Consider the following 60,948-nt stretch of genomic DNA (forward strand, 5'->3'; position numbering starts at 1 on the left):
GATGTTATACGGCGCGAGGACGCGCCTTCGGGGAGGGGGGGGGGGGTTCTGTCACGGTTCACCGTCTATCTCTGCACTACATTCCCCAGAATCCTCTTTGGCGCACCTGCAATTACTCTCCCCTGAGTATTATCACCTGCACCTGCTCACAATCAGCAGCCTCATTAGCAAGCTCCATAAAAACACTCACCACAGCCTCAGTCTTGTTCAAGCCTCCAACAGGAACAGACCATTACCCATTGTCTCCAGAAGCCTCTGATGCAACCTGTACACACCAAGTAACGTATCCTCACCTGTGAATTACTAACCTCTGTATCCTTGTTCCGCTGTCTCCAGAAGACCTGCCTGAATCCGTGTTTCCTGAGTTCCTGTATTCACCTGAGTTCCTTGTGTTCACGCTGAGTTTGCTTGCTCGTGACAGCATCTGAAAGAGATAAGACAAGTATTAATGAACTGTGACTGCTTGACATCAACTAAACCTGTAGAGTACTTGCTCACCTGTAATCTGCCCCGCACGTTGTGCTCTTCACCGAATCTGCACCTGAACTTTGCATACTCACCTTTTGCACTTGTGGCACTGTTAATAAAACTGTGTTTGGATTCACTTACCTCTGTCTCCGTGTCTGTATCCTGACACATAGGAGGACCTGCAACATTGTTATTTCCCCTAGCAGTGACGATCAAAATAACATCAGGACACACTGTTCACAAAGTACTTAGACAAGATCTGTGGGTTATCTCAGTTAGATCGATGTCTTATTTGCCAAAGTGATTCAAAAAATCCATCCTGCAAATATCATGTATGCGTTATTTTGAAATACTATCATATTTCATTTGCCAATACAGTGCAGCTTTGTCATGTTCACCAGCAACATGAAAATTGATTTATTAATGCACGATTCATGATTGAAGCATTATTTCTGGCAGGCTAGCTATTACCACTAAAAACAAAAAAGCGTTTTAATTATGCTTGTGAATCAACTGACAGTTCTGTGGTTATGATTATGTTGTCCAAAATAAATGAAAAGCACTTTGAATCTCTTGAAAGCTGTTCTGTTAATTTGTATTATGTAATTACAATGCATATTCCCTCTTCCTGTCTTCTCTCTCACACACAAGCACATATTCTGAAGCAAGTATTTTTACTCACTGCAAGACTCATGTTGACATCACACACCTGAAGATATCAGGTGGCTCTGCTTGGCGCACGCAGATCCTCTTGGGTGAAAAAGCACATTTTTAATTCATCAAGGCCTCATTATTAGTTAATCACCATCAAAGATCAGCCAATGATATGGTGACAGAGCAGGTAGAATTGTTTCCAATTCCTAGGTGTACCAACACCTAAAATTCAGGGGTGTGTTCAGTCTTCAGTTACATTTAACCAGCAGCCATATCACCCTGTAGCCCAAGACTGGTTGCCCACTGAAGCTAAGCAGGGCTGAGCCTGGTCAGTACTTGGATGGGAGACCTCCTGGGAAAACCAGGTTGCTGCTGGAAGAGGTGTTAGTGAGGCCAGCAGGGGGTGCTCACCCTGTGGTCTGTTTGGGTCCTATCGTCCCAGTAAAGTGATGGGGACACTATAAGAGCACCGTCCTTTGGATGAGACGTTAAACCGAGGTCCTGACTCTCTGTGGTCATTAAAACCCCAGGATGTCTTTCGAAAGAGTAGGGGTTTAACCCCAGCATCCTGGCCAAATTTGCCCAGTGGCCTCAGTCCATCATGACCTCCTAATTATCCCCATACATTCTGATTGGCTTCATCACTCTGTCTCTCCTCCACCAGTAAGCTTGTGCGTGATGGGCGTTCTGGGGCAATATGGCTGCTGTCGCATCATCCAGGTGATGCTGCACATTGGTGGTGGTTGAGGAGATACTCCTTCCATGTAAAAAGCTTTGAGTGCAGAGAAAAGCGCTGTATAAATGTAATGAATTATTACTATTATTTGGATTTGCTCCTGCTCTTTTCTGAGACTCACAATCATCCTGTGAAAATGTATTGTTGTGGAAAGACTAATTTAATATATATATATATATATATATATATATATATTTATTTAGCGGAGCACTGGTGACCCTTTGTTATATATTAACAGCAAGTAATATATATTTTTTACATATATTCTTGACAAAATATAAATAATTATAAAGCTCAATGTCTTAAGATTGAATACCCCCCCCCCCCCCCCTCTGTTTTGTTACAAATATCTTAGACAATAATAATATCATAGACAATGATTTCTTTTTTTCAGAAGGTATACAAAATCAATAAATAGACAAATGTCTTGATGTAGAAAGACTTATTATACATATTGTAATCATATCCAAATGTGAGAAGAAAAGTAAATTTTGAATATATGTTAGAAAATGTACAGAATAAAAAAAGAGCACAAGTTTAGAGTCTCATCTTTATTTTGGTTAGTCTTTTCCAGTTTAGTTTCAAACATGAGAGCTTGTGGGACTCGTGAAATTTGACATTTCGGATGTTTGACACTGATTGCGCACACCTACAAAACATCCCGATGGACAGGGTATTGCATTACTTCTGATAGAATCTAAAATAACTTTAATGGCTTTGGCATTATTAACATTCATGACGAGTTTCTGCAGAACATGAGCATGTGCAAGAACAGAATATTTAAGGTCACCACTTAATAAATAGTGAAATTTAAAACATTCGACCACACCATGTGACGTCTTCAATAATGAGAAGAACGACAAGGCAAGGAAGAAAACAAAGTCGTAAAAAAAAAAAATCAAAGCTAGGGTCCCTCCACACGTGAATGACACTATAAAACCAAAGGTAACATCTACATTCAGTGAAAATGAATCATCAAAGAGAAGTACAGTACATTCTTCCCCCTACATTGTAGTGATTTTAGGGGGAAAAAGGTTCATTACCCACCTATAATACACCTAAAAGATGCAAAGATAGAACATCAATACCCCCAAAAGGCAATGTTAAGAGGCCAGTGTATCCCATTAAGTAACTATACATATATGTAGGCACGTTTGACAAATGAAGCTGAATCACACACATGGCGTGGCTTGAAACAACCTACATATGCAACTACTGTGCACTTTCTAAATATAGGGAAATCACACAAGGCAGCAATACAATACAAGAGGGACAAAACAGTGCTGGCTACATCGGTAGAGGAAATGTAATTTACAATAAAACAACATGTCCCTTTGATCGTGGACAGTTCTCATTCGGTAGTAGAATAAATTTTCTATGCTATGGCTAATCCTCCAGGCGTTTACGTTCTAACCCTAGACTGAAAGCAGAAAGCTTGAAGTAAAGAGTACAGACAATGTTAGGTCCCACGTGTGTAAGATGGTGTGTTGTTTTAGACTAGCGTTTTTAAATATTCTTTTATTCGCTTTTTTGTATTTTTTTTGTTTTGTTTGTTTTGTTAATTAATCTCTCCTAAACTAAAAGGAGGCCGCTTTCTGACATGAGACACTTGTACATTCAAAAAAACATCCCCCCGGTTAAAAAGCTGTGGAAGACCGGTGAGAAACTTCTCTCTGGTGCCTTTGTATCTCAAGTCAGAAGAGGGGCCTTAGTTTGCCTTAAAATAGGGAGAGAGAGGAGGTACTCTGTTCAGAGGTCATGATTTGTGGACACCGAGTTTAATATCGAATCGTCCCTGGTAGCGATCCTTTTCGTTGTAATAAATGTTTTCCCCGTACACTTTGCACTCCACGCGGATGTCCGTGTTCAAGGTGATGTTGACGAACTGGATGGCCACCAGGGGCTGTAGGTAGTGAGGGTGCAGGAGTTTCCCGTAGTAGGGGTAAAAGTGAAGGGGGAAGCCTTCTCCGATACCGTAGTACTTCACCTCGCCGAGCTTACCTGCATCCTCATCTTTCTGCAGGCAAGAGAATATATGCCGTCGTCGGTTAGCAACATTTTTACTGTTTTCTAGAGGAAACACGTGTACTCAGTGCAGTGGCCAAAGGATCGCTCACCTTGTTTGTGCAGTGGATAGGAATCACATGGGACTGGACTTTGTGCTGCGCCTCCTCTGGAATGCTTTCATTTGACGCCGGTGGCTAAAAGAAATTTTTTTTTTTAATAATAAAAATGATATGACTTTTATATCTTACATGCGACATGCTTCTCTGCAATGATGAATTTTATGAAGGAAATTATCAATAATAAAAAGGTTTTATTAGTTAACATTACGTAACAACTTTAGTTAACATGAATGAACAATACGTCTCTACTGCATTTATTAATACATTATTAAAATAAAATGTTGTATTTGTTAACATTAACATTAGTTAATGCACTGTGAACTAACATGAACAAACTATGAACAGCTGGATTTTTATTAACTACCATTAACAAAGATTAATAAATACTGTAACAAAATATAGCTTATTGTTAGTCACAGGAAAATAATTGCACATAAAGTAATTTGTAAGAAGAATAACAAACAAATACTATATATATATATATATATAGTAAGTACTACTCAAGTAATTTATAAAGTAACTACATAAAATAAAACGGGTCAGTTGATATGTAATAATGCATAATAATATGTAAATGAATTTATATAAGCATTTACATAATACTGTAAACTCAAAATATTGCTAATATATTATAAAAATAAAATGAAATGAAAGTTCGCAGAAATGTTATCTAATATTTGGAGGCAAAAAGTATTTCAAAACAAGATCTTGCAAACATTTTGTGAATATTGTTGGATGTTTTTAACAAACCTTTGGTCTGAAGTTCACAATCCTGTTGAGCTTGACAATCAAACAGGGCTTCCCCTCTGAAAATCCAAAATCACGATCTTCGATGCCAGAGCAGGGTCCTAGCCAAGACCTCGAAAACTGGCATGCCTTCCTGACACCAACGTCACTCTCGAAATCAGCTCTGTTCTTGTAAGTCTGGGGTTGGTCTGTGAAAACAGAAAGTATAAAAATATCATTCTTATATAAGGCTACATATGTCATTGTACATGTTAAAGATTTCCGGGTACATGTTAATTGAAAATGTAAGCTAAAGCTTTACAAAAGTGCGTGGTATAACTCATAATATGTATTTTGCTTTTTGTAGGCTAATGAAACAAAACGTTCCTGCCGAGAGAACATCCATATACATTTGCGACTCAAGTAACAGAAGAAAAATGTGTAATCTGATACCTCCACAGTCCTCAAACTTCATTTGGTCCCGCTGCTTTTCGATGTCATAGGGTGCTAGGAAATCTTTCATGACTTTGGTGTATTTCAGGTATGTCTCCATATCATCCGTAGAGAAGATCAGCTCAGCCTTGTCTGAACGCGGGAAGTGACTGAGCCCTGTGCACAGATAAATGAACAAAAACACATGAAATTCAGACATATTTACATTCATTTTGGAGGAGACATATTTGTCAGACAGTACATCCTTTGAAACTTCTCTCATTTGACTAGCTTTGTCTACCCTTTTTATGTCAGTCCTGAATTCTTTGGAGTATCAGCATTCATTATTGGCAATTCTGAGGAATTCAGTAAATTTTTCAGAATAATTTCCCATCTAGCAATCTCTAACAGCTGTTTAACCTCCCCAAAATGTTAAATGATCCACACAAGAATTTAGCTGCGTCTGAAATCGCATATTGTCTAAGTAGATACTACATTTGGATTTTTATTTATTTCGCAACCGTTAAAAAAGTATGTTATATTATGAATATGGGTAGAATGAATGAAATTCGGACGTACTACATCCGCCATGTTGTTACCGTCACATGACCTACCAGCTTCAGTTGTGTCTCTTCACTTCCATTCACAAATCCTCTCCCGTGGCCTCATGGGATAGTAAGTGTCCATCGAATGCGCACTTCAGAGTCTCGGTGGAAGTAGTAGGTCATGCGGTTACTTTTCACACTTTTACTTTTTATTCGGACATACTACTCTTTTGGCGTACTGTTTTTCTAGAGGAAAGTATTCTATTTCTTGTTTGACAAATACCTTTACATTAATTTGGCAAATCTGAAAAACATCAGTTTCCAAATTTCATGGCTGTCCATCTAATAATATCACATTTAAGGATACAATTCAGTTTACAAATGCATATGTGTTTACTTTTTTTGATGGAATAAGCAAAATAATGCTGCATTACTCAATACTTTATTTCATTTTATAATTCTTAGAATGATATATCCTCACAAAATAACTGCCTTTTTATAGACATGAAATTATGCAGGAAATATTAGCAATAGTTAAAGACTAGTGATATTCATGTGCATCTGGCAAATGGACAAAGCCTTTATGGAGCATCTGTTTGATAACTGAAGTGGTTTTGCATTTTAAACCGATTTGTCTCTTAAAAGTGTGTGTTATCTGAAAGGTGTCTGTTGTAGTTCTCAGTCTCAGTTTCCTCTTAACTTCTCATGCCTTCTGTTTTACCAAGAAAGCATGTAAAATGCTGTGATGTAAAACGAACACAGATGATCAATTCCCAAGTGCCCACCGCCCTCTTAGCCCTTGATCTGTTCCCTGAACCCACCAAATGTTGAAAGATTGATACAAGCCTTCAAGCTTTAAACTTTAAACAGGAACTGTGACAGCAAAAGGAACAACGTGTCCCAAACCTCATCAACTAAGGGAACCAGAATCACACTTTATATCCAGATTTTCAAAATAACTCATTAAACTTTCATGCAGGCTAATGGAAACAAAAATATATTTGTTGTGTTTTTTAAAAAAAATTCGCTACCAGGAAAATGAATTTAAAAAAAAAAATCTTGTATACATATGCGCATTCATATTTTTGTTCAATACATTTTTCACTTGCATGAAAATTTGACCTAATACCACAGCCATTGTCTAGTAAAAGCAAGTAGCATATTATAGTTTTTCTGGGCTGTAACTAAAAAATTATAAATTATAAAAAAATTGGACAACTAAATTTGTTAGAAAATCACTTAAAGTGATAGTTCACCCAAAAATGAAAATTCTGTCATCATTTACTCACCCTCAAGTTGTTCCAAACCTGTATGCATTTCTTTCTTCTGCTGAACACAAAAGAAGACATATTTGAAGAATGTTGGTATCCAAACAGTTGATGGACCCCATTGACTTCTATAGTATTTGTTTTTCCATTCTATGAAAGTCAATGGGGCCCATCAACTGTTTGGTTACTGACATTATCTCCTTTTGTGTTCAGCAAAAGAAATAAATTCATACAGGTTTGGAACAACTTGAGGATGAGTAAAGGATTTTTCAGAATTTTCATTTTTGGGCAAATTAAAACTTCCTGATGGAATAGATAATACTTTGACATGTGAAAGAAAAAAAATCATTAAGTCTTCTAATAAATATAATAAATTGAAAAAAGGCCATTATTTTATAATGAAAATGAGTAGAGTGTCATATTTTTATGTTTAGCCAAAGTATTATTCTTTCTGTTTGTAATTTTCGACTTTTTATTTCATTTGGCCCTCTTGCAGTTCCATCATGAACCCCTAGGGCTTCACAAACCCTTTTATAATATTTCAGCTTCAGCTTAAAATCTAACAAAAATCTAAAGGTTGGGACAGCGTTTACCTGGAGGAGCTACTCTGTCCTGCCAGGTGGGTTTGTAATCGTTCAGGGTGAGGAGGAGAACCTGGATGGTGCCGATAAAGATCCCGGCCAGACAGCCATAAAAGATGAGATAGAAGAGGAAGATTTTTGCTGTGAAGAGAGAGATAGATGAGAACATATTTCAGCATGCGGATGAGAGCGAGACATTTCGAGTGGCTATTCCGATGTTGTTCCTGGCACTTTTTTGTTATAGACATGCTTTTGGTTTTTGATCATTTTATATCTTAATAGATGGTTGAAAATTGCAATGCAATAAAGCAAGTATCCAATTCCAAAAATGTTTACTAGCTAACGTCATTATTACTAGAGCTTATGTATACATATAAAACCATTATTTACTAAATTCATACATTAATGAAAGATTATTATTGAAAATGACTGATCCCAGGAAGCTCACTGATGCTACATTAAACAGGCGAAACTGCTGACACCATACCACCCATACAAATGTCCTCAGTCTGTCCCCAGGAAATATATATGCGCCAGCATGACAGGATATGATGAGTAATCTCAATGTCTCAAGCATCAACAATGTGTAGGAGCATCGCAGTCCAGTAAAACCAGTAGGGTCATATCTTAAGTTTTTCCCAGACCAGTCAAACCAGTCTGTCCACTTTTATCCCAAAAGAATTCACTGACAGCCTGTTCGGCTAATGCAGATTTGAATCAGACCCAATGATTAGACTGTATAAATCATTACAGTGCTAAACTCAATTTCAATTGCTCATGCGCAGTTAAGCAAGGGCACAAGGTGTGTTTGGTTTCCAGTGGTGCATAAAGCAATGTCAGAGGGTCACCTGGACTAAAGCTCAGCGAATGTCAACGTACTAGATGATGTAACGGCCATCAGAAATCCTAGGAGATACACTGACATCTGCAAGGTAATTATGCATAGCATTGCTAAAGCACGACTCATTTTGGGCATCCATCTCTAGGAACTTCTTACACCTAATAGCTCTAGCATGGATTTTATGTCCACACACAACTGGCTAGACACATTCAAGGTATTTTGAGATGAAATTATATTAACTGGAAGGCAGATTCAATTACTTACCAAGACGACGGTGTTAACTTTAATCATTAGGTAAGCCACATTTTAAAACTGAAACCATGGAGTTTATCAAATATAAACTGTTGCTGCCTCAAATACATGACGTCAATCTTCAGTGCAACCTTAGATGAATCAGTCAGACCCCAAATACTAGGCCTTTCACCTTGAGTCACCTTGAACAATGATGCATTTTTAACCCTTTGTATGTGAATCAAATTAATAATGACAAGTGTGCTAATTAAATGACACGCTGATTGATATTATGGCAAGCACAGAGAAGAAACAGCAGCTTTTATACAAATACAAGCCTTTAGCCTTCTCGTTATTTGTTTGATTATTTATTTTTGAGGAGGAAAATAATATTATTTGATTTCATCTAAGCATTAATCAGTAAAAAAAAAAAAAAAAAAAAATCGAACTGGTAAAAAATCTGATGCTGTCTTTTGTTGACCTTTTGCTCCTCCATCAGCGTCGAATTCATACACAGCATTCATTATACATTCATGCATCTTTCTCTTTATGTAGAAAAACGAAAAACACATCAAGCCTGTCTAAAGACCGAGGGGTCTCATCGAAACAGGTGGGAGACAGAAAAACACCAACAAATGAACCGACGTGTTCAAGAATGATTTGAACTCTCAAAATACACCCGTTAACACGGCAAATCGTGCGTTGAGTCCGTATATAGATATATGACAGTCCGTGAGACATTTGCTGCAAAGTCAAATCAAACAGGTTGCATCGTGACCAGACTGGCAGTCTATCAGTACCTGCTGCTATAGGAACGGCGATGACAGGCATCACAGCACTGTCCAACGTGCTGAAATAACGCGATACTGGCGATATTAGATCTATAGGTTATACTTACACCAACTGGAACCGGTGCGCCCTAGAAATTCCTTCTTCTCCGAATTCCATACAAAGTTCTTCCATCCTCCATCATCTTTATTTTGAGAAGGCATTATGTACTTTAAGGTTGTGTTTGTCTCCTTGAGCAGAGAATTCCCTCGTGTTTCCTTTCTTGCCTTCTTTGCTAAACTACTCCCCTTTCCCGGAGCACTATGCCCACCGTTACATGGAGCCGTACCCGGCTCTCTCCAAGGTGCCCCGCGTAATATATCCAGCGGAGCGCCCAGGTCCCGCCCACAGTCGCCAAGAACAAATCACAAACAGAACCTCCAATGACGTAACACGGTCGTGCAGCTCACGAAATCAGGGTGGGAATCACTTTACAATAGGGCTGCGTAACGAGACGTAAAAGCCGCTGTAAGAACAGGACAGGTTGAAAGGGAGTGATGTAAAAACGCATGACGCACGCGTTCAACGCGTAGAAGTGGGGAAACGGCTCTAGGATGCCCAAAGGCGTTTTTTTTTAAGGATGCTGATCCGGCTGTTATTTTTAGACAGTACCTATGCAGATGTATGAACATATACCCGTGTGCCTGAAAATGTTTGTCATAAAAAATGGTTCCTTCAGTTCCCTTCTATTAAACTTGTCATAATATTTTATTTCACTTCTTTGATAATTCTTAACTGTCAGTACAGGATTTCACCTAAACACCACTTTCTACCTTAAGGCAGTAATTAGTTTTCAGTTGGGTTGAAATTTATAACAGTGTAAATTATTTGGAATGAGTAATAAAAAGGCAATTAAACAGCAGTCAGAACAAATACAAGAAAAAGTGCACATTCATGTGCAGAGAATAAAATAAAATATGGGGTGAAAAAGTAAAAAAAAAAAAAAAAAAGATTTCCCCATCCCCCATTTTCCTCATGGAAATGAACTAATTTTAAGGAGAGGAAAATTGACTAAGCAATATTTTTAAGCTACCATAGAAGCACATTTGAACCTCACTGACTTTCACAATGAACTGCTTTGTAAGAAAGGTCAGGCTATTGCTTCCATTGAAGCACAAGATGTTCTTTCATTCTGAAATCATGCTGGAGAACAAACTCTTGTTTATGGCATTTGAGTGCTGTGCTAATATTAAAGCAATAGAGAGACTTCACTTAAACTTTCTTAAACTATAATGCTGATAACATATGTACGAGACAGAACATATGAACTCTGACCAAGATTAATAATTATAGAATGAAATGTAAAGAGCTTGTGTGAGTGAGTTGTGTGAATGCCCATAAATACTATAAGTTTACTATGAGGAAACACATCACAACAATACCATACACACCATATAAACACATGCACATGCAGGAGCTTAGGAATATGAAATGCATGATTTGAAAAGATAAAAAAAATTGGAAGGAAGTTTCTAGAAGTGAAGTGACAATGATTAATACACCCCTTTGCATATGTATGTGCATATATGTGCATGAAGAGCCACCACCCACACACACATGCACCCTTGAACAACCACTGAACCACCTTGGAACAGTGTTTACATGTATACAGAGCGTAGACTGAATCACAAATAGAGCACACAAAAGAGGCAAAGCTGTCAATGTCAAAAATGTCAAAAACAGATTTTTCAAGATCACATTTGTCAACCTCAAGGTGAGTTCATAAGGAGACACTACGCTAATTCTCTGTCAGTCCACATTATATGCATTTATGGCTGATTTTCCTGAACACACAGACAGATTTCGTTCTCTCTAAAGTGTAACACATGGCATTGTCAGATTTACAGTTAATGCCAATATTTTAAAGCCACATTTTAAATGTGAATTTGTCTATGAGTCAATTTGGACTCCATTATATATAGATAAGTATATATAATGATAAGAACCTCACTGCTCTTCATCTAGTATGGATTCTACCAGCAATGTTGGCCTGATATTGATCATATTATGGAAGAGTCTCATTAAAATAGAAATACTAATGGAAAAAATGTCTGGCGTCCCAACAAAGAGTTGTAGATCAGAAGATAAGGCATCGCCACAGCAAACACTGACTTCCTCTGCTGATGTTCCAGGTGATTTCAACTTTAGATTACTAAGCAAATAAATGTGAAGCTTAATATGGAAACTGTAGTGTGCACTTTTAAAAATAAAGGTTCTTTTTGGGCATCACTGGTTCCTTGAAGAACTTTTAACATCCAATGAACCACTAAATGTACTTTATAAGGCAAAAATGTTCTTTAGATTACTAAAATGTTCCCCACATTAACACTTAACAGAGGCAACATGCACAACAGGATACACACGCTTTAATCTCTTGTAGGAGGCATGAGAATTTTTCCTGCAATTCTGTTACCAACATCATATAGTTGAGTCTGTTTGGACTGGAGTATGTGGGTCACATGACTTGATTCAACTTTTCTTTGCTCGTTTTGTCAGTTTGACCTAAAGCCTATAGTGCTGGACATTCTGTAGAAATTGTACAAATGTTAATATTCACATGTAAAACATGATATTATTTCGCTTAGGCCCGGTTTCTCAGACAGGGCTTAGATTAAACCAGTATTAAGCCTTAGTTCAATTTAGTGCATTTAAGTAGCTTTTTAAAAAAAGTTTTTTGTCACTGAGTCAATTTGGACTCCATTATATATAGATAAGTATGTCTAAATTAATTTTGTGAGGTTGAATATCCTGAACATTATTTTGTTTAGTGCAGCACATCACTAAATTCAGAGTGGATGTTAAGTGGATTACACTATTACACTGTTAATATCTTTTTAATAATTGCAATCTAAGACATGCTTTTTCATGTTAAGCAAATGAGCATAGTGGTTGGTGTATTACATTTGAACCTCACTGCTCTTCATCTAGTATGGATTCTACAAGCAATGTAGGCCTGATATTGATCTACTTTACTCATGTTATGGAATAATCTCATTAGAAATAGAAATACTAATGGAAAATATGTCTGGCGTCCCAACAAAGAGTTGTAGATCAGAAGATAAGGCATCGCCACAGCAAACACTGACTTCCTCTGCTGATGTTCCAGGTGATTTCAACCTCAGATTAAAAAAAATAAAAACTAACTAAGTTTCTCACATAATAAAATTTCTTCTGAAATCAATATTTCATGTCCATTTATTTATTGAATTGGTCGCTGCAAAAAGTAGGATAATGTACAATCAGTCAGTCATTACTGGAATACGATTGCCTTATCACCCTGTCCGGGTTTTATTTTTTTGCATTAAAGACCGTCTGACTGCATTATCCCTTACTAGATTACCCTTGTTATATAATATCTCTAGGGCATCAACCACATGACTTATCTTTTGTATTTTCCTTAACAAAAGAACATTAGTGAATGTGGCTAATTTGAACGTGTGAGCACTTCTCTTCCATTATTTAATATTAATTGGATGTCCTGAAGTTGCTTAAAGGTTTCATCTTCCAAACACCTCCGCAGGACCCTCAACATGAATAAAAAAAAAATTCAGAGTATGAAACAGGTTTGTCTCTCCATCAAATAAGGAGTCTCGTCTGTCACCTAAGAAGACATTCGCTGAGTCACTGCCTCTGTTGCCATAGCAACTAGCTCAGCTGTATCTATGTGCGACGAATTTGGACTTGCAGGAGCATCCAGAGAGCTGCATGAAACCCATCACAACACTTCAGACAGATGTTTTTGCCGCTTTCTCCCTCCAGCCAGTATGGCTAAATATAACAGGATTCCACTTCAGGACCTCATTGTTGCATGCTTTGTCTAAATGCAGCAGTTATAGCTGCTAAAGGTTTAATATAGAAATTTCATACTTAATAGGATCCATTAATGCCGGATATGCATGCACACTGTCTAAACCCTGGGTTTACAGGACATACTAAATATTTTGCTGAATTTTTAACAGCATCCAAGCACTTTTGGGCATTTTAATTTAATTGATTTAATTAATTATATTTATAACGCTACACCAATTCAATTCACATTTGTTTGTATATCGCTTTACACAATACACATCTTACACAGCGTTACAGAAAATGCATGAGTCCACATAACAATTTAGAGTGATCTGTTATCAGAGGTATCTATCTAAGTTATGTATTTCAAAAATGTACAAATACAAGTTAATGCAGAGTTTGCATCATCTGAAGTCTTTGCGGGAGTTGGCGTCGTCTTTTCATAGGTGTTGGGGATCTGAAATCTTCATTGCTGGATCCAAAGTGGAGCTGACAAACTCTCTGTAGTTACCTCAGAATGGGTATCCCAAGATAAAACAGAGAAGCGAATAGAAAATAATTAGCGTAGCTGCTGTTCATAACGTTAAGCAAGAATAATCATGTGCATTTGATCTGATATAACTGTATAAGGTTAGGAGATGCATTATATGAATGCTAGGCTAAAGAGGTGAGTCTTTAACTAACTTTTCTACACAAGAAACAGATAGGATGTTCCATAGCTTAGCAATGTTTATGAGGTAGTTGGAAAAACAGCTCCAGGCTGTTTTTGTATCATATGAAATATGATTTTCGAAAGACAAGATGCTATCTAATATAACATACAGGTCTTTAACTGTAGAGGAAAAAGTTACAACACATCCTTCCAAATGCAAATTGTATTCTATGAGATACTGTGTACAGTTTTTTGGTCCAATAAGTAATACCTCAGTCTTATTTTATATCTTTAACACACTCTGTCAACTTAAATAATTTGGAGAATTCATCTGGTTGTGATGAAATAACTGAGTATCATCGGTATAACAGTGGAAATTAATTTCATGTTTTCTTATAATATTACCAAGTGGTAGCATATATATTGAAAATAGCAGAGGGCCTAACACAGATCCTTGCGGCACTCCATAATTTACTAACATTATCTTAGTTTTTCCCCATTTAAGAATACAAAATGGTAACAGTCTGATAGATACGATCTGCACTACCTTAATGCCTGTCCCTGAATACCAGTGTAATTTTGCAATCGATCTAACGAGTATTTTTGTGATCTATAGTGTCGAACACAGCACTAATATCAACTAAAACTAGTATTGAGATACAGCCTTGGTCAGAAGCTAGAAGTAATTTGTTACACCACACTCTAAACAGTTTTTTACAGCCTTTTTAACGAGTTTTTTTCAATTGCATTTTTTTTATAAATAATGTAACATTATTTAAAGGAGGCAATACAGTGGTATAAAAAAGCTGTTATATAATACTAAAGGGAAAAAAATCGTGTAGGTTTAAAATGGACAGTCATATATGACCTTTGTACTGTCCACCCACGAGAGGTGTTTTCACGACAGATTCTTAGATAGAGAGGTTTGTGGTGTACAGAAATGGTTTGTATATACCGTAAAGCTGAGTCAAGCAGTATTAGCATGTGTTTAAGCAACATTTCCTGCATGATTTTAGAGATAATAGAACATCCGTAGCCGTCAAGGACACCACTACCCATCAGTCCCCTACCAGCTAGCTTTGTTGCAGTATTTACTGTTGCGGTCTGCCAATGCTCAGCTTAGCCTCATTATTGACTGACCCAATGCTCTTCCGAGAATAACTGTGTGCGATTCCTTGGAAAGTTTGTGGAACAATACGGTTTAAATACTAATAAGACAGAACGTGACAGCAGGTATTTTATACATTTTCCCAAAAGGTCAGTTCATAGACAATTCTGATTTTGCACATCACAGAAAACTTAGAGCCGCTTTGTTCACCTGCAACCGAAACAGCAATGATGTGCTATAAATATCTTTCTAACAAAACTGCTGAGTTGTCAGTTGCATGACTCATTTATGTCTCATCATAGTAAACGACTACCGCAACACATTCATTTTGTTCTCCCCCAGGCCTCTATTGAGGAGATATGGGTTGAAAACAGTCAAGAGAGTATATATATGTTCTAGTTGAGTGACCTCACTAGCAGGGCGTGTGTATGTTAAGGTGACCTTGTCCTGAAGGTTTCCTGCAGACCTCCTGTTCACACTCTCGTCGTCTGCTGGTGGTTTCTGGTCTCTGCATCCATCACTAGACTGAAGGTCTACTGCTAAAGCAAGGCAAGGGTAGCAACCTAAACTGTCAAATGTCTGTGAAAACTACAATATAACTATGAAAACTACAACGCTACTAAGTTTTGACAAAACCAAAAAGTTTCATAAAATGACAAACCTCACATTTCAGCCTAAAAACGGCAGACTAAATGAAGATGAAAATTTATTCTCTGACAGTAGGTGGCGCTTATGTATGGAAGCCCATTTCCGCCAAGATAACTGCCACTTTTGTAAATCATATTATGAAAGTAACAATTATGACAAATCAAGTCTTATCTATTAGATGCAAAGTCAAAATTATGGCATACCAAGTCATAATTATGAAAAGAAAAGTCGAAAGTATGACTTAAAAAGTCATCATGATATTCAAAATCAGCAAATTTTTGATATACTAAGTCGAAATTTACATAAAACTTAGTAGCCTATTTCATAATATCAACTTTTTATGTACAAATTTTGACTTAGTATGCTATGTAATAATTATGGCTTTCTATGTCATAATTTCTGTGATTTACCAAAGTGTGATTGTTTTTTATTATGTGGATGAAATGGGCTTTCCATTGAGGTTCATACCTGAGCAAATTTCAAAGGCAGCACAGATTATATCTTTCTCTGCCTACGAGATCCCACAGTTCTGTTCGGCAGGATGAAGCAGTTAAAAGTAGTACATTTAATTTTACTCTTATATTATATTTATTTCCATTTAAAATATTTTCCATCTACTAAGGACATTTACTAAGGACATAAGCATTTTTTATGGTGAAATAAGCATTGTAGTCACTAAATATTAGCTTAGTCCTCTCTAAAGCTGACTTGATCTTGTTTTAGATCATTGGACATAACTGTATGGTACCTTATGAGAAACTTTATTCACTGAACACAGTAAGTTGCCTTGGGTTTTAGACAGCCTGTATCATCCGAAATACATCTGGTAACTCACCTTTTCCATTCATCTCAGCCTGCAGGGGAATATATTTGTGAGCGCCCTCCAGTGGTAGGCTATATTATGTGCAGAGTCATGCAAGGCCATAGTTTAAAAAAAAATTAAACAAAACTCCAAGTGCATAATTATATTTTGTGGAAGCTTGTTTCAGCCACTTAATAAAAAATAAAACTAGTAATTGGTCATTATTACATTTTTCCCCCTCAAAATTGCGTGATATAAACTTGCAATTGCGAGTTATAAAGTATTATTTTAAAAATATATATATATTTTTCCGTGCCGGAAAAAAGCATAGTATTCAGCATTTAACGCAAACTTTTTCTCAGTGCATGATGTCTTCATTTGATACAATGTGTGATCTGGTACATGATGCATTGAAAAACAAAACAAACAAAAAAAAACATGTATGTTTACAACAGTTTTTTAAATCACCATGCCATAATAGACTTGTCCTTCCTCTTCAGAACAATTGTGTGGGTACTTGTTGAAACCACAAAGGACTCCTATAATAATACAGGAATGCTTTAGTTCCTCACGGTGACATTGAGATAAGCTTCTGCACGACAGAATATCTTCCAGCTACAGTACTTCTATATTAAAGGGACAGTTCCCCTAAAAACAAAAAGGGCATTGGGGATAAATATTTTGGAACAAAGCTTCATAAAATTGAGTTTAAACCACTGGAGTTACATGGACTACTTTAATGGTCTTACCTTTCTGGGTATTGACAATGGTAGTCACGTAGGCTGTCAATGGAGGGATAGAAATGAGATTTAATTAAAAAGATCTTCATTTGTGTTCCAAAGATGAACGAAAGTCTTGAGGGTGAGGGATTATTGACAGAATTTTCATTTTGAGTGAACTAGCCCTGTTAAACATGGTTAAGCTGCTATTTCAATATAATGATTGTCCCTTGTCTCTATTCACTATCATTGTACGGAAAACAGCAGCTTGGGCATTAACATCTACTTTTGGGTTTTGCGCAGGAGGAACGGGTTTGGAAAACATGAGGTTGAGTAAATGAAAACAAAATTTTAATTTTTAGGCGATCTGCCACTTTAAAAAGCTTGTATGTGATGCCATCAAGGGATTTCAAAGTCGAGTTAAATTTGTCATAACATAATCCCAAAATAATGAAGTTCACATAAGCTCTTGTCCCCGGTGACATATGTGGACAAGGCAAGGGTAAGCTAATTTATTCATATCAAGCTTGTGGCTTCTTGTTTTTGCTACTCTTACTTCACTCTTTTTAGTTTACAGACACGTCTACATTTTGTGTCCGATATTAGCACGAGTCCATCTCCATCAGGATAAGATGATCTCCTGCCTTCACTGCTGTGAGATCGAGTTGCACTCATCTAGTGTCCTTCACACTACATTAATCGTTCGTCCTCAGAGAACAGCGCTCTCTATTGCTCTTCCTGTCTCATGCACCATCCCGCTGCACCCCCACCAAACTCACAAGTGCAAACATGTGCATGCCACGGCTCCTAGGTATTCAACGAGGGAGAAAAGCACGGGGAAACCAGGTGGGATAAGCAGGTCTTACCTTACGGTGGTCACCCACCCACACACACACACACACATTATGTTTTCATGTTTTTATGGGGACTTTCCATAGACACAATGATTTTTAAACTGTACAAACTGTATATTATATCCCATTTTTTCAGTGGTTGTTGCGTTAAATCTTACCCAGATACATTAGTGCTATTTTCTGATTGGCTATTGTGTAGCCCCATTCTTTTTTTCGATTGGCTGATAAGTGGCAGACTCGACTAACTCCAGGGGAGACGCGTATGGCAAGCCGTTTTAGCTTAAATTGTACCCAGCCCTACTCGTCGTAATTGCATTTTTACTAGTAAGAATTCAATTGGAGAGCTCTACAATTCAATTCTTACTAGTAACAATTACAATTGGAGAGCTCTTTAATTAAATTCTTACTAGTAACAATTACAATTAGAGAGCTCTACAAATGAATTTTTACTAGTCATATGTCTCAATTGACTTCCATTCATTTTTAATTACAGAGCTCTCTAATCCAATTCTTACTAGTAACAAATACAATTAGAGAGCTCTCTAATCCAATTCTTACTAGTAACAAATACAATTAGAGAGCTCTCTAATTCAATTCTTACTAGTAAAAAAACGAATTAAAGATATGTATAATTGCAGAGCTCTGTAATTGAATTAGAGAGCTCTGCAATTGCATTCTTACTAGTAACAACTGAATTAGAGAGCTCTCTAATTGTTATTGTTACTAGTCATAATTGGATTGGAGCGCTCTCTAATTTAATTCTTACTAGTAACAATTCAATTGTAGAGCTCTTTAATTCAATTCGAGAGCTCTCTAATTGTAATTGTTACTAGTCATAATTCAATTGTAGAGCTCTCTAATTGTAATTCTTACTAGTAAGAATTAAATTAGAGAGCTCCGTAATTAAAAATGAATGGAAGTCAATCGAGACATATGACTAGTAAAAATTATTTTGTAGAGCTCTCTAATGAGAATTGTTACTAGTAAGAATTGAATTAGAGACCTCTGCAATTGTAATTCTTACTAGTAATAATTTAATTAGAGAGCTCTCTAATTGTATTTTTACTAGCAAGAATTGAATTAGAGAGCTCTCTAATTGTAATTGATACTAGTAAGAATTTAATTGTAGAGCTCTCTAATTGAATTCCTACGAGTAAGAATTGCATTAAAGAGCTCTCTAATTGAATTAAAGAGCTCTGCAATTGGATTCTTACTTGTAAGAACTGAATTAGAGAGCTCTCTAAATCAGTTTTTACTAGTAATAATTGCATTAAAGAGCTCTCTAATTGGAATTGCTACTAGTAAGAATTTAATTGTAAAGCTCTCTATTTGAATTCTTACCAGTAAAAATGCAGTTACGATGAGTAAGGCTGGGTACAATTTAAGCTAAAACGGCTTGCCATAGACGCGCTTGCCACTTGAGAGCACACACACACACACAGACACACACAAACACACACACACACACACACACACACACACACACACACACACACACACACACAGACACACAGACACACAAACAATGATCGTGACAACAGATTGCGATGCTATCTTTGGAGCCAATATACCTGCGACTTCACTTACCCTTAAGCATAATAATATGGAAGAATACTCAACACCAGATACTCCAAATTTACTGACTCTGAGAAAGGATTGTATTTCTGTATTTAATGCATCAATGTGGAAAAAGAAAGGGAGAGCGAGTAGAGAGAAAATAATGGAACAGAGAGAGTGTCAAATGTCACTGAGATGAATTGGAACTGCCACTGCAGCAATTTAAGGCTTGACCTTGAAAGCATGAGATGATGGGTTGGCCACGTTGCCAAGGCAACAGTGAGCTGAAGTGAAGAGAATTTAATTGTACCTGTTTGACCTCTCATAAAAAATAGACAATAGAGCACACCTGTGTTTGCCTACTTCTTAAACTGCCGTAGGCCCTGAATACATCTGAGAGATCTGACCAAATACTTCTCCAGAAACCAAATGGAGCCCAATTAATGAGATTTAAGGTGTTGGTCAGATCAGTTTTCCTGCAATTGTATATTTGCCATTTATTTTCTAGGTAAAATCAACCAGATTAGTTAAGTTATTAAGTTATTACAATTGTAAAAATTATGAATGACAATCAAATTATAAATTACAGTACAACATAAAAGTAAAACTATTACCAGAAGTCATTACACGTGAGTATACTATTCAGATATTGTTTGAGACTTGTGTAGGGACTTCATTTCATCATTTACAATACATTATGGTATTTGGAAGGTCACTTTTTTGGTGACAGTCACTTTTACCAGACAGTTGACGGTAGCCGTTGACTTCCATTGTATCCTCCAGTACTATGGAAGTGAATGGCTATTGTCAACTGTCTGGTTACCAGCATTCTTCAAAATATCTTCTTTTTAGTTCAACAGAATAAAGAAACTCATACAGGTTTGGAACAACTTAAGGGTGAGTAAATGATGATCGAATTTTCAGTTTTGGGTGAACTCCTTTAAAAAATTAAGTCGATTTCCTGGTAGGTCTGTGTTGAAAGGGTTAACATTAATCGTTAAAAATAAATATCTCTAAAACTGAAAACCTTTCGACAACTGAAAAACTATCTAATTAAAATATGACGTTGAAGCCATTAAAGGGTTAGTTAACCAAAATGAAAATTCTGTCAGTAATTACTCACCCTCATGTTGTTCCAATCCCGTAAGACTTTCGTTCATCTTCTGAACAAAAATTAAGATATTTTTGATGAAATCTGAGAGCTGGATTACTTCTTCATAGGCTGCTAGGTAATTTCATCTGCCGGCCCAGAAAAGTTAGTAAAGACATCGTTAAAATAGTCCAAGTGACTACAGTGGCTCAACCTTAAGTTTATCAAGCGACGAAAATACTTTTTGTGCAAAAAAACAAACAAAAATAACGACTTAAACTACTCATTTTCTTCCGTGTGGGCGTGAGTTCATGAGAGCGCCAGGACGCATGCTCGAGAACTGAGATATAACTTTCACGATTATTTGATGGGAAAGTGTGAAAGGTAAGCCATTCATTTTGCGGCATTGGTAAGGCACTTTTACATTTTCTCACGATTCGGACATCCAGGAAATACACACTTTAGAACCGTTTTAAACACTACATCGAGACCCATCTGCGTCATCTTCTCAGTTCTCGCGCATGTGTCGTGGCGCTCTCACATCAGAGGCCCACATAGAAGAAAATTAATAGTTGAAATAAAGTCCTTATTTTAGTTTTTTTTGCACACAAAAAGTATTCTCGTTCGTTGATAAACTTAATATTGAGCCACTGTAGTCACTTGGACTATTTTAACGATGTCTTTACTAACTTTTCTGGGCCGGCAGGTGAAATTAACTAGCAGCCTATGAAGAAGTGAGACAGCTCTCAGATTTCATCAAAAATATTTTAATTTGTGTTCAGAAGATGAGCGAAAGTCTTACCGGGTTGGAACAACATGAGGGTGAGTCAATACTGACAGAATTTTCATTTTTGGGTGAACTATCCTACCCTCTGGGGTTCTTCGGTCATTTATGACTGGAATTGTTTAGATAATTTTTTTTTTAAACATTGTAGCTTCATCGGAATGGTACGAAACTTGGTGACTTTTATGGTACTTGGTATATGAACACACAAAAAAATTGGGGACATGATTTGAAAAGTCTAAGTGGTCGTAAAAAAAGATAGTCACACTCGGGACCTTCGGGTCAAAAATGACCGCCCATTGGAAATGAATGGGAAATTGGCAAAAATATGAAAATTCAGAGTTTTTTTGTGCATACAATCTATAAATCAGCCACTGATTTATCAACAGTGAAGGGGTGAATCTCTAAAACAGTGGAAAACAGACACATACACTCTCACACACACATACTTATACACACAAAAACACACGCACACACAAATGAACATGTGTCATTGCAAAAGCTAATTTTGGGAAATGTGTGCAATAAAAGCAATTATTCATCAATGTAAGGAATAAAAAGCACACATCAATGAAAGCATGAGACTGTAAGCCATCAAGGTTGCAAAATAGACACAAAAGGGAAATATGAGACTGGTGAAACTGTAACAGAGAAATGTGAGAATATGTGAAATAAAATACAGTTACAGTTAGTTACAAATACAGTTAGTATGTAAATAATATGTAAATATAGTTAGAGAAATAAAAAAAGTGTTTTAAATATCATCCTAAGTTAACTATATTTACATATTATGTGTATATTATTTACATATTCAATGAACAGTAACTCTTATTCAAAAGGCAACAGCAATTATGAACAAAAAACTAAAATAACAGCAAAAGTATAATAATTGTCAGAAAAAACAGAGAAATAAAAAAATGTTTTAAATATCATCCTATTTTCCATTTACTTTTTGATAATTATCATACTATCATTGATAATTATCATGCTGTTATTTTAGTTTTTTGTTCATAATTGCTGTTGCCAATTTTGAATAAGAGTTACTGTTCATTGAATTGTACAAAAATAATTTTAAACCAACCAAACAAACACAAAACTTGACAAAAATAGTCTTAGAGAATCTCTTATTATATATTAAAATCCACAACCTGAAAAAAATAGCCAAATATGTATGTGCAAAACAACTAGAATTCAGAAGCCTTTCTACAGAGAGCTGTAAATCCGTCTAGTGGTTACAATATGACATTGCATTATAATTATGCTCACTACTTCCAACAGATGGCACCAATCTGATTTCAAAAAAAAATATTTTTATAGGCCTTGTCTCTAATTTAACCTGAAATACAGCATTAATTAAAATAAATTAATAAATTAAAAATATATATATATATATATACATTTTCTATTATTTTCAATGAGGAAAATTGATCATAATTATTCCATAAATATTAATTTTTATCATAAAATTCTCATAAAACTTGACACAAATAGTCTTTGAGAATCTCTTATTATATATTAAAATCCACAAACTGAATAAAATAGGCAAATCTTTTCAAAACAACTAGAATTCACAAGCCTTTCTACAGAGATCTGTAAATCCATCTAGTGGTTACAATATGATATTGCATGATAATTATGCTCCTACTTCCAACAGATGGCTCCAATCTGCTTTCAAAAAATTTTTTCTATAGGCCTAGTCTCTAATTTAACCTGAAATACAGCATTAATTAAAAAATAATAAAAATTATATATATATATATATATATATATATATATATAGACATTTTATATTATATTCAATGGGAAAACATTGATCATAATTATTGCATAAATATTAATTATTATCATAGAATTCTCTCAAAACACCAAAGAAAAAAAAATATTATTGAACAAAAATACATGTCATTGATTTTACTGGAAAAAAAAAATTAGATTTTAGGGGTCCGGTCACTTATGACCGTGAAGGTCCAATGTGTGACTGGTGAACGAAGTGCCCCAGAATGTTTTAAGTTAAATTGTGCATGGTCACGTGTAAGCTTAAGACTTATTTTCACTTAAACAGCTTTACAGTTGCATTTACAGTTAGCCTATTAATTAAATGTGACCCATTCTAACAGCATAGAGTGAGACGTTGACAAGACTCTCTCTCTTAATATTTACGTTATTATTTGTGCTCACAACTGCCAACTCTTTCAGTACACAGTCATTCAAGTCAGGTGAATTAGCACCTGAGTCTGAGTGTATTGATTCACACAGCATTTTCACTTTCAGTGTCAACAGATTAATTATTTGCCTGGTTAGGAGACAATATTACGTATTGTTTGTAATGTAACATTTTGCCTAAAATCTTCTGCAAAATTGCTAAATATAAATGCAAAAATAAATATTTTGCAATTAAATTACTCAATGCTGTTCACATCTGACAAGAGTGTGGGCTGCAGAGGTGAAGTGTGACGTATAATTAAGAGACAGACTGATGATTCAACGCCTTGTCTACTTAATATAGAGTCAGTGTGTAGGATACACTGAATGCAGGTTTAAAGGGGATTAACAGGTCGAATTTAGCATGAGGGAGCAAAATGATGCATGTGTTTGTCATAAACCCTTGATTCCTGATTTAGCAGTGGAGAGGGTCTGGAAATGTACAGTGCTTACTGACCCTTCATCTTTATTGAAACTCAATGTGTGGGATGCAGCTCTGGAGAAAAGTGCACTGTGGACGCAAAGATGTGGGATTACAAAACAGTCTTTTGTTGCATTAGTCAATGATAATTCAACTTTAATTGAATAAATGCATTCATTGACAGATAAATTACTATTATGTGCAATAACGCGTTACAAAAAAGACACTTTAAAACATTGTCTATCATTGTGTGTCTGTTCTGTAGTGGGTAAAGTATCTACCTGTATCTTATCAGGAAATGCCTTTACCCACTGCCTGTGTTCATCTGATCTCAAGCAAAAAACACAACATTGATTTGGCATACAGTGCATTCATGCAGGATTTTAGTTTTTGTCAAATGACCGGTAGTTTTTATTTTATTTTAAAGGGGTCATATTAAATTGAGGAATCAAATGACCCCTTGATCTTTTGAGGGGAAAAAAAACTTGTATTACAACAAAAACATTCTGACTTTCAGAACTCAAAACATTTTGAGTTCTTATTTTTAACAATATCCCTGGACATTTCAGTCGGATCTTAGTATGGCACATTTACACAAAGAAGTGTTACATTTACATTTAGCAGGTAATTTTATCCAAAGCCACCTAATAATGAGGAACACAACCAGGTAATTTTTAGGTTTTCTTTTTTTCAAGTCTAGGCAAAAAACAAAAATAAAAAATATTAACATTATAGGCACCCCTCCAGTAAAATGTGTATTTTTTTTATTATGATATGGCCCCTTTTGAACTGAGAAACTGATAGAAAGGAATCAGAATAACAACACAGTATACAAACAAGAACACCAGAATTACAATCAGCACATCTCAATTTTATGTGATAACATTTTAATATAATTATAATATTATGTTTTCAAAAAGAAGCCTCTATTATACACAGATTTGTTTGATCTGTATAACATGAATTCTGTGTGCAAAATGCTGATTCATTGCTCGAGTAACTGAAAAACAGCAAAACTGCATCACAGCTCCACTTCTGTCAAGACTAAATGGTACTTCAAGTCTGCTGCACTTCCTCTCCTTTCTCCTTGAGCTCTTGGTTGTACCTACACACACAAATACAAAGTGCGTCACTTCTTTAGAATGAATAATGGTTTAGCCTGGGGGGGAGGGGGGGGGGGTGTATGGGTATGGAAGGTGGCCACCCACCGGCAGAAACATAAAATAGACATCTCTGTCCACCAACATTTAGGCCTAGTGTCACATCCACCAGCGCTGGAGCAGTGTTAATTTTGTCAGCAAATTTTGATTTAGTTTTAGTCTTAGTCTTTTGACTAAAATGCCATTTAGTTTTAGTCATATTTTAGTCATCTGAATTGTTTTAGTTTTAGTCTAGTTTTAGTCGACGAAATACAATAACATTTTAGTCGACTAAATCTACAGTAGATTTAGTCGACTAAAATATAATGGGTTTAGTTCAATTGTAATGCATTAATTTAGAATTTCTCTAAAATTTCCAAACCCATATACTCCCGGAGAAAACATCTATTAACCTATTAATATGAATGATTTTTAAGTTTGAACATGCAATACAGATACAGATTTAACTGCTGTTACTTAAAAAATATCTTAAAATGAAATAAAACCACTTTTCCTAAAGTACAACACAGTCTTCTTTACAATGAATGATATATTCATTCCTTATAACTACTTACACATCATTCTTTATTCTTTCAAGCAGACATATTTATTTGTATGAATTAAATATAATTAATCCTTATTAAAGCTATTAACAAACAGTGAATGCTTTTCTCTTTTTCTTTTGTTGCTTGATCAAAATTAAGGACACGGACCGCATTAGGTTTATTGCCACTGTCACTTTAAGACGTCGGATCATGTCCAATGACATGCGGATACAATTGCACTGATGCACATCCGACACACTCACAGTTTAAGACATAACCAGCATAGTTTACATGAATACTCTCCAAAAAGGACATTTAGACATACTGTTGTGTATTTCTCCATTCAGACATGAAAGAGAGCTCAATTCAGTAGCCTACTCGCGCGCTGTAGGTGTATTGTGCATGACTGCACGCTTCGGGTTAGGTGTGTGCGCAAAGAAAACCGCACCGAATAGAGCTCTTTTTTGCATCGTCACTCTTATTCAGAGATCTATATGTCTGCTCTACTCATTCTCCCAGACGTTCACATTTTTTAACGTTTTATGACCGCGGGGTAGATCACGTTACAGTAGCCTACAAATGTGCGCATCTACCACACACGCAGGACATCAGTTCTGACGGATCGCTTCCCAAATCGTCACTATCTAAAATTTTCGTCTAGTTTTTATTCGTTGACGAAAATGTCAATAGATTTTCGTCATAGTCTTTGTCATTCAAAACTAGGTTTTATTTAGTTATCGTCTCGTTTTCGTCTGTGAAAAAATGTCGTTGACGAATAATTTTCGTCGTTATTTTCGTCAACGAAATTAACACTGCGCTGGAGTGCCCATAATCTCCACCAGAGGGCAGTCCTCTCCAATCCTGGGCTATATCTCATCATGATCTTACATTCCCATAACCCATTGCCTGGACTCATACCCTTGCTTTCACAGACAAGGCTTAAGCCTAGTCCCAGACTAAAATGCATGTTTGAGCTGTTTTAACTGAAAGCAACTTGCACGGACATATCTTAAAATAGCTCACTTTCATTGTTTTGTCTCAAGATGCACACCAGTCATGTTTTTTTTCGAAAGGCACTTTCATAAAAGCTACTTAAATGCCCTAATTGAACTAAGGCCTAATCCTGGTTTAGTCTAAGCCCCGTCTGTGAAAAAAACCTTGTGCTTTTAGCTCATGAAAAAGCAATAACACATGAGCTGGACATGGATGAGTTTGTAACAGAATTCTCTAAAATGAGTAGAAAGCTAATGCTGTAAATATTATAGTTATATGAGTAGACCTTTTTCAAGACCTGCCCTGTTTTCCTCAAATCTAAAGTATCTAAAGTTACTAAACTAATACAAGATCTGTTGTGTGGTTAAAAAAAAAAAAAGATTCTAAATATAGACCTACATAAGATTGTAAAAATAAAAATGTAAATAATAACAATGGCCAAAAATCTGTAATGTTATACTATATTAACAGACGTGAGGATAATTCTTAAGAAAAACTGATTTTCAGATCAAATTTCTATTTTTAGTTTGTCACAAGTTTGTTTTAGTTGATGTAAATAGTTATTTTAAAATACCTGCCCTTTTTTTTAAATCAAATCTAGTTATTTAATTGATACAAGATCTATTAAGGGGTCAAAACAATATTACAAATGCAAAAAAAAAGAATGTAAAAATAAACATGTTAAATAGCCTATGTTTATATATATAAAGTTACTAAATAGTTCCAAAAAAAAAATATTTCAAATGAAGAACATGTTAACATTTTTAGTTAGTAATAACAAGTTTGTTTTAATTGATGTAAATAGTTATTTTAAAATACCTGCCCTTTTTTTAAAATCAAATCTATAGTTACTTAATTGATACAAGATCTATTAAGGGGTCAAAAAAATATTACAACTGCAAGAAGAGAGACTGTAAAAATAAACATGTTAAATATGTTTATATATATATATATATATATATATATATATATATATATATATATATATATATATATATATATATAAAGTTACTAAATAGTTCCAAAATATATACAAAAAAATATTAAAAATGAAGAACATGTTAACATTTTTAGTTAGTAACAAGTTTGTTTTAGTTGATGTAAATAGTTATTTTAAAAGATCTGCTCCTTTTTATCAAATCTATAGTTACTTAATTGATAAAAGATCTGTTAAGAGGTCAAAAAAAATTACAAATGCAAAAAGAGAGAATGTAAAAATAAACACGTTAAACATGTTTATCTATATATATATAAAGTTACTAAATAGTTCCAAAATATGTTAAATAGTCGTCCCGTATACCCCCCCCCCCCTCCCTCCTCCTCCTTCTGACCGGCCCACCTGGAATATCACTTGGCCCACCTTTCATCTCATATCTGGAGCCGGGCCTGAAGTTGTGTCCTGCCTATATAAGCCCTGACTGAGTCCGAAATTGCATACTAGGTACTTATTTTGAATAAGTAATTACTTCATAACTACTAAAAAACTACATTCTATATATTATGAGTGTGTATAGTATGAATGTAATCTGGACATACTACATTCGCCATGTTATCACTGTCATGTGACCTACCAGGGTCAGGTACGTCGCTTCACTGACATACACAAATCTTCTCCCGTGGCCTCATGGGATAGTAAAGTGTCCATTGTATGCACACTTGAGAATCTTGTACGTAGTATTAGGTCATTCGGGTACTTTTTGCCTACTCTTTTAGGAGTACTGTGAATTCGGACATACTTCTTTTGTCACATACTGTTTTTCACCTACTATATAGTACTATATATTATCTGGGTTGTTTGATAATTTACCTGTCTTTTGAATTACGATTCTGTATTGCCCTATTAAAAAGCTGGATTTGGATCGTCAACCGAGCAGCTTGTGAGCCCTAGGGCCAATCATTTGTGGAGGCCATAAGTCAAATATCTCATCTTTTTATGTACATAAAACACGCTTTAAAGAACCGGTCCATAACTTTTTTGGATTAAAAATGATCCAAAATAAATTTGAGCAAGTACATAACCAGCCAGTGATCAAAACGGTCTGCTTGCCGTAGCTCGATTCAAAACGGCAAGCTTGTAATAATGTTTTTAATTCCAGTGGTACTGGTGGATTTCCGTGGGAAATTCGAGCATGTCTTTGCGTCATTACGTCACATCTGTACACAAAAAGAAGGTGTATTGGCTAATAGGCTATATTGCGTGTGAGGATGTTGGAGGTGGAGATTTATAGCCTTTTCTCACAGCACTTGATATAATTAAACATATTAATTTGATGGTGGATCCAGAAAGGTTCAAACGACAATAACCAGTGACAACTGGAGATTCACCCGTTGTAAAATGCATAAGACATCGGACTTCAGAGTGGCTACAGAAAAAAAGAGACTGCAAAAGGGCCCATTCGCAAACAAGGATAATTATCGGAAGGGCATTAAATGTAGTCACGCAATGCTGATGTTGTTAACTTTAACAATTTCAGAACAAAGTATAATTGAACAGTTTGACGTGATATGATAAGCGATCGTTAGATTTATTCAGCGCGATTTACTGCAATGCTTTTTTCCCTTAGTTGGTCAGAACAAAAGTGGATGTTACTTACTTGTTCAGATGACATTTTACGATGAAAATTCTTATGTTAGTCATACTTCCAAAAAGTAGAATCTGTGATTCTGAATGACAGTATCCACACCGACGCGGTGACTGACAGCCGCACATTCTCCTCAAAACATTGGATTCATCCGCGCTGTGCCGAGGCACAACCCACGTAAAGTTGATAATTCTGCGAAAAACTGCAATTGCAGATTTCGAACAGAGATGGCGACAAAGAGGAAAAACTACAGACTGCAGCTTTAAATAGTAATGGAGATCATATACAATTCTGTAGGATTGCGGACATCAGGAGCCAGAGTTGTCCATCCTTGGCCTTATAATATCTAATGCATGTTAATCTGCAGTGTTTTTGTAATATATGCGTGTTATCCCAGCAGTGTAATTAAAAAAATTAAGGTAAATTAGTAAATTTACTAATTTGAAAATAGATCAAAAATTTAAACAAAATTTACTTTACAAATACATTTATAAATAAAATAATTTATTTAATTTTATTAGTTTAAATAAAAAAATTTTTGGAATCAACCAGTAAAAGTGACTGAATTGGAAAAACACCCTTTTGATAAACAATGTCTCTCAGCAAAAGTTAATAGTGGTACTAAATATATAGTAGGCCCAAGGCAAGTGTGATAAACAAAACATATTTTTTTTGTAGTGTGAACATTACAGTACAAGCATTTATAAGTCATTTGATGTTTAAAATGTTAAAAACTGAGTTGGTGAATAAAATGAAATAAATAAAACATTTTAGTAGCTTGATATTAGATTTAAAAATACTGAAGCTTTTGATGATGCCACTCCAAGTGAGCATTCTAGATTTTCTGACAGATTAATACTTTGAAAAAAAGAGATCTTTTTTTTTTTGTGCGTTTAAAAATATGACACATTTAACAGCTTAAATGTACTTTTTGTTAGTATCTTGTTGAACTCCAAACCATTGAACTCAAAATCTTTGCAGCTTAACCCTACAACTAAGATTGTCACCTGTGTGTATTTACTGATGGTAGTAAACAAAGCTGACCTTAGAACAGAGCTCATAATGACTAACCTCCATATTCTCGTGAGCTGGACGCTTCCACATATGCCCAGGAAGAAGTTAACAGCAAACAGAGCCCAGTTCTTGGGAATGATCACCAAGCAGTACCTTGACCAAATTAATCCTGGAAAGAAACCAGAGGGAGTCGCTGTGTTAAAATAAAATCCTTATTGCAGAATCAACACTGTATGTGGGTAAAGTGGGTTAAGGCCATAGCCTTGTTAAATTAGGACTTGTATAGGTAAAAACGTAGGCCAAGATCACACTTGAGCTACTGAATGGTAGTATGAGAATTTTTTTAAACAGTTATGTTGAGAGAAAAGACTACCAGTCTCAGAAATGCTTTGTCAGAGTCAGAAAGACAGACAGAGAGAATATTTTCTTGACTGTCAAATTAGATGTTCATTTGGTAGAGTTAATTTCAAGCTCTATTTTCAGCCGAACTAATCTGAGGTTACTTTGAGGCTTTAGATAGGATATTCTAATCTAGAGGACACTGACAACAGCTACTGATGTTGATCAATCTTGACCAAACATCATCGAGCATGTTTCTCCACCTTGCACAAGTACCTGTGGCTGTAATGACGCAGGACTGAGAGAGACTGAGTTTTTCTGGCGGCCGGGTCATATCAGAAAATCCAGCCACAACTAAACCCTGCATGAGGAAAGAAAGAGCAAACAAGAGTGAGCTTGCCATAAGGACTTGATCAGCAGGAAATTCATGATATGATTGCATTTACCGCAGCATTACAACATATCGAATTGCAAAATATTCACTGCCAAGTGCCAATTTGAATAACTTAAAGGTATAGTTCACTCAAAAATCATTCTTATCACCTAAATGCCTTTACAAACCAGTGGCAGTCAAGGTCAAAAAAGCAGCACAAAAGTAGTCTGTGTGACTTCCGCCCTACATTTTAAATCTTACAATAAAATCCATAAAATTGTTTTGTGTAAGAACTAGAAAAATGTAAAAACAGAAGATGGTAAAAGGTGATTATAAGTGCTTTATATTTTAACATTTGTATATATTTAAACTGTGAGGGGAAACCAATTCTCATCTCACCCATTTAAAAACAGGTGCCCAGAAGAAAACCGTCTTTGGCCCTGAGAAAAAAAGAGAAAAGATTCTGTGAGAAATTATGACAGTGCTAAAGCTGAAAGTGCTAGAGTCACACTATTATGGATAAATTGAGAATAACAATTAAAAATAATAATAATAAAGAACACAGTTCTCCCATAATTCTGAATTGACAACTAAACAAAATAACATGTCATTTACTAAAGGTTCTGACAAAATGTTAATTGCTGCAGTCTAAAATATATAATGAATTTGAAAAAAAATCGATTTAAATGAATGATTCAATGACTCACTTCACTTGTTTCATTAATGGATAAATAACCATTTTTTTTTTACGGAAATCTTAAATGAATGATTCAATGACAAATACATTCAATAACAAATAACACCAACTGGTGTAATGATGTAATTGATACAATAATTATTTTGAAATAATAATAAATAACTACTTTCAAAACATAATTTACTCTAGGGCTACACAATTAACCCGAAATCACGGTTAAACCGATATGGCTTAGTGCATTTATGAAATCGAAAAGGCTGTGATTATTTTGTATGCGCAGCTTGTCAGTGAAGCACGGCTCAGTAGCAAATGCTGCTCCATCTGAACTTGTCAATTGAGTAATAGACATAGCCGAATCGTTGTCATTAAGGAAAAAGACAGTGTGAGCGTGGGTGTTTAATTTGAGATCGCAATCTTTTACGGATCAATCATGCAGCTCTACAAAGGGCTGTAAAAAAGAAACTTGCTGTCGGTTAATTTTTTTTATTTGATTCTCTAAATTCCATAAAACTTGAAAAATGCTTGAGATCAGATAAGATCCACCTAAAAATGTCATGCAGTGTATGATCAGAAATTATCAACCAGAAACATTGGAGTAGTCTAAGCAATGATTAAACTTTAAGAATACGTTTACATGTCAACAATGTACTTAATACGAATCACTTTTTCCTTTGCTTTATTCACGTACAAACGATAATGTTCCCAAAACGAACCCCGTAGTACACACGCAAATAGGAAACCAGTTCTAGGTGATAATGGTGGACAGGACGCCAACACAAAATACATGATTAGTGGGACAGAAAGATGCACATAGCTCATTCAAACTGTACAAGCCAGCCCCTAAAAGCATTTTGATATTTAAATCTGACTTAAAAATGTATGAATTTCGTTGCATCAAATTGCAGCTGCAAACAAATGATCATATCTTTTCTCAGAACTAACAGCTCTCTCAGCCATTTTGTGATCCCAAGGTTATTATGGATGTATGAAGTTCATTAATAGTTCATATAGATGTTTTCAATTAACGTTCAATTTTTAAAGGTAGCCTCTAATTTGCTTTACATCTTAACCTGTGAAATGTTTGCATGAAAGGTGTTCTTGTGCTATCTTTCTTTATAATAAATGGCACTTGTCTAACGCACTCAGGTATCTCCAAAATCTTTTTGGGGCTACTGTATGACTGCATGAAAATAACATCAATAACACTGCGGAGATAATATAGAGAAAATGCTATGTAATTATAGAAAACATTAATGCTTTAGAATAAAAATACATTTCGTCAATGACTGATAGTGTGTTTCCTCAGACAGGAGAAGAGTGATTTCTTTACCAGCAGGATGATTGTAGATGGGTCTTAATTTAGGCGGCAGCATTAACTCGATCCTGTCCAGGGTCCGGTGATACGACGCTCTCAAACCACCGGAATAAAAACGACATGATTGCAGTCGTAAATAAAGTCTGCTGCTGCTCATCATCTTTCAATGCAGCGATCAGAGCACGATGTCGATGGGAAGTTAATAGGTGCGCACCTTCTGTCCACCCTTCGAGACGACCTATCACAATGTCACCATCACTGAAAACACGTTTTGGTGCCAGGCAGCGAGCCTACAGAAACACAATGAGATAACGTTAAGTGAGACCGTTCTTGAAAAATACACTGATAAATGAATGAATGATTGAATAAATGACCGATCTCTCACCCTACATGTATTCTAAAATGGACTCCTTAGATCTCTACGGGGAAAATGTGGTCATATGATCTATTAATAGGTAACCTAGTTGAATATTAAAGCGACTGCACTGGTGCTCGTCAAAGAGTACTAACGGCTTCCGTCCAGCAGATGTCGCTGTCGGTCTAATAGACGCATTCTGAAAATCCCCGTTTTGGTTTGTGGAATCGAACTGGGTGAAAAGAGAGTGAATTTGGAGCAGAAAATTGTTCAAATCTTTAAATAATCCATGGTATGAAATATCATTTCACCATATTACTTGATTGCTAATACAATTTTTGATGGTCAGATTTTAATAAAATTGCATAAACCGGGCTCTCAAGTTTTGAAGACAGGCAAGAGTGACATGTTTTTAAAAGTGACCTATAACATCGACTATGCAATAGGCCTACACTTTAATTAATTTGGTGCTAATAAAATTATGAAGCCTATTTGAAGAGAGATATGTGTATAATGTGATAACGAAATATGACTAACGTTAGGCCTAACGTTAGACTAGCCTACTTGTTCTGAGCAGGTGTTGTCAGTGAACAGGCTGTAAAACTGTTGGCTAAGTTACAGACACTCATGAAAAACTGATGCTAATTATCTGGTAAACTCTAACAGCAGTCGAGTCATTGTCATTGTTTGTGTCAAACAAGTTGAGAATTTGTTGTAACATTAAAACAGGAGATCATGACTTACTCTGTGCTCAAATTGAAGCTCGGAGCTCCAGTGGTTTCCTCTTTGTGGGTGAACGAAACTTTCAATAGATCACGTGAACAATTCCAGGATATGCTTTTTTAAAAATTGGTTGTTGCATTAAATCTTACCCAGATACAATAGTGCTATTTTCTGATTGGCTATTCTCTAGTCCCTTTCTTTTTTTTATTGGCTGATAAGTGTCAGACTCGACTAAGAACTCTAGGGGAGACGCGCTTGATTCCTGCTGGTTCCATAGTGTAGAGAAATATTGGGCGCTGCAGCATATTCAATATATTATAAATAGTTTTTTCCGCATGAGAAATACAATGTGTGGCGGGAGTGCGTGACAAAAGACCGAAATGAGTGACTGTCAAGCTCAATAAGTGACACTTTAGACTCGCCATGCATAAATAAAATATGTATATAGCCTGCCCTATATATATATATATATATATATATATATAGATTATTATAGCCTAGTATATCATGCTAATTTCAGTTTAACAAAAAAGTTTATGTTACTCTCAGAATTGACCTATTATGCAACCTTGACACAGTCAACTTGTTTAAATTATAAGTAATTAAAAGTAGTAGGCTACTTACTGTCTGTGCATGACTGCTATATGTACACGTAACACAATAGAGTTAATATAAACCATATACATTTCACACTACCCCAAATGGGGTGGGTCACATCTTTTCACTAGTGAATGGGAACACTGCCTATTCCTGGGCTCACTGAATTCACTTGGCAGCTCTAAATATTGGTAAATGTGAAAATAATGATAAGATGCTATATTGCATTTTGCCTAGTATGGAAAAAAAATGATTCTCTAATGTATGGCATCAAAAACCAACTAGATCAACATACTATTGTATATGTCTGAAAAAAATAATAATCCACACAAGCACATTAAGTGCAAAACAAAAAAAATGCTTTGTTCATGCATTGTGGTTGGTTGTTTTTGTTTGCATGTATACTACTTAGGAATTCTTGTGTTTTATTCCTTAAATTCCCCTTTGATAACAGTAAATAAACACTAACAGTAACTTGTTATGCAATATGCAGCACTTATGTAATTTATGTAACTGTGGGGAAACAAAGCCACAGTTGAGCCACAGTTGGTAATCATTGATCGTAACCATAAATCTTAACTTCAATCCTTTTAATTGATACATTTTTATAAAAAAGAAGAAAGGTATCAGAGTGGGTTTTTAGATTTAAATCAATAATTAATTCTCTACAATTAAAATATTAGCAGATCAGAAAATTTTGAAAGTTTGATCTGCCTCCGTCACAATCAAATTACAATACTTTAAATTACAATAGGTCTACATGCAAAACGTAGTTTTTTGTCATGTCTCATTTCATGATAGCATAAACAATTTCTACACATTTCTAACAAAAACATTGTTCAATGACAAGTTGCAACTTGCGATGAAAAAGAGGCAAAGAGAATTAAAATCTGGTAAAACCAATTAGAAAAGGGTTTAATTTCTATCATACCTGAGGTGACAATTGTAATTTCACCTTTGGCTTGAAAATGATTGATGATCTGTTAATGGATGTTGTTTAATTTTATATAACATCTAGGCCTACTCAAAACCTAAATGTAAAAAAAAAAAAAAACTAAAAAAAAACTAAATATATTGTGGTTGACTTGATGGGAACGTTTTAATAAGATTTTTAAACTACTTTAATTTGTAGATGACAAATATTGGAATATTATATCGAAGTTGAGACACATAACATGAAACACCCAAATGCTGGCTACATGTGTTTAAACAAAACTTTTAAACATTCCCATTTTAGAAAGTCTCAATGAGCAATAGCGCAAGTATTCATTATAAGTTCCATTACTATTAAATGAATTAGCATTATAAACAGCAAAAGTCTGAAGTGAAAAATTAAGCAGGCATAATTTGGAGGCAATGTGACAGTAATTCAAAGCCTTATTCCTGTTCATATATAAACAGGAAGGCTTTAATTTTGACAGACGTGACTCGTGAGGTCTGTTTCACACGGATGCAGTCACGAAATATTCCTAATCATGTGCTTACCGAAACTGAATGAATCACACACGGAGCTTTCATCCTGTTTTATGTGTTACTGTAAGCGCTTGATACATGATCGTGTGTTCTGATCGTTACTTTACTCAAGATTGTTACATTACGATTTACGTGTTTGCATAAACATTCGCCGCCTGAGGATGTGGATTCATTGTGAAGCTTACAGTAAGCAAGTTATCCCAGTGGTGTCTGTTACATCCTTAATAGATTACTCAATCACTAGAACAATAGTGAACATGTAGACTGTATGTATAGATATGATATGATATGACTTAAACACTTTTAAAAGCGGAAGTGTTTTTATCATGAGTCACATGTTGCTTACTTTATTTCTGTGGAAAGTCCGGGATAACCCTGCCAGAAAATTCCCGAAATTATTAAGATTTACTAGACATAGATAGATAGATAGATAGATAGATAGATAGATAGATAGATAGATAGATGATCACTGGTGTTACTAAAATGCAAAAGATAAAAAGAGTTCAACACAACACTAAAAATCTGATAGAACGTTGATCCCTAAAATCTTTGAACACATCCACTGGACGTAAAACAAGTATTTGGACACTTATGTCACAGTTTGTCACATAATTAGCAGATGTCGACTTATAAAAACATTATAAAAAGTGTAGCCTACATAAGTTTATGAATGTTATTTTAAATATTATGCAATATATATATATTTTATAAATCCTGAATGCATGTCTGATATTTGTTCCTTTCACCGTTCAGTCTTAAAATTCACGGAAAACAGAAAGAAGGATTTACACTTTCAGAGCTTTCTTTTGAATCAAACTTATGTCTGCAATAAAACGCATGATCGCTCCAAACAAACTCATATGTGAATACTGGAATGGTGACAGCCAGTCATAAAATTCCCCTTTTATCTCTAACTGGAAGTTTGGGGGATGGCCCAGATAAGCTGTAGGCCTATATGTATCTGTTGATAGATAGAAACCAGACTATTTTAAACATGCTGCGCCTTCTGATCATATTAAGTTTGCTCAGAAGAGGTCAGTAATTGACTTATTTTTATGGATAAATCTGAAACTGCTCTGGCTGGATGTTGCTAAACTCGATGGAGATGGTGGGAGGCTTATAACAACATCATTTTTTTCATTCCACAGCTTATCTTTCAGATATTGTAGCACGAGGAGACACAGATGTTGTGTTGGGTCAGGATGCTTCACTCTCTTGTACACTACTACCGTTCGCGTCTGGAGTCAAACAAGTCACCTGGCAGCGGGTGCGCACGCACGAAAATCTACAAACTCTGGCAACATTCAGCGAACAATTCCAGGATAATGTGGCTGAGGAGTATGTGGGAAAAGTCACTTTAACTCTGGCGACATTTAATTCAACATCTATTACCATCAAAAACACAACATTTGAAGACGAGGCTTGCTACATTTGTTCCTTCAAAGTATATCCATCAGGACCCAAACGAAAAACCTTGTGTCTTACTGTTAAAGGTAGGTAAATACCTGCAACCAAAGGGAAATCACTAAGGTTATCTGTCAGATTTTGAGTCAGAAAGAGAAGGATCAATTAACAAAGGCAGATTTGAACCAAAACATTAAACTGTTTTTTACACTAGGGCATATCAGCTTAGGGAAGGTTATGTGTCACATGTTTTTTTAAATGTGTAATTTTATCAATTTTAAAAACAGTTTTGACATGCTTTGCATTTTTACTTTCAAAAGTAAACCATGAGAAATATTCCCTGAAGTAAAAAAGTGAATACTAGCCCCACTAATTAATCAATAAGATGCAGAAAGTATGGCAACACTATATGTTGTGTAAGTGTCAAACAAGCACTTTCATTCAAGATAATGCAGATATGCCCAAACTCATAAGGGGTTGTGTAAATCAGAAGGTACACAGAGATCTGTCTATGAATGATAATGGCTTCTCAGTGCAAGACTTTCATTCAGTTTCCAGTTCCAGAAAAATGAAAGCAAATGTCAGCATCATAGGGTTAAGATAGTATATTACACATTGTGAACTTTAATAGACATTTTGACCTTTGGATATGACATCATTTATTGTAAGATTCTACTTAAGTAATTATGTTGCTGGTATTTTACAGGTATCTCAGAAATAACAGCAGAAGTGAATCCTTCACCCACTTCTGATTCAGATGTTGTAGTCTCATGTTCAGCCACTGGTAAACCAACTCCAACAATCCAGTGGAAATCATCAGAGACAGAAATGAACTTCTTCATGTCAAATAATTTCACTAACCTCAATGAAGGCAGTTCAACCACCATTACAAGTAACATCACAATTCCACTGTCACAGTTTCATGGGAAGTACGTGGAATGTTTGGCTCAGAGTGACGGCGTGGAGAAGAGGTTTCAAATTTATATGCCTAAAGATGATAATAAAGGTAACTTGATTTGACTTATTAGACATTAGTGTTTGGGTGGTTGTGGTTTATGGGATTAAAAACTGCATGAGCTTATATATAATATATAATTATATATAATATAATATTGTAATTTCATAATTAAGCTAAACAAGATGCATTTTCATATTTAAAATGAAATGATCTTTATCAATAATTACATGCAAAAAAATTTTTTTTGTTTCACAGAAAATGTCACATTAAGAAAGTATATAATTCCGATGTTGGTCGTGGCTATCTTCAGTATTTTCATTATTGCCTTTTACCTTCACACAAAGTTAAATGGTAAGCAGAAATATATGACTTTCTATCAGGACCACATTTATTGCAATAAAGAACAGCATTGCTAATTATGTATATTAATAATTTCTTCTTTTTTCAGATAAAAATAAGAAATCTGCTTGTGCAGCATGAACTACCGGTCATCTGCCACTTTCTTCAGAATCTTATATATGCTACTTTTGTAGTCTGCTACAAAAAAAAAGAAACAATGTTTCCTTTTGTGAATAAGCTAATATTAATATAATTGTATAAATATATGTTCACCTGAAAGTCTGTATTTTTCCACAAACAGTTTTTACATCCTGCATCTGCACTTTAAGAACTTAAGTATTTGTTATTTCTACCTAACATTTTATTTATTGTTGTGAGTATTGTGTATTGCATTTTGAAGAATTATGTTTCAGCAGGCTGTCTTTGAGAATAGACTATATCTTAGGTCACCTGTCCATAATGCTCAAAGTTTTCCAATAAAAAAATGCTTGTTGGACCCAAACATTCAGTCATTGATGGCTTACCCGCTATTAACAATAGCATAATTAGGTAACACTTTATTTTACAGTGTCATCGTTACATGAAGTTACTAGTATAAATTATCCATAATTACTGTACATGCAACTAACCCTGAACCAAACCACATCCTAATCCTAACCCTATAGTGATATGTAGTTGCGTAATATTCCTCAGTACTTAAATGTATAATTACAGTGTAACAAACACACCTTAAAATAAAGTGTAACCCATAATTCTTATGAATTCCCTTTGTGCATCATTTGCCTATTTGGAATCGGCAAAACTCTGGAAAAGCATTCCATTCAAAAACAAAAGGATAGATCTTATGAATAATACATGGCCTTCTCGTGTTCCAATGACACATGTACAGACAATTTTGTTTGTCCATATTGTAAACTCGCTCTTGGCGACTCTCAGCATTCACAGGAAAAGATGTAGATTAGGATTGCTTAGGTCTCGAATGGTGCACAAGAGAGAAATTCAAATGTTAATTTGCTTTGTTCTCTCAGAGAGTTGCGCTATCTTCCAGTTTTTACACATTCCAGTGAGTCACAATCAGCATAGATTTTTTATCCTGAAAGAAAAGTCCCAAAGGAAACACTGGAATGTAGAATAAAGGCGTTCAGTTCCTTCCATCGCAGAAGAAAGTTTCAGTTTCTTCCATTGGCAATGCATCAGTAAAATCCTGTAAAACATTAGAACTTTAGCAGAATTTCCAGGCTGCTCTTTTCCATGTAACAATATTGAATGGTCAATAGAGCTGTCAAATTTCAAAAATGTAAAAAAAAAAGTAGTGCATATTCCTCCTTAATACAAAATTTTGTTACACACAGAATGAAATTTAAGTTTTTATTCAGTGAAAGTCTAGCATTCCCTCTCATTCACATTCTACGGAATGGGTAGATAGGGTGCGAGGACTCAAGTGCAGAAACAATGGGCAAATATTAGTTAAGTAACAAACAAACACAAACTACAAACAAAACTCCTCGTGGGGGTAAATGAGAACAATAACAGGCAGGATCAGGAAACATAAAGAACATGGACAACGAACCAGTCAGGACTGCAAACACAGGGAGACTAAATAGGAAAATAAACATAAGAGGGTAAGGAGGAAGGCAGGTGGGGGAAATTAATCAGTAATGACATAACAAGATGGGCGGGGCTAGACAATATGCCACAAGGAAATACATGACAAGCCATGTGCTCACAACAGACCAGACTAAACACAAACACATGACAAACGGGAGTGTCAGAGCTCTGTCACCAAACAAACCCGACAGAAGGGACAGAACCCTGACACATCAAAGGGATAGTTCGCCCAAAAATGAACAAATTTCTAACAATTTACTCACCCTCATGCCATCCCCTATGTATATGACTGACTTTCTTCAGATAAACACAGATTAAATTTAGGAGAATAATCTATCTCTGTGAGTCCATACAATGCAAGAGAATGAATAAATTAATGAAAATGTCTTGTGAGCGGCTCACATATAGGCTACAGGGAGCAGAGCATACAGCGGAGCAGCATTACAAATAAAATGCCGAAGTGTGCACGTTCACAGTTGAACTGCAAAAAGAAATTCCCACATACCGTCCTATTGGGACAAGTGGGCCATATTAGTGTTTTTCTTACACACACCTTACACACACCTATCATTTCACTTCAAAAGACAGAGTTTCATCCACCGGGGCCCTATGGTTTACCGTCACGATTGTGTGGTTTTCCAAGCGTAATTTTCCGAAAAATCTTTTGTTTGTCTTTGTATGAAGAAAGACGGTCGTATACACGGGGGATGGCATGAGGGTGGTTAAAATGTTGAGAGAATTTTCATTTGGGTGAACTATCCTTTAACAATGCATAAGAACTCTTTTGTTAACTCAACAGGAAGTACAGAAAACCCACTTCCTTATGGTTTGGTCCACTGGGAGGAAATTTAATAAGAAAATGATGATGCATGAGAACATTATTTGATATGTAAAGTAGGATAGGATAAACAACTCTCTCTCTCTCTCTCTCTCTCTCTTTCTCTCTCTCTCTCTCTCTCTCTCTCTCTCTCTCTCTCTCTCTCTCTCTCTCTCTCTCTCTCTCTCTCTCTATATATATATATATATATATATATATATACACACACACACACACAAGTTGATTAATTTAATCAGGCTTCTAGTGGATTTTGAATAATCCGCTGATAAATACAACCAACAACCTGGTTTTAAATTATGTTAGCAAAAACATGTTTGACAATTTTTCTTACATGTTAATACATCCATTTGCTCAACAAATAAGTATGTGATATCTTTTTATGTAAAAATAATATTCTGAAGAATCTCAATCATAGTACAGTAGCCTAATGTGGAGTGCTGAATCTGAATGCCGTGATGAATTCACGGATTTACCACAATAGGCCTACATTTACGTGAGACAGCAAATATAACAAACCATTTCTGCATTTGCAAATTAGTTTCTGGGAAATGTGAGTCTTCCCGTTGAACATGGACTTTTCCTTCCCATTGATGGCTCATTTTACCTGTCATAATAAAATATAAAATAATCTACCATTTAATAGGAATCTCCGTCACATGGTGACGTAGGCAGTTCAAATTAGGCTACATGAATGCAGGAACTTAACTGTTTTTTTCATGTAGGCTGCTACATCTATATTGCACTCATGTTTAATTTCTTCTTTTTTAATGTTAATGACGATTAAAAAAAACCACAGTCTCCAAAATTATCACAGAAATATCAAAAAACTAAAACATGTTCATTTTAAAATAGGTTTATCTGCTACTTCCGGAAATCACGTGAATTACGCGAGACAGGGGAATCCTTTCTTTATGTTGCTCACAACCCGTAATAGATGGGGCGGGGAAATTTTTCCTCCTTTCACTTTCGACATGGACTATATATTTGTGTCTCATTACAAACGGATCATTCCAAACATTCGACATGTCGTGTCTGTTGAACTTGATCCTAATTTTAAGCTTCATAAACAGAGGTTAGTCCTGAGAATCCTACTTTTTATTCAATAGGCTACATTGCATTTCTTTTCTTTTTTTGGGGACAAAACTGTGTTAAGCTTGCAAACTAATAGCTTGTTTATTTTCATTCCACAGCTTACCTTTCAGATATTGTTGCACGAGGAGACACAGATGTTGTGTTGGGTCAGGATGCTTCACTCTCTTGTACACTACTACCGTTCGCGTCTGGAGTCAAACAAGTCACCTGGCAGCGGGTGCGCACGCACGAAAATCTACAAACTCTGGCAACATTTAGCGAACAATTCCAGGATAATGTGGCTGAGGAGTATGTGGGAAAAGTCACTTTAACTCTGGGGACATTTAATTCAACATCTATTACCATCAAAAACACAACATTTGAAGACGAGGCTTGCTACATTTGTTCCTTCAAAGTATATCCATCAGGACCCAAACGAAAAACCTTGTGCCTCACTGTTAAAGGTTAGTTAAACATTACTGTGATGATACCAAGGTATAGTCATGGTTTTACATAGTAATAGTGTTTGGTATACGGGCTTAATGCAGCATCTTGTAGCCTACTCGAATTCAAATTTAATTTTAGTCGCTTTATGAATAAACAGTATCTTGACTAGCACGTTTGATCTTATGTGGTGGGGCATGTTGTCACAATGGAACCTGCAAAAACATTTAACAACATATATATATACAAACTAATATTTAGAAGTTTTTCTAGTGATGTAGTGATATTTAGTACTTTTAAGTCATTATCTTGCTGGTATTTTTACAGGTATCTCAGAAATAACAGCAGAAGTGAAACCTTCAACCACTTCTGATTCAGATGTTGTAGTCTCATGTTCAGCCACTGGTAAACCAACTCCAACAATCCAGTGGAAATCATCAGAGACAGAAATGAACTTCTTCATGTCAAATCATTTCACTAACCTCAACGAAGACAGTTCAACCACCATTACAAGTAACATCACAATTCCACTGTCACAGTTTCATTGGAAGTACGTGGAATGTTTGGCTCAGAGTGACGGCGTGGAGAAGAGTTTCCAAATCTACATGCCTAAAGATGATGAAGGTAACAGGTTCAACATGGATATCGGCTACAATCGCATTGAGAAAATGTGCAGTTGTTACTTTAATCTACAGTCACTTGATTCAGTCAAACTAAATATTTTTGACATAAGTAAAAAAAAAAAAAACAATCAATTTAGAGGTTACAACTTAAACCATATTTTTAAAGACAAAACAGCAAAACCAATTAAGCCACACATTCATTGTTGACATTTTGACCGTTTTTAACTGCAATACTTTTTCCTCAATATTTAATGAAACAAATATTTTCTTGTCTTACAGCGAACAACACTACACCAAGAAGTTACGTCATTACATTTTCAGTCATAATTGTCATGACTATTGTGATTACTGTCATTTTTGTCATCTGTCTTCACACCAGGCTAGAGAGTAAGTTGCAAAATTCTATTCCTCTAGTTTAAATTGGTTAATGCAACCCCACATACTGTCATCTATTAAGAACAGCATCTCAATAACAAACTAATTTAATAATTTAATTTCTCCCCACCAAGGAGCCAGTTTTGGGAAAAAATCTCTTCATGACACAAACGAGGAATGTTAACTCTGCAGCTTCCACATAGAATCCATTTTCTTTTTTGCTCATTATCTTTGTGAATGTGAATTTTGTTATGTTCCTTAAAGGAATCATGAATATCTTCATAGTGTTTATTTAAACACTAGTATTTATTTAATTTATTTTTTTTAACATATTATTTAACATATTTATGTTTACATTTCTGTGAAGTATTGCATTAATATAGTTTAATACGATCTATTTTTTACTGTAAGACAGATTATACTCATTCTATAAGCATGTATTCATGTATCAGACCTATTTATTTGCACTTTAAGACCTAGTTGTTTGAATGTACTGCTTGAATGTAATGTAATTCTTCTGGAGTTGAGTATGTGACAGTTATTTATAAATTCATAAATGCAAGTTTTGATGTTTTCATGATGTCATTGTTCAAATTATGTCATTGATGTCAAACCGAGAATCTAAAGGGTGAAAAAAATAGTTTTCAACAGTGTGAAAGTTATATCATTGAACACAGAACCTGTTTTGTGGTTTCCTGCAGGAAACTCTAAAGCCTGCACAGAGAGATGACTACACTGTCAGAAAAAAAAAGTACAAAACGGTACCTTTTAGGGCACAAGTGGCTGTCACTGGGGTGGTACCCTGAGGGGTACCTTTTTGTACCTTTAATGAGAGGTACAAAATTTCACCTTATAACTTTGTACCATTTTAGGGGCAATTTTGTACCCCAAGGTACAATTGTGCATACTGTAATCAAAGCACAAAATTGTACCTTATTAAAAGGATCCCCTGGATATAGCCTAATGACAATACAGTTTGAATCGTATGGTGCGCAAAAAATATTTTTAAGAAACTGGCTTTGATATGCAGATTTTACAGATTCAATTTTATTTATTAACCTTCTTTTACAAAGAGAATTACTTACAGGTTGCGAGTCAAGACAATTAATTGTTCATCACACATAAAATTCATTAGACATTACTCAACAAATATAATCAAAAGTATAACGCAATCATTTAAAACTGTAACACCTTCAAAAAAAGGGAACAGGAGTACAATAAATTGTCTATACTGTCGAATACTTACAAATCAAATATAAGAAGAGTTATATATTGATATACAGATAATTATACAGGATAATGTACTGCACATTGAGGTTTACAGCATTGGGCAGTTGTTCTTCAGCAAGAATACGTTGTGCTAATAATTTTTCATCAACATTGTAGGCATCATTTTTTAACATCATTAATCTCTACTTTAACATCATTAATCTCTACTTATTACTCGCTGAAGCTGTTTGTCTTCAAAATTGACATGGCTGTACTTCTTGAATGCAGTAGAGCCGAAGTTAGTTACTGAAAAATTACCTGATGTGCATAATAAAGGGTTAGTTCACCCAAAAATGAAAATTCTGTCAGTAATACTCTACCTCATGTTGTTCAACCCCGTAAGACCTGTTCATCTTCAAAACACGAATTAAGATATTTTTTAACAAATCTGAGAGCTGGATCAATCCTCCATAGGCTTCTTAAGGGATTGAAACTTGCCAGCCCCGAAAAGTTATTAAAGACATTGTTAAAATAGTCCAAGTGACTACAGTGACTCAATCCTAAGTTTATCAGACGAAGAGAATACTTTTTGTGCGCAAAAACAAACAAAAACTAACGACTTTATTTCAACTATTCATTTCCTTCTCTGTGGGCCTCAAGTCAGTTCACGTAGTGTAATAGTGTAGTGTTTCTGTGTTGTACGTCACACGTAGGCTCACTATTGGCCGACGCTGGTCATGTGTGTGATGCGTGTGACCAGTGGCGTCATGCCCATTCAAAGTGAGGGGGCACGTGACGTGCCCCCTCAAATTTTTCCTCCCTGATAATTTTTTGTCACAACTTTATTCCTATTATGCTCCATAATTACCAGAGCCTATAACAACTCAAATATATTCTTCTGGATGTGTAATAAATCGGTCAGCATCAGCCCGCCCCTTTTTCCTAATATGGTGTCTGTGTTTATCAAATCTAGAGCGCTACGAATCTTTGCTGTGTATGTTCAAACAACTCACTCGTCTTGAACGTTGAGCTGGCAATGTTTTACAGATGGTCTTGAAGTGGTAAGTGGGCAAAGCAACAAATCGGCATTGAATAAGTTATCGGATGATATTAAACGGTAGTGGGATTATTTGTGGTTGACCTGGAAATTTTAACTTGATCAAAAAGTTATGGATTTGATATTAGCTGCGAATTCAGAGCATTAACTTAAGTTGTGTCAGTGTACTGTAACGTTATCGATAGCTAGCCTAGTCTAACCGTAAACTAGTTGTCAAACTTCTTTCAAAGTCCTTCATCACATATTAATATTAAAATAACTTAATTTCAGAGTACCACAAAGTCAGACCTCAGCACCTTTATGTACCTTTAATGTAAGATCGTTCTTAAGTCACATACCAATTTAAAATCATAACATAAAAACCGCAATGGTACTGTTTTTAAAATCATGTGTAGTAGGCCTAAGTGTACAGGAAGTGTGTGTGTGTAAACATGCTTTAATGAAGTAGACTTCAAAAGCTTTTGAATTTGAGCTTACAGTTCTTTCATCAAGCTGTCTTTTACATAAACTTACAAAATAGATACTTTAACTTAACCTCAGATATAGGAGGGTTGCTGCTAGCTCCGTTAAGGTATTTCTGTCCCTCCCAAACTGCATTGAAATGGTATGTTTAGCAGCCAGAATTAAAAAATTTTCAGGGGGAGAAACCCCCGGACCCCTCCTAACACGATCCATATCACCCGTCAGAAAACAATTGCAATGTCTCAGATTCTGCCCCCCCCTGCCCCCCCAAATTTTGGCTTGCATGACGCCCCTGCGTGTGACGTACAACAACAGAAGCTTATGCTGTTACACTAGTGAACTGACTTGAGGCCCATAGAGAAGGAAATGAATAGTTGAAATAAAGTCGTTATTTTGGGGGTTTTTTCACACAAAACGTATTCTCGTCGCATGATAAACTTAAGATTGAGCCACTGTAGTCACTTGGACTATTTTAACAATGTCTTTAATAACTTTTCGGGGAACAAGTTTCAATCCCTTAAGAAGCCTATGGAGGAGTGATCCAGCTCTCAGATTTAATAAAAAATATTTTTTTTGATTAATTTTTGGGTGAACTAACCCTTTAATGAGACCAATATGCTGGATTTATTTGACAATCGTGAATGTTCTTCGAGAGCATTTAGGACAACAGAACAGGCGATGGATTTGTGCAGATGTTACTGTAAGAGGTTGATCACTCTGGTAACCAGGGTAGGAAGAGGCTTGTCACCATCCACAGAAAGCTGAAGAAACATAAGGGTTTTTAAGTGTCAAATTGAAGACGAAATAGTTACAAAATGCAGAAAGAGCCCCTCAATTCACACAGCTAGCCCAGCAGATCTCTATCCCATCTACTCTTGATGACTACAGTGACTTTTCTTGTAAGCACATTTTTCCAGTCAGTGGCTTCCTGTACTTGAACAGTTGGATATGATGAAGATGGTTTACTGTAAAAGACAAACCGTGAGCTTAGAATTATACAGTTCTATCTCCGTTTAGGGTAGTTCTGAGAAATTGAGCATCAAAGTTTTTACATCCCTGCTGTTTTGTGAGATGGAACCTTTTTATTTTATTAATAACTACTAACAAAATATTTTTTTTTACAAAAATAACACCACACAGGCATTAATAAACACCCAATGGATAAGATTATGTCAAAAACTCAATTGCGACCAAAAGTGGAGATAGAACCGTACAATTCTAAGCTCACGAAAAGCACAAAATAGATTTCATCTCAATCAAATTTTATGATCATACTTGTTAACTGATGTAGAGAAATAATCTACATGAATATTATTCACCCCATTTGTATGTGGGCTGTAAATATATTTCAAGAATTATAAAAAGCATGTATAATAGACATTCAAGTAAAAGACAGAAACATTTTGCGCACCCACCCAAGCACAACGAAGTGTTCAAGCTTCTCTCTGAACAAGGCTGGCAACATGAGAAGGGCTGCTTTAAAATCTATTCCTGAAACAAAAGATATTGACATGATATATATATATTTTTTTTACACAAAATAATTATAGAACAAAGTAGTAATATTGAGATTTAATCGTCTAATTACATATCCATTGCCTTCTTAGTCCTTTAAAATGGGGTAACTCAGAGTCAGGGCCATAGCCACTTAAACATACACCTTAGAAGTTGAATATCTGCAAAATATTTTAAACACTTTTTTTTTAAATTGTAATTAAAATGTAACCCATTAATACTTTGGCGCAGTAAATGAGGAATACTCACTGTACTGAGCCATGCTTTCATACAATGTTCTTATCATTTTGATCCTATCTGATGCTGAAGGTTTCCTTTGTTTTTGGTCCAACTTAGCCTGAACATCAAAAAGAAACTTAGGAACTTCAAAAACTGCAGAAATATCTGCTGATGGGCTTCTATGGTAAAAAAGAAAGAAAAAGAGAAAGTAATAATTAGGCAATGTTACAGGGATACAGAAACACAACTAATACTATAAAGTACAAGTTATTACTACTGAAAAGACAAATTATTACATTTACTAGGGCTGCCCCGTTTGAAGGCCGAGACGTGTAAATTATAATCTGGGTCGGTGCGTTGCGTCTTGTGCGGCCTAACAAAATCTCGCAATCCAAACGGCAGGACATTTTTAGTCTCAAAATGTAAAAACTGAGATAAAACTCTACTTACAATGGCTAGCCCTGCAAATATATAGTGTTAGCCACAGTGTTTAATAGGGTAATAGGGTATGAGAGGCTAAATCATGAAAGTTTAATCATGGAAAATTGCGTTGTCACACAGAGTAACGTTAATTATAATCCTCGAGAAACCTCGATTTTCTTAAAAACATCCCAACATGCGATAGATACTCTCCCCCTCAGTTTTTCCGCTCTGCTCTTCAGTGATTTCGATACCAAACTGCATTAGCTCTTTTATTAATAGGCCTATTTCACAAAAATGGCCGTCAAGACCGGAAGTAGGGTAAACTCTTTTCCGGTGAAATCGCTAGCAATTGTTGTCGGAGGACAAATGCGGAGACTAAAAGCGGTCCATCCTGTTGTGTACCTTTTTATGTTTCAACCCAAAGAAGAAACAACCCTATTTATCACTTCACAGCTTTCCGTGTTTTCATGGAACAACTGGGGAGAAGTTACATCACGCCAGACACGTGTAGGCTAAAGGAGGAAGCAGATGTTGAAATTGAGTGTTGATGCCGGGGTTCGGAAGTGATGCCCAGATAAAACATGTTTATATTGCACTTGATTGTTATCCAATTTGCACGTCATGCACTTTTATTTATTATTATTAACTGTTGGCAATTTAAAATTGTTTGTAGAAGTTGTTTTCTGTAACTTTCTTTCCCTTTTTTCCTGGGTACGCTTTGCCAGGCCTGCTGTTTACTTGTGCAAGCAAGGGCAGCTGGAACATTTATTAAACGTGTAGAATACTTTCCAAACCGTTGCGTATAGTATTATAAATTCAGACGTTTGTGATATACAAAAATAAAGATATTAGAATAACTTTTAAAGTTGTGTAAACACAGAGCAGTTTTTCCCGGGAGTGGGACTGGAAAACCCGGAGTGGATCAGGAGCGGAGTGATGACAGCACGCTTAGAGTGCAGAGAGGAACGGGCTTTTGCTCCACTCCAGGCTTTATCACAACCCCCTCAGCAGTGTGAACACCTCGTCCTTCCATTCAAACTAAAATTAAGACATTTATTACACTATTTGAGAAATGTAAGCATATTTACGGCCTTAAAATTATGAAAAGTGAATTTAAGACACAAGGACAGGGGGGAACCCTGATATTGTTGGAAATCCGTCGTAGACTCTCGTAGCGACGGATAAATGTAATCCCTGTATGATGAAGCATATTACTGAATATAAAATGTACATACATTATATATTTTCTAATATATGAAAATTCCTTATGTATTATTCAATATATTGTAATATATTAACACCATATATTATTCTGTATATTTTAAACCATTTATGCCTGTGAGCTGTTAAACCATTTCATATATTAATCATTCATATATAGGGAATATATATTTTCTTTTCATAAGGGGACCTCAGACATTAAAATGTTATTTTGTAACAATCATGATTTTTTTTTAAAATATCACTCACTTCATTCATGTTTTTAGTCAAACCATTTTTTAATTATAGCAACGTTAGGTCAAAGTCACAGTAAATATGTACAATTCTTAGTTTCATTCATGGTGGAAACATGAAAAGTGAGCCATAATCTAACGTTAGTGGAAAATTGCTGCAATCTCCTGGGCAAACTACTTAATAACGTAGATTCACATGATCAGACAATCAAACAATCCAGATCAAGATACCAAACAATCCAGATCAAATTAACACTTCATGGTTTTGCAATATTTATTGGAAATTACACAATCTAATTAGTAAAATTAGTCAAATCGGACCATCAGAATGAAGATGCCAGTCAGGCCCGTAAGGTTGTGGGGGAAGTCCCTATTTCAAGAGAAAATAAAACATGAACAGTTCCATATAAACAATTGCACACTGTGCACACCACTCATAATTATTTTTTCTTACCGCTGACATCTGCATGGTGCGTTAAATTTGAAAAGTGAATGACGATACGGAAATGACGTCCATTTGAAAAGTGAATGACGATGCGGAAATGACGTCTGCTGTCCATCCACTGGTGTCTAGCAAGAAATAGTGATGGGATTTATGGCTCTTTGAGGGGATCCGGATCTTGGCGATCCGTTCCTTACAAAGAGCCGTTCAAAAGAACGGCTCTTTTGGCTCTTTTTAAATATTTAATCAGTTTTAAGAAGCCAGCTTGAGGGCATCTCAGTTTATCCTGGAAATAATCACTGGGAGGAATGATGAGGTGAGATTTGTAGTCAAATAATTTAAACTCAGATATCACACACCAATATCTGAGTTTGAATTTTTCTGAAATATAGATTATTACCTCATTTGTCATGTGTGGACTATATACCATAGGGTTGCACAACATCCCTCTGTTTAGAAAGTGACATCACTATTTTGGATTCACCTTTAGTACAAAGTGTGTGTATGTGTAAAGCTATGTTGACTTATGTTATTCATACAATACCTACTCACAAATAAACATAAAAAACAAAGCCGGCTGCAATGAATTTCTGTGCAAAACAGCTTTTACTAAAAACAGTAACACTTCCACACAAGAACATTGTTATCACACAAGAACATTTTGATTAAAAAATCTCTTTTGGCTCTTTTTAAATATTTAGTCAGTTTTAAGAAGCCAGCTTGACGGCAGCGCGCACAAGTCATTGGCTCCGCTCCTACCCAATGACAAAGGCACGTAGGTTTTTTTTTCCATGGGAGTACTCACGTAAAGGATGGGCGCGCATGCACAACTACTATCATCATGCTGTTAGGCAGTAGTACCCCTGCGCTGGGTGCGCCCCTTCCCCTATAACTGAGGAGCTAATTTGTGTGCATCTGTGTGAAACACGCATAGGAAAAAAAGAACGACAGAAAGAACGGCTCCCCTCCAGCCGTGACTCGGCTCCCATCGTTCATGTTTATGAGCCGTTCAAAAGAATCGGTTCGTTCACGAACGTCACAACTCTAGCAAGAAATTAGTCTGCGAGGCTGCAGCTGGATGCCTACGTACACCAGTCATTCTAACTCAAGTACTTTTCGCGGGCTTAAAGCAAAAGAACATCAAATTAGACAAAATCAAAAGAGCATGCCAACATACGTGAAAAAATATTAACATATTATAACATTATCCCGCATTTACCTGAAAAACTTGTCCTCCAAAATATGCTAGCCGTTGGAAATCGTGAGAATTTCTGTCAGAACAGGACCGCATATTCACACACACTGTTCAGTCAGAGAACCAATTCCGAACCACTCACGCCAAGCGGGAAATTTTCTTAAAGCGACAACAACAGTAACGTCTGCATAAGCTATAAGTATGTTTTGAATAATTACTTGAATATATATATTTTTTACGTTCATCATAGTCTGTATTCCTAATTTAATTCAGCATCAGTCACTCTGTTTTTGATGCAACATTCAAAAGTTAATTAATTTGATTAAAAAAATAAACCAAAAAAATTAATACTAGGCCTACATTACAACAAACATTAAAGGGCACCTATTATGCAAAATTCACTTTTACATGGTGTTTGAACTTAAATGCGTGTTGGCAGTATGTGAGCAAAACAACCCTAGAACGATAAAAATCCACCTAGTTTTTTTTTTACAATCTCAATAAATCATAAGCACTGTCTCAGAACGAGCTGTTCTAAGATTCGGCTCAGTGTGATGTAGAATTGAGCAAACCCCACCGACGTGGTTTGATTGACATTGTGGTTTTGGCATAGACCCCGCCCTCGGTGAGCTGTTCACCATCCTCCATTGTTTCAATGACAGCCGGTGTTCTGACGATTTGTGCTGCCTTGTCGAAAATGTCTCCTAAGAAACATAACTGTTCTGTTCTGGGATGTAATAATGTTCATAGTAGTTTTCACTTACTTCTGACACCAGAGCCACTGAAAACGCAGTGGATGGATTTTATTTAGGAAGGAAAGGCGCCACTTAAACTTCCAAAATACATTTATGTTTGCGCAAATCATTTTCTGACAGACTGTTTTGTGAACGAGGGTCAATTCAAAGCAGGTCTTGCTTCAAAGTTAATCCTCAATTGTGGATCGTTGCCTACTGTTCGCGATCCAACGTCACCTCCAGTAGAAGTAAGTGTATTTTATGATTTTGAGCAAATAGTAATTTCAGTCGATGTCAGCCAATTCAACAACAAATGCGTCTAAGGATCGTCGTAGGATGTCTGTGTAATAATTTAAACCTTGTTTGTATAGTGTGTGACCACACGTTTATAAATATATTTTTTAAAGATATTGTATTAAAAACTGTGGATGTTTTCTGTAAAGACAAGACATCAAAATTGCTGTTTCATCCGTCTTGTAACCTTCCATACAACAAAGAGCGTCAGACAGTTTTATGTCACGTATTATTTTTTGCAACGATTACAAATGTAAATAAATTAATACATGTTCTATCTCCCTGCAGCATATATTTTCTTGTTCTGTAGCCATCTTCTCACATTTGCCACATAAGCACCTGTACGACAAGTAATGTAAACATGACGCAACAGGTCCCTCGCATAAATGTAATTTTGTTTGTACGTAGTAGTGCTGTCAAACGATTAAAATATTTAATCGCGATTAATCGCATTAATGCCATAGTTAACTCGCGATTAATCGCACATTTTTATCTATTCTAAATGTCCCTTGATTTCTATTTGTCTCATTATTTTTTCTAATTTTAATGCTCTTATCAACATGGAAAAGTGGATCAGCAGTAAGTTTGTTCTTAGCTGTGGTATCCATGTGCTTCTGTCTGAAGTCATCCATTGTAGAGCTTAGATCGGGCCCAAAAAATCAAGCCCGACCCGAGCCCGTGCGCATTGTGTCCGAGCCCGGCCCGACACATAAACTGTAATTATGAGCCCGAGCCCGATTTAAACCCGTCCATTTTTTTCATACGTGGGTCGTTATAACTGACGTTCTCAACTATTTTCTATGTTACTTTCTCCCGCCCGCAACATTTTTGTCCCGCTCCCGCCCGCAAATACACTCTTTTTTTTGTAGGCTACCTCCAAATACTTTCGCCTACGTGTCGCCACCATACACATCAGCATAAATGCTCCTGATAAATTATTTGTTATTAAAGCATTAACACACAAACCACTGTTATAACATAAAAGCAAGCAGGCTACTGAGTGCATGGTTTGGCATGACTGAATGCGCGCAAAGTGCCCTCCCTTAATAATTCCTAAAAAGCTGACATCAGTTCATCGCAATCTCACACATCTGTTATTATCAGTGAAGCTGACTGCACAATGCATCTTTCATAATATATACACTTTGTTTGTTATAATTTGAGGATTTGCCAGCTTACAGAATTCAGCACTGAACAAAAAGTTTTTTTTGAGCGGTGAGGGGAGTCTATTTTAAATGCTTCTGATGCTTCTTCATATGTCTGTGATTGGCTACATCCCTCAACGCTGCTAACATGTTATAAAAAGAAACTCTGGCCTGTAAATCGTTTCTATTTTGTTTTAGTTGTTCTTGTTGCTTTTCTGCAACATGAATAAAAATGTATTAGTTTTTATGTTTTATTCATAGATATTTCTAGTTTGCGGGAGTCCCGCGAATCGTTTTATTCTCCCGTATCCGCACACAGAGTGAGTGCATTACCGCTCGAGCCCGCCCTCGCACTCGGCCATCAAATCTAGTCCCGCGCCGCACTCTACTGCGTTGAGAGTGCACGTCTCTAGATCGGCGTCTCGCGCTCGCGCCATCCACTCAAAACGTACCGTTAGCCTACTACTCTTTGGCCGGCGCGCAAGCCCAAACAAGTACGTGCGGCGTGGCGTGCCTGTTGTTTTGTTTCCGGTCTAGCTATCCGGTGTGGTGTTGTTTGCTAGGCCAAAAAGAGCGTTAATCTCGCGATAAAAAAATTGACGCCGTTAAAATGTGTTTGCGTTAACGCCGTTAATAACGCGTTTAACGCACAGCACTAGTACGTAGCAAATGTTATCACAGTATTTGTGTTTGTAGTTTCAAAAAATTGCACCAACGTTATCACAGTTTGTGTGTGTCTGTGTGTGTGTTGCACATCTATAGGTGGGGGCGTGCACCTGAGACCCGCAGTGACAGCTGCTGTCCAACTAGCTAAAATGGAGTGACGCAAGTAGCTTTGCAACAGAGCGGTCATTTGAAGTCGAGAACTTTTCTCCCCCACCTTCACCTGAAGTGGAGGAGGGTGAATTGTCTGTGGACACCAGCTCAAACTGCGGTCTTAACTCCTGCATCGAATCCGATTATTCTTATATTCAGTCATTTTGTGGTAATTTTTGCCAGGATTATTATTACTATTACATTCATTATATTTTGCTGCTATGTGAAAAAAAAAAAAAAGCAAAGCGCGCCGGTGCGTTTGTTGACACCAGAGGATTAACTGTAGCCTAATAAGAAGGAAGATAAATTGTGATTAAAAATATATGCTTACTCACATCAAGGCGCCGCTGCGGTAGTGGAGTTCATGCAGGAAGAGCAGCGTTTGGCAGCGCGAGCTGTGTGGAAAAGCCCATTTCCACCTCCATTGCGTTGGAGAAGCAATCCCACGTAAAATACAGGTTGCACACTGGAGCGATAGGCGAGATTAACTACCTAGGCTACACGAAATAATCTAAATAACTATATAAATGCTATACTAACTAGATGCTAATATATATCTATCCTGATCGTTTTCAATACTCGTAATTCAAACTCCTGACTCTCTACATTAGTTTTGACGGAACCAGGGGCCTCATGTACAAAGACTTGCGTTGAATTCATACTAAAACATTGCAAAAAAAAAACAGATATATGAATCTCTGCGTACGAAGGATCCCACGCATATTCTCGTTGTACATCCCAATTAACGTAAAAATCAGCGCACATGCACGAGCACAACGCCCCACCCAGTCTCCTCCCTTAATTAAACCCATTTAAATATGGTAATGAGTCCACTTTGGCAAAAGAAAGGAGTAAGAAATGGCTAAAGCAAGCGGCAAGAAACAAAACTTTACAGAAAGTGAATCGGAGGTGCTACTATCGGAGGTAGAAACGAGAAAAAAAAAATATTTGGAACTTTGTCCTCCGGAATTAAATAACAAAAGGAAAAAATATGAGTGGGAGAGTTTGGCTGATGCCGTCAATGCGGTGCGATCTGAAAGTCGCACTGTGAATGACCTTAAAAAGAAATGGTCTGATATAAAGCTGGACATTAAATGGAGAACTGCTGCGCACTGACAAAGTGTGGGCAGAACAGGCAGTGGTAAAGGGGTCGATGAACTTACACCCTTTGAGCAGAGAGTTGCCTCAATTATGGGTGACACCTTACTCTCTGGAGTAGTATCTGCTGCTGTGGGAGACTCGGATTTACTACAGGACTGACACGAAGGTAACCAATATTATCTGCACATTTATTGAATGGAAATGTTTCCGTTTCACATATGCAAATTATTCTTCAGATGGCGCCTTTATAGCAATGTGTGTGCAGTCGATCGCTCCGATTACATTAGGAAAACCGGCTATCGCTGCAATTGCGTTTTAATGTTTGGCTGGTCAACTGCATCATATGGGAACCTTATACCTGGTAGACATTTAGACTTATGCCTGGCATTGCGCGCCTCTAAGACGACTGGCTTATTCCTGAGCGGTCTGTCAGTTCCCTTTGGAAAGAACCAGTTGCCAGGAAACCAAGTGTTGTCAGGACCTGCAAGAGAAGGGGTATTGCGTGGCTCCTTGCTGTCTCTCTCTTTAGATTCGGACCCAACTCCGCACAGAGCGCCAAGAGGATAGCCCTTGGAAATCTGAAACGGCTGATAAACCAGTCATCATCCTGGGCCAGAAAATCATTGTGGTCCCTAAAAACTCATTCTCTTCGGATTCTGCCATTAGCAATGTCCTCTAATAAGGCCAAAGCTGCCATTGCCATAGACTAAGGGTTGTATCAATTTGCAAATGCTTTTATATGTGCTTACTTAATTGCATAATTGATATAATATTCCCATAAGGCTCGTGTGACAATATATGTAAATTATTTTATAAATTGCAAATTAATAGTGTAAGACTGGAAAAACTGGAAGGACTTTAAGAGAGGGCCACTCTCTGAGAAAACAAAGGAAATTAACATTTGAACTCCCCCTCATGCACCATTGAGACGAAGGTCTCACCTCCCTCATCCTAATCTACATTTCTCTCCCCCATTCTTCATCCTGGCAGAGATCTCCCAAACTCACACAATAATCTAAATGGTTTAATGTAAATGATTATCATCGAATTTTATACATGTTTGATATTATTTGAAACGTCTCGGTGCGACTGGTACAAATGTCTCATTCCCAAAGAAGTAAACCAAAAGGTAATAAAGTTCTTAGGAAGTGTAGAAATATCTTCCACACTGGAGGGTGTGTCTTTGAGTTAACACCTTCTGACCATTTGACTGAATGCTAATTTTCCACTGCTAGCAAATGGTGACTTACAGGTACATTTCCACTGTGGATGATGTTTAGATTTGAAATGAGGTCTGGGTATATAATGAAACGCAGCGAGAGCTCGAGGCCTTTTCTGTATCTGAGATCGGCCCGTGAGGCTGAGAGTTGCGAGACTCTCAGCCTCACGCATTTCTTGTCGGGTAAACTTTTTCCTCTTTGTTCTAGAGCATTTGATGTTTTGCATTGATTATCTTTGAATTGATTATGAAATTGTAATGATACATTTACCATTTAATGATACATTTAATGATACATTTACCTACATTAAATTGTGACATTTGATTATTCTAATTGACTTTGACATTATTTTCATTCAAGAGTTTAAAAGAATAGTAAAACATTCGCTCACATTTAATGAAGCACGGATATCATTAAAACCCTTTTCATTTATGGAGTCAGATGAAATAACGAGTATATACATATGAAAAGATGTATTGAATTTAACCAAAAATACTTTGCCGCGAGAAAAGACAGTGATACGCAGACCTTCCCCGCTAATTCGAATACTGCCATTGGATCGAGTTAGACGGCCTTGCAATAGCAATGCTTCCCACAGGTGGTAGTTCGATAGACTTGTAGAACAATTCGCTGTGTAATGTTTGCAACTTAACTTCATTGCCTGTAAGAGTCGCCAACGGACAAAAACTATGAGAAATATACGTACACCAGACATGAAATTGGCGTGGAGGAACGCACAGTCTCACGTTAATTTCACTGTTAGTACATCCGACCGTGAGCGTGAAAGCTGGCGTAAGCAAAGTTTTTGTGCGTACGCAAGATTGATACATGAGGTCCCAGATGCTTTTATACCAGGGTCTGCCAAGGGCGTGGTGAGGGCGTGACAGAGTGACGTCAGAGAGTATTCTACGTCAGAGTACCCCTAATGCAGAAGCTTTCTGTTTAACCTGAAGAGGGCAGCACTCAGACGTTTTTACAGCATATGTTTGAAAATTAAAACACTTTATACCCAAATGTCAAAAAATTTACTCGAATCAATGAACAGCATTTATGAACATTCTAACATTCTTACAGATAATTAACTAAAAGAGTTGTTTTAGTGTTTAGTTACCCTTTAACTATTATTAAAAATAATTCATATAAGTTCATTTACAGGTTTGGAAACAGACAAGTAATGGTGATGCATAAGGCCTACAAAATATATTTTTTACATTTAAAAAACAACTTAAAATGGTGGTGTAAAAAAACTAGTTTCAAAAGGTACCAATATGGACCTTTCACATCTAAACCTAAAATATTGTACCTTTATAAGCTATTTTGGGTACATAATTGTACCCTAGGGACCTATTGTGGACCTTTAAAGGTACAGTTATATATTTTGTACCCCTAAGAACAAAATTGTACCTGCACAGTATACCTTTCTTTCTGACAGTGTACTTGAGTTACTATTGTTAGTATTGCTATTTTGACCGGAAAGTAAATCAAGAGTATAAAGTTACATATTTGTGTTTGTTATATGTATGTTACAGTTTATCTAACCTGCAATTTGCAATTGCATTGAATTAAAAACAACTTATCAACTGCTGCATTAACATTACTTAAGCTTTTTTGCATAACTCCAAAAAGGGAAAAAGTGAGGCAAACACAGGAAATTTATGCAGGGCACATAAATGATGTCAACATAGTGTAACACACAGATAAACAAGACTTAAATTGTCATATGTAAGATAGATTAATCATCATCCTGAAATCACCTTATAGTCATATAAAGCATTTGGAGTAATTCTAGTAAAAAAAAAACTAAAACAAAGTTCTGACTATTTATAACATTGCAGATAAAAAAAAAAAAAGAGAAGTGAAGTGAAAAACTGAAAATGAAGCAGTAACCACTTGCTAGCAGTAAAAGTTTAGGCATGATTCCTGTACAAGGTCTAATCCTTTACAACTTGAAGTATCAAACTTGCAGTTTTTGTTCCCTCAAATGACCAACTTGTAACTTTCAAACAGTTCTTTGCCTCTTTTTACAGCAGCCACGTGGTTTGTGATTGAGATATAAAATGTGATCTAAAACTGTGATGTAAAATGATGCAGCAGTGCTGCATCTGCAAAGATCAAAGGAAGTCCTCTCGATGTGGTTAGAGCTTCAGACAAACTTCAGGTAGCCATATTAAAGTTAGCCATTTTCCTCTGACTAACTTAGAAACATGCAGATCTTTCACCCAACTTCTGTGTTTCTTACAATGGTTGTTCTCTGCAATCTGCTATCGTCTCTAGCAGGGGGTAAGTCTCACTCACTTCTCGACTAAGTTTATGTAAATCAGACACATTTGTTTTTAATGAAGCTTTCCCAGCTAACAGCAAACTTTCTGCCAAGGTTTAAAGTTATGAACAAATGTTCTTCCACATTAATAGAACGTTAGTTATCTGGTCTTTAATAACGTCATCGAACATTTGCACAAAAGTGTTGTTTTCATCATTCATGGAACGTTTCTCTGAAACATTTTAGTTAGAGATTAGTCAAATGTTTATTAAACATCGCTACTCACTACTTTTTCAGAGAACGTTCAAAATTAATGTTCCCATAATACTTGAAAAATGATAAAACAGAAAACATTAAGGGAGTGTTTTTAGTATTATGTGACAATCACCAAGAACCACGATTTTTTTTTTTACATTTAAAAAATTTGACATTTTTAACATTCTGAGAACAATCTTGAAAATTAGCAAAACGTTCTTACAATATACTTTTGCTAGCTGGGTTGTTGTCAAAATTTTGTGTTTTTTTAATGCATTTAACATTTTTGATGGGCTTAATGAAATACAAAATATTCCCCATGTACAGTGCTTGTGAAATACTCACGTGAACCGGTGACGAAGACTGAAGGCCATTTTGTGTCTCTCAAGTGTGAGGTGCAGTATGAGAAACAGAACTGTGACATTGTGACCAGTTGGTGGTACACAAATCCCAATGCAAACCAAATCCTCATTACAGATCCGAACCAATATTTAATCACAGTAAATGAAACAGAAAAATATCAATTCAGGCACAGGAACATTTTCCTCTCATTCCATTCCTTGAGCCTTGAAAACAGTGGATACTACCAGTGTGATGCCAAATGTCTCAACAGTGGGACTCAAGGGAAAGGCCATCTTCTGTACCTCAACGTCACAGGTTTGAACTGAAACAAAAAAATTATTTTGATTGTTACATTGTTGTTACAATGTTCTTGTGTGTAACATTTATTAATATGAAAAATTGTTTCTACAGCGGATCCATACAAAGGTCTGAAGGTCTCAGCATGGAGTGGCCAGTTAAAGGCAGACGAAGGAGTGCTGGCACTCAGCGCCATATTATTTTTAAGCCGTTATTAAATGACATTGTGTTTTCAGTATGAACCAACACAAGGTATCAACACCTACTGTATATATACTTTATCAGCTCTATTTAAATGTTGCTGTAGAACTTGTTACCTGATTTTATTGAGTTCATTAAAAAAATTGTAGAATAAAATGGTTCTTTATTGGTTCCAATTTAAGCCTAAAGCACCATAAACTGAATTATTCTAATTTTATTTCTATATTTTTATATTCTTATTGCCTAAAGATAATATATACTGGGTAATTGAAGTTGTCAAAGAGATGATTAGTTGCACAGTCTGTATATAATTTATCTTTTTGTGCTACACTCATTTTAACTGCAATGGAACATTTCAATGCAACGGTCCAGGCTTGTGGTTGAAACTGAAACCAAGCTCGTCTCACCAAAAAGATCATGAACCTCCACAGGTGTGATCA

General features: G+C 35.9%; 5 protein-coding genes, 1 long non-coding RNA gene and 1 pseudogene across 9 annotated transcripts; 4 read left to right on the forward strand and 3 right to left on the reverse strand.

Annotated features, from left to right (window-relative positions):
• Positions 1-1,383: 1,383 nt before the first annotated feature.
• On the forward strand, positions 1,384-1,500 carry LOC143714315 (5S ribosomal RNA; annotated as a pseudogene).
• Positions 1,501-2,394: 894 nt separating this feature from the next.
• Positions 2,395-9,882, reverse strand: atp1b1b (ATPase Na+/K+ transporting subunit beta 1b). Its single transcript, XM_077205222.1, has 6 exons — positions 9,507-9,882; positions 7,549-7,677; positions 5,164-5,319; positions 4,735-4,919; positions 3,976-4,059; positions 2,395-3,875 (listed from the first exon to the last, which is right to left on the reverse strand). Exons 1-6 carry the CDS (start codon positions 9,598-9,600, stop codon positions 3,615-3,617), a joined length of 909 nt encoding a protein of 302 aa, XP_077061337.1. The 5' UTR covers positions 9,601-9,882; the 3' UTR covers positions 2,395-3,614.
• A 14,305-nt stretch (positions 9,883-24,187) lies between these two features.
• On the reverse strand, positions 24,188-34,224 carry mpc2a (mitochondrial pyruvate carrier 2a). 3 transcript variants are annotated; one of them, XM_077205232.1, is made up of 6 exons: positions 34,159-34,224; positions 33,075-33,349; positions 31,447-31,487; positions 30,951-31,035; positions 30,393-30,504; positions 24,188-25,167 (listed from the first exon to the last, which is right to left on the reverse strand). In XM_077205232.1, exons 2-6 carry the CDS (start codon positions 33,217-33,219, stop codon positions 25,119-25,121), a joined length of 432 nt encoding a protein of 143 aa, XP_077061347.1. In that variant the 5' UTR covers positions 33,220-33,349; positions 34,159-34,224; the 3' UTR covers positions 24,188-25,118. The 3 variants fall into 3 exon arrangements, with proteins under 3 accessions (XP_077061347.1, XP_077061348.1, XP_077061346.1); XM_077205233.1 differs by lacking the exon at positions 34,159-34,224 and adding an exon at positions 33,450-33,576; XM_077205231.1 differs by lacking the exon at positions 34,159-34,224 and adding an exon at positions 33,445-33,573.
• Positions 34,225-36,193: 1,969 nt separating this feature from the next.
• Positions 36,194-39,532, forward strand: LOC143714167 (OX-2 membrane glycoprotein-like). 2 transcript variants are annotated; one of them, XM_077205226.1, is made up of 5 exons: positions 36,194-36,270; positions 37,356-37,700; positions 38,318-38,617; positions 38,825-38,920; positions 39,018-39,532. In XM_077205226.1, the coding sequence occupies exons 1-5, from the start codon at positions 36,210-36,212 to the stop codon at positions 39,047-39,049; spliced, it is 834 nt and encodes a 277-aa protein (XP_077061341.1). In that variant the 5' UTR covers positions 36,194-36,209; the 3' UTR covers positions 39,050-39,532. The 2 variants fall into 2 exon arrangements, with proteins under 2 accessions (XP_077061341.1, XP_077061340.1); XM_077205225.1 differs by lacking the exon at positions 36,194-36,270 and adding an exon at positions 37,155-37,241 and having other exon boundaries at positions 39,018-39,430.
• Positions 39,533-42,293: 2,761 nt separating this feature from the next.
• LOC143714025 (OX-2 membrane glycoprotein-like) lies at positions 42,294-44,429 on the forward strand. Its single transcript, XM_077204928.1, has 5 exons — positions 42,294-42,426; positions 42,545-42,889; positions 43,197-43,493; positions 43,772-43,879; positions 44,002-44,429. The coding sequence occupies exons 1-5, from the start codon at positions 42,378-42,380 to the stop codon at positions 44,049-44,051; spliced, it is 849 nt and encodes a 282-aa protein (XP_077061043.1). The 5' UTR covers positions 42,294-42,377; the 3' UTR covers positions 44,052-44,429.
• Positions 44,430-47,209: 2,780 nt separating this feature from the next.
• On the reverse strand, positions 47,210-48,635 carry LOC143714026 (uncharacterized). The gene is made up of 4 exons (XR_013195385.1): positions 48,356-48,635; positions 48,184-48,271; positions 48,011-48,086; positions 47,210-47,560 (listed from the first exon to the last, which is right to left on the reverse strand). It is a non-coding gene; the product is annotated as an uncharacterized LOC143714026 (long non-coding RNA).
• Positions 48,636-59,253: 10,618 nt separating this feature from the next.
• On the forward strand, positions 59,254-60,629 carry LOC143714027 (uncharacterized). Its single transcript, XM_077204930.1, has 3 exons — positions 59,254-59,433; positions 59,996-60,325; positions 60,422-60,629. Exons 1-3 carry the CDS (start codon positions 59,358-59,360, stop codon positions 60,523-60,525), a joined length of 510 nt encoding a protein of 169 aa, XP_077061045.1. The 5' UTR covers positions 59,254-59,357; the 3' UTR covers positions 60,526-60,629.
• The last annotated feature ends 319 nt before the right edge of the window (positions 60,630-60,948 follow it).

This window comes from Siphateles boraxobius, unplaced genomic scaffold (assembly GCF_051911475.1).
Source record: "Siphateles boraxobius isolate OS27281-9 unplaced genomic scaffold, OSU_SipBor_1 53, whole genome shotgun sequence".
Taxonomy (NCBI): domain Eukaryota; kingdom Metazoa; phylum Chordata; class Actinopteri; order Cypriniformes; family Leuciscidae; genus Siphateles; species Siphateles boraxobius.

Coding starts and splice junctions, on each gene's coding strand:
- mpc2a (XM_077205232.1), bottom strand. CDS start 33,219: ATGATGAGCAGCAGCAGACTTTATTTACGACTGCAATCATGTCGTTTT. Junction 31,488..33,074: donor CATCTACAATCATCCTGCTG/GTAAAGAAATCA, acceptor TTTTTTTCTCAG/GGCCAAAGACGGTTTTCTTC. Junction 25,168..30,392: donor CAGCTCACGAGAATATGGAG/GTTAGTCATTAT, acceptor TTGTGTGTGTAG/GTACAACCAAGAGCTCAAGG.
- atp1b1b (XM_077205222.1), bottom strand. CDS start 9,600: ATGCCTTCTCAAAATAAAGATGATGGAGGATGGAAGAACTTTGTATGG. Junction 4,920..5,163: donor GAAGTTTGAGGACTGTGGAG/GTATCAGATTAC, acceptor CTGTTTTCACAG/ACCAACCCCAGACTTACAAG. Junction 4,060..4,734: donor TTGTGAACTTCAGACCAAAG/GTTTGTTAAAAA, acceptor AATTTCTTTTAG/CCACCGGCGTCAAATGAAAG.
- LOC143714027 (XM_077204930.1), top strand. CDS start 59,358: ATGCAGATCTTTCACCCAACTTCTGTGTTTCTTACAATGGTTGTTCTC. Junction 59,434..59,995: donor GCTATCGTCTCTAGCAGGGG/GTAAGTCTCACT, acceptor CCCCATGTACAG/TGCTTGTGAAATACTCACGT. Junction 60,326..60,421: donor TCTGTACCTCAACGTCACAG/GTTTGAACTGAA, acceptor TTGTTTCTACAG/CGGATCCATACAAAGGTCTG.
- LOC143714025 (XM_077204928.1), top strand. CDS start 42,378: ATGTCGTGTCTGTTGAACTTGATCCTAATTTTAAGCTTCATAAACAGA. Junction 42,427..42,544: donor TTTAAGCTTCATAAACAGAG/GTTAGTCCTGAG, acceptor TTCATTCCACAG/CTTACCTTTCAGATATTGTT. Junction 42,890..43,196: donor CTTGTGCCTCACTGTTAAAG/GTTAGTTAAACA, acceptor GTATTTTTACAG/GTATCTCAGAAATAACAGCA.
- LOC143714167 (XM_077205225.1), top strand. CDS start 37,163: ATGTATCTGTTGATAGATAGAAACCAGACTATTTTAAACATGCTGCGC. Junction 37,242..37,355: donor ATTAAGTTTGCTCAGAAGAG/GTCAGTAATTGA, acceptor TTCATTCCACAG/CTTATCTTTCAGATATTGTA. Junction 38,921..39,017: donor CCTTCACACAAAGTTAAATG/GTAAGCAGAAAT, acceptor TTCTTTTTTCAG/ATAAAAATAAGAAATCTGCT.